This window comes from Caloenas nicobarica, chromosome 6 (genome assembly GCF_036013445.1).
Source record: "Caloenas nicobarica isolate bCalNic1 chromosome 6, bCalNic1.hap1, whole genome shotgun sequence".
In the NCBI taxonomy this organism is placed as follows: domain Eukaryota; kingdom Metazoa; phylum Chordata; class Aves; order Columbiformes; family Columbidae; genus Caloenas; species Caloenas nicobarica.
This window is the reverse complement of record NC_088250.1, coordinates 34,267,639-34,318,508: the sequence shown is the minus strand read 5'-3', so window position 1 is coordinate 34,318,508 and position 50,870 is coordinate 34,267,639. Positions and strand designations below refer to the sequence as shown.

At 38.2% G+C, this 50,870-nt stretch overlaps 1 protein-coding gene across 1 annotated transcript; it reads right to left on the bottom strand.

Moving 5' to 3' along the window:
• Positions 1 to 22,506: 22,506 nt before the first annotated feature.
• SLC35F5 (solute carrier family 35 member F5) lies at positions 22,507 to 50,273 on the bottom strand. Its single transcript, XM_065637520.1, has 17 exons — positions 50,219 to 50,273; positions 47,488 to 47,558; positions 45,271 to 45,348; positions 43,774 to 43,915; positions 42,519 to 42,662; positions 40,117 to 40,179; positions 39,408 to 39,489; positions 37,915 to 38,105; positions 36,248 to 36,329; positions 35,352 to 35,439; positions 34,712 to 34,776; positions 34,240 to 34,344; positions 33,616 to 33,775; positions 29,981 to 30,071; positions 26,801 to 26,955; positions 26,244 to 26,332; positions 22,507 to 25,332 (listed from the first exon to the last, which is right to left on the bottom strand). Exons 4-16 carry the CDS (start codon positions 43,906 to 43,908, stop codon positions 26,251 to 26,253), a joined length of 1,443 nt encoding a protein of 480 aa, XP_065493592.1. The 5' UTR covers positions 43,909 to 43,915; positions 45,271 to 45,348; positions 47,488 to 47,558; positions 50,219 to 50,273; the 3' UTR covers positions 22,507 to 25,332; positions 26,244 to 26,250.
• Between the last annotated feature and the right edge of the window lie 597 nt (positions 50,274 to 50,870).

The following is a 50,870-nucleotide window of genomic DNA, read 5'->3' as shown; positions in this document are numbered from 1 at the left end:
ACTTTGTTCGATTTTCAAAAACGTGGAATTATGCTGCAGTACTTCTCTAGGCAAAATTTAACTCTCTTCAATGAAACCTCTGCTTTTTCATTCATAGGTTCATTACATTTAAGATCAGAAGTGAACAGGCTGGTTGGATCCCATGACAATCACCCAGTCCCCCTGCAGTGAGTACATTAGCGTCTGTTAGGCTAAAATAGCTTTACCCTTCTTAACCTGAAGACCTCAAGAGATGAAGACACCAACACTTATTTTTGTAGTTCCTTAAAAATGTGAGTACATTTTCTCATTTGTACTTGTTTCATTTTTGCCTCCAGACACTACTTCTTGTTGTGACTCTAATTTATGTTAAACAGCCCTTGAGAAAGTACTTATGGTCTATACCAGTTTGAGTATGTACTGTCAGCTAAGTGTGTTCTTTCTGATTGTTTCTTCCATTCATATCAAGGTGCTACCTCTGCCCCCAGAGCCGTATTTGTTTGTTTTCTACATGGTCACCAGCTTTTTACATCTTTTAAGTCAGAGTTTCACATCAAAAAGCATCATTGCATTTAGTCTCACCAGGATGGTACACCCGGGAGATTCCTTCTTAGTCCTATCAGCTGTTCCTCAGCTTGTGCTTCTTTCTGCCTCCTTCTTCTCCTTTCTGTTACACTATCACATTGACAAGTTGCAGTGAATTTCACTTGATGTCCTAAAACATCTTTAAAGTTGCTGTTTTCCAGGAAATTGTGTCTTCTGCAGATATGTCCTTTATAGCTTGTCATTTTGCATTAGCTGCATTTTGTGCATGGGCTCAGATTATCAAATAACCTATACAGCAAACTGGGATACCCTACCCTCATCCTGCAACACTGCCCCAGGCTTTAATCAATATATTTGCAGCTGGATCATTGTAGTTTTGGATGTCGTTTGAAATATATCCAAGCTTTTCTGATTCCCAGTGAGGATGCGTGGCTCCAGCCCTTGATTGGCCCCAGCTGCTCAGCTTATCTGCCATACTTTGTTCAAGGTTCCCCAAACCAGCCTCCCTAGAGCACTTTAAGTGTTCTGTAATAATTGCCAATGATATCTAATTTTTGAGATCTATCCATTAGCTCATTGTTACAATGAAGCTGTAGAATGCAAAATTTTTCATCAGAATATAAGGAAAATATTATAAAAATCTAGACAACCACCATTATCAATACATTTATAATCTCATTCAAAATCAGGTTTGCTGCATAAGCTGTATTTTTCAGGAAAACTGTGCTGATTAGCATTTATTATATTTCTGTCCTTTGAATCTCTATCATTTAAATCCCTTATTAACTTTTCCATTATTTTGCCCAGGACTGACATAAGGCTAAGAGTGTAGTTTCTGACCCATGTCAAGTTTTTTAAATCATTGGAAAGTTATTACTTTAACTATTTTATCCCACATTTCATGATTTAAAAAAGCATCACAAGGCCAGAAATGCCCCTTTTAAAAGCCTCTTTTCAGTTTTGTGGAGTGTAAGACATCCATGTCTGCTGATTTAAACTTGTTTTAGTCACCCTTCTGTGATATCGACCAAGAAACTTCATTGAGCCTTTCTGAGCCATTGCAGACAACTTTGCTGTCTTCACCTGGAAACAGCTTAACACTTGAGTAGGGTCTGAAGGATTTGACCGGAATGTTCCATTACATCACATGGCTGTATTTAATTTCTAAGCTCTTATTTTCTCTGTCTGCATAGTAAATGGCTGGATACTACAATCCTACCACAATCAGCTGAAATAATTCTTTGGCAGGTTTGGGTCCAACCCCAACTGGAACAAGCGGTGGAACAGGCTGCCCAGGGCAGTGGTGGAGTCACCATCCCTGGAGGGGTTTAAAAGGCATTTAGACGAGGTTCTTAGGGACATGGTTTAGTGTTAGAGTTAGGTTATGGTTGGACTTGATGATCCTGAGGGTCTCTTCCAACTGAAATGATTCTATGATTCTACTTAGAATGAAGGGTAAAAGCTGTTGAAATTAGCTTTTCCAGCTTCCTCACATCTCCTCACTATTCCTGAACTAATAGTAGGAAGCCAGTATCTGGAAGATGTTAATTTTTTCCATTTGCAATTTTAGTAAATCGATGTATTAGCTTAGATGTAGGCCTTTTGGTACTTTTGAGAGGTGTGTATCTGTGTTTTTTTCACTGGAGTTTGGTAGGAACTAGAGAAATGCAGGCTGTGGATGCAAAATTTCTACTTTATGTTACTAAACTACTAGTCCCAGTTTGACATATATAAATAAACATATACTGAGGTACAAATGGGTAACTTATTACCCAAAAACTGCAGTGACTTTGAGTGGAAGGGAATCTTCTGTATGTTCTTCTGCCTTGTTTTAGGCTGACTAGGAGGACAGTTGTTTGCTTTTGCAGCAATAAAGGATTAAGACTTTTGGGTTTTGCTGAAATAAACCTGCAGTCTTTATGCTATAATTTAGAGCATTTAATCAGAAGGACAGATGTAGCAAAACACCTGATAAATGTGTTATCAGTTTTACCTTATCTGAATAGCTAACGTAAGCACACTGCTAGAAAAAGTCTGGCTGTTTTTAATGGTACACGGGCTGTTTTTTCTGCGCCAGTTTTGATCCTGAAGTACTCAGATTGGACTGGAACGCCCAATGGATGGCATATAAGTATCTCTCATTTGTGATAAAGCAGTCGTCAGTGTAAATTCTGAAGCAATAATTGCAAAGCTGGATTTCATATCCGACAGTAGATTTCCAAACAATATACTTTGTACCATGGTCATGTTTCACAGTGCTGAGCTGTATAACTTATCCTACAGATGTCATTGCACACTCTCAGACTACTGTGAACTTCAGACATTGATATAAACATTTTATTAAGTTGTTATAATATGTTGCTGCCATGACAAAGCTCTGGAAGAAGAATTGATTTGGCTTGAATGTTTAAGTAAGATATTTCACAATCACCTCGGAAGTAGCTCCACAGTGAAAATATGAAAAAGAAAGCTTTCGAAACCCAGACTTCAACGGAAAATGAAAGATGATGTTGTATGGAGAGCTTAAACTCAAAGCTGGTCAAGTAAGAACTGAAATTAGTTGCCATACTGGGACTCTCAGAGATCCATTTGAGACAAGACACTGGTCTCAGGGCAGCTCCCTGCTGACAGGGCTGCACCGCAACTCCTGCCCTGGTGCCAAACAGCAGAGAGAGGCAGGAGTCAGAGGCAGTCGCTCCGAGGCAGTTGCTCCAATGCAGGCGAACTGTCCCTTGGACTTACCCCTGCAAGATGCGGATCAAAAGCTGCTCTTGTGCAAGATTCACCACAAAGCCAGCTAGGGCAGGAGGAGTCTTGACGCGGTCCTAATTGCCTGAGCTTCTCACTGTTAAACCTAGCTCCACACTGTCACCACTTTCTTTAACTGCTGTGAAAGTTGAACCTGTCTTTGGCCACACCAACAACTTTTGAAATCCATAGAGATCCTGTTCCCCAGGCTCCAGTCTCAGCTTGGCTTCTCCTGCCCCTACCCACCGTCAGGACTGGGGGGCTTTAGTTACACGGGATTACAACTAAAATCAACTGTATCCTCTCACTGACGCCAGTTACCATAGGGCAGTAATAAGCGCATGTTTAACTTCGACTTATATTGGATTAGATCATTAGAATAAGGTCACTACCTAAATGGGAACTGAGCTGTAGCATCATAGATGGCTGAAAAACTGGCGGATCCTCGACTAAACTCTTTCTGGGGCACCCAACATTTCTTTCAGCTCCATGAGTGAATCTGGGTAATCCACAGCAGCAGACTCCTTCTTCTAAGATGAAGGTAGAAGGAGGAAGGAAGAGCTGCCACTGTCCTCTAGGGACATTTGGCTGGTCATGTTAATGCTGACAATTTTAATTACCCTTATCTTTTTTGTCCCTCTCTTCCATACTGCTGAAACCCTAGCCAGCTCGGTGGAGAAGCAAAAGCAGTTTGAGAGCAGCACGCACCTGGTTTTGCTGGAGGAGATGAAGAATACGATTTACGTACTGAACAGCAATATGACCTTAAGTAAGAGCATGCAGATTCAATTTCATAATCAGCTAGGAAAATACACACTGTCTGTACCTGAAATTGGATCCATACAGCCACTGAACAGTTTAGCAAATTGCTCCTTTCACATTTGTCTGCGTGCATATCAGTGGTCAGCTCCATAGGCATTTACTAAGACTACTGTTCATTTCAGATAGTTCTTGCCATTTCAGCTCTGGAAAAAATCTCACTTTTTGTACCTGTATGAAGTATTATTTAAAAGTCAAAGACTTCTGGTTACCTGGCAACCTATAAATGAAGTCTTTGGAAAAGAAACCTGAAAGGAGGGACCTATTGAATATCAGTCTTCTTTCTACATTGTAAACGAAGCTATTTCACAAAAGATGTCAACTATAAGTGGGTCTTTGCACTCTGGGACTAGTTTATAGTTAAGAAGTATTAGCAAAATACCCCAAATATAAATACGACTATATGAATAAATAAAGATGGTAAACCTTTTCACTATCTCACCTCAGTCTGTAACTTCAGTGAGCTGCAAAAAAGCTTCAGCTCTCTTTGAAAGGCTGCAAGTGTTTAAGTAAATTTAATTAGTTCAACTGTACTGGCTAAAAACAGTTAGAGGAGTGTGCCTGAGTAACTAGGACAGCCAGGCCATTGCAATTTTCTCCATTTCAGGCTTCAACCATGCATGGAAAAACTGCCTTGACCTGTCATCAGAGATCCATCAGGACCTCAATGCTGACACATCTGTCCAGTTAACAATACGGTGAGAAAACATTTTTATTTTAATTGCTTAACCTGACTCTGGATGTGAACCAGAGAACATTACGGATGTTAGAGAAAGCAGGATGAAAACCGAAGAGTAAAATGCCAAACAGACCTTTCTGAATTGGGTGGTGAGCCTGATGAAGGCTGCTCTTTCCTCTTGCCATTCCTTGTTAAGCACAGGAGGAAGCTCAGGCTGTTCTCTGCAGAAGCAGCAGTACACTTGCAAGCAGCTGAACACATCTAGCACACAGAAGTCTGATTTGGTATTAATATTATTTCATACATACATTAGAGGGGCAGATGTATACACTGGGACTACATCTCTAACTTGTCTTCTGAGGCAATAAGATAATCAGTAAGAATTTATTCCTTTCTATTGTTGCTCATTCCTCCTCCTGGCCCTTAAAAACTAAAGCAAGGAAAAAAAACCCAAACAAACAAAAACCCACCACAAACAAACCAACATCTTTTAAAAAACAAAACAAAACACCACCAGATTGAAGCATCACAGTCGATGCAGTTCTACGGCACATCATCAAAGACTTGATGATCTCTGGAAGTGCAATGGCTTTTGAAGTAAATAAACATTCAGACCTGCCATATTGTAAAATGACCTTATTTAACTGCGGATCAGACCCCATTTAACAGCTAGTGCCTATAAAAAAGAGAAGGCTGATAAAATGTGTTTAAACATTTCCTTTCACAGTTCCTATCAACAGTTACCCCTCACCCTCCCGCAGAGGTGTCTGTTCTCTGCACTCTGGGCTGAAAGCACCCTGGGAAGGGAGGCGTCAGACAGGACTTGGTGTTTGTACAGTTCCTTCCCACTGATATAAGTAGTGAAGCAGAAATTATAAAAGCTAAAGACACTGTTCACCTCCCTGGTAAAATTCAACAATTCAGAGCAGGGTGGGATGCCAATGATCCAGCATTGTTCCCAAATGCACACCTTCTTATGGAAAGAACTGTAAAGCCATTACAGAAATTTTCACATCTTCCTTCTTAATTATATAGGCCACCAGGTATAAGTGTAGGTAAATAGGCTGGAAGGGGAAAAAAAAATCCCTGCCTGGCTTAACACCACCTGTAACAATACTCTTCAGAATGTTTTGGAATAATACGGAATAGATAATTAAAAAATGAAGCTTCTTCCTGCTAGTTCATTTTAACTATACAGACAAGAAGAACAAAAAAGGCTTTGCAGTGGTGCAATCAAAACTCGTTCTCCCTAGGGCTTGTTCTTTGAGGCCAGCTACGGAAGTTGCTGTGCTGGAAGATGCTAACAAGAAAGAGGGCTATTGTAAGGGTTGTTATCCACATTATAACAACAAGTTCACCAATACAAATAGGAAAAAGATCTGCTAGACCTACTGTTTGTTATACAGTACTTTCATCCCTGGCAGGGAAAGAGAACTACAGAATGTTGTGGTAGAGTAATTGCAATAATATCAGACTCTATTTTTTCATGCCCACAAAAAACCCAAGCCCTGAACCCAAAGCTGTTTTTCCACAGAAATGTCACATCCCAGAATGATCATAAAGGCTTTTTGATGACTGAGAGCTGTGATACTGAATTCATGGGAGCAACAGAGTGCTGGCCTGGGTTCCATTACTGGTGAAAAGATGGGAAACAATCAGATCACTGCTGACAACTTGAAAGCTTAGCAGGGAAAAGAAAAAAAAAAAAAGTACAACAGGATTTCACAAATCACTAGGTCCAGAGGGATAAAAATGTTTTACTTACTTATAGATGAGGAAATAAAATTTTCCTAATCCTGAATCACAGGCTGTGTTCTAGCTGGATGCACTGGTCAGAACCAGCAGACATAAAATACTTTAAAAAGAAAAATAATCAAATCGGAAACAACTACAGATTACTGAAGTAACAATATAAAAGTCTACCAAGTATCATGTAGCTTTAAGAATGCACACGTGAATGTAAAAAAACCCCTGAACCCTGTATTATTTACACTCCTAAACCCCAAAGACCTTTCATAAGATTCTTGCAGCTGAAATCAGAAATAAAGCTCCAATTAATCATAGCAGATGCCCATAGGTAGCCCATACACCATGATGAGTCATGTGGGGGAAAAAAAAAAATCTATTACAGTTATTTTCATTTTCCTAAGACAAAAAAGCAGAAGCAGATTAAACAAGCATATATCAAATACCATCAGGTACACTTCTTTGCAGAGTTCAATAAAAAAATTCAACAGAACGCAGTTGAATGCCTAGAATATAGTACTCTGCACCATGCAGTGCAATAATTATGCACAATTAAAGCCTACTGTGCAATTTTGTTACCATAAAAGCTCACTGACTCAGACCAATTGAAAAATCTAAAACGACCTGCTACAGAATCACTTTCCACAATTAAATGCCAATTCACGATTTCATCTCTATGGCCAAAATACATTTCTCAATTTGGTCTGATCTTTTCACAGTTGTGGTACTTAAAGCTCAAGCTCTGAAAAAGTGAACAAGAATTAGCATTAAAATAGCTTCGAGAACGCTCCATGTTTCATTTCTAGGAAATGCGCTTCTCGTTCCACTCTTGGAGGCTCATAATAGGTACTGAATAATTAAGACCATCATGAAGGTTTGTAAAAAATCTTAGAAATATGGGAAAGCTGTGTTCACACTGTATGAGAATGAACAGTGCATACTCATTTATTTGCATGAAATCCACAGTGTTTAAGTGCATGCTTATATTTGTTATTTGATGCCTGACAGTTCATTTAGCCCACACATTTACCTGGTGTAACGATACTACGGAGGCCAGCTGAATATGGCTCATCTGCAGAATATATTACAAAGAGTAAGAAATTTACGACTTCTAAGTCTTAAATTAACAGTATTTCTAAGAGTCAGAAATTTACACAGATTCCAAAACTTACTAAAAGGCACTGTGATGGGAGCTGGAAAGGGAGAAATCCCATGAGAACCTAACAGGTATTGTAGCCTCTTTTAAGAGATAGCATCTTAAATCTCAAGGTGATGTATAAAAAGAGACATAAAGTATGCGCTTGTATTTATGAATGTCCAGCATTTCCCAAAATAATGTCCTTTTATCCCCGTCTTTGAAGAAGGTGTTTTCCCACTGTCTTCAATAAGGTTTAATTACATTCTTTGTATGTTTTCACAACTGAGGCACAAGGGAGCCTGGACATCACTGCTCTTGCACAGATAAAAGCTTATAAAGGGTCATGTGGTGATGATGCCATCAAGTGTGATGATCATCAGTGATGATGAATGTTGTCAAGTTTTTAGTACACAAAGATTATTAGGTTTAAATTTATCAAAATAAATACTGCTTATATTACCAAGAACTGTGTTCTGATTATGAGTAGAAAGCAAAAGGAGAATGAACTAGAAAAATCAGTGGAACAAAGATGATATGCCAAGACTAAAAATAGATTCTTGAAAAAATAGTGTTGGTAATTAGCTATTTACTAGTCCTTTTGGGGTAGCTATAAAATATTTTTGTTAGGCACCCATATAAAGATGAACTCAAAATGATTTGCTGCTTCTGCTGACTTATCATCCTCAAGAGTTCCTGTATGACACCATCCAGACCTCATTGCCGTGATAAGTGAAGGAGTCCTGACCAGACACGAAAGATGAAATAATCTGAACTATTATCTCCATCAGCTTGAGCAAAGCACAGACCACCAGGTAAATGGATTTTTAATTTCTGATATTGTCCTGTCCCTGATGTGTACCCTTTACCTTCCGTAAACCACTGAACTTACTGTTATCCCCTTCCCGTAATGAGAATTTGGGTTGTGCTGCTCAGCTTGTGTCACTGGCAGCTGTGGGCTGGGAGAGCAGCTTTGAAAAGGAACAATTTAAAGCAGCCTGGCTCTCACACACACTTGCTCTGTCTGAGTGGCTACAACTATCTGCTGTCTCTAATTCTTCAGCTGTGAGGCTGCAAGTGAGAATTACCTCTAGACAAGAAGTTTTTATTTTGCCATTCTGTTCTGTATGTCTGTTTTATTTAGTTTCCAAGAAAGATTTTTTTTGAGCAACAGCAACTCTGGCCATTTGAATTCACTTTCTTATGCAGAAGAGCATACTACTGCTAATACTATCTGAAAGACTATCATATGTGATGGACGCATTCTTGGTAAAAAAGACTACACAAAAATGTACGTTATTGCTAAATTATTTTGTATCTAATACATTCGATTTCACATCCTTTAGCTCCCTCCTTTATACCTTCAAAAATTTTTACTAAAGTAAAAAGTTGCTACATTTGGAGAAAGAAAACAAGGCCTCTTCCTCAGAAAATCATGATCACAGACTCTTCACTAGAGCCATTAGCTTTGTTTCACTTTCAGAGCCTACTTATTCAACCAAAAATTACAAAATGCTATCCCATTCAGTTACATCAGGCCTGGCTTGCAAGACAACACAACATCCTGCAAGAAAGGATGAGAAAGAGGTTTTGAATTTTAAAATTCAATACACATTTGTACATTAAATTTCAAATCCAAGAACACATCAGACAAAAATACATGGTTGCTGTTGCAAAAAGGCATGTTTTGGGACACGGAGCTCTACGCAGGCAGTCAGACAACAAGCGTACGAGCAGCTGTACAGGATGGAGAGAGATGTGTCCTCCATTTGTCTCTGCTCTTTGAACCACAGACTGGATCGCTAGCAAGGACAGGGCACACCTGGCCCAGGGGACACCTTTCCTCTTACATCCCTGCACTGGAGCTTCACCCAGTGAGGTGCTATTGACTGGGCCCAGGTTCAGACACAGGCAGGCTCTTCACCTGCAACTTCCAGCCTGAGCATTATAACTTTTCCAGCACAAGGCCCAGCTCAACCCTGCCAGCAACCTGCTGCCCACCAGACGTTTGACCAAGCCAAGCAAAAACGTGCTGCCACCACCACAGTAATAGGCGCTGGGGGTGAATTCCCAGACTTTGCTAAGAAAGCACGTCCCTGCAAACTCCCTCACGCAACAAAACCATGTCAACCCAAAGGCACCATGGGGCGTATGGGAGGATATAGTTCACGTCTAGGAAAGCACAGGCATATTAAGCAAGCAAACTAGTAATTTCTGTACTGTTTTTCTAAGCCTATTTACACGATTGCATTGATGAGCACAGCATGTCGGCTGTGTGGGATGGTATCCTGCCAACGCCAGTGGTGAAAGAAATTTTGTAGGCGTTCGTGTAGGTCATGCTAATGTCCAGATGAAACAAAGACAATGTTAAAGCAAGTCTGTACAGACCACAAAAGTACATCAAAGTGAAACAGCACCAATATGAGCTTATGTTAATAAGATTATGATTTCAAGGCCATGTTTTGGCAGAACCGCTTTGTGTCATTGAGGCAACAGGGAAAACGCTTTGTCCACAAGAACCCGTGGGTGTGCGGTCACGACTACAAGGCCATCAAAGGACAAGGTTATGGAAAGACACAGGGAAATATGTTTCTTCAGGGGGAAAGAATAAACTAACAGAGCCAGATACTGATTAAATGGCTTGACCAGCTTCTCAACAACAAATTGAACTACAAAACTCCCATATTCACACACATGGGTCCTTGACAGAAACCCCTGGAGTTTACCTGGCCCTCCCGGCGTCTGGAAGCCGAGGTGCAGCCGCTGGGGCTCCTTCTCCACAGCCATCAACACCAAAATCCTCCAGAAATGCACCAGACTCGAGACCGCGACCCAGAAATCCCGCTCCCCGGGTGCGCACGGCCGGGTGCTGCCTGCAGGGCTCCGCCGTGAGGAGACACAGCCGGTTCCAGCCGGTTCCAAGGGGCTCCGCTGTGAGGAGACACAGCCGGTTCCAGCCGGTTCCAACGGGCTCCGCTGTGAGGAGACACAGCCGGTTCCAAGGGGCTCCGCCATGGCCCCCCAGCCGAGCCCGTCAGCGACACCAGTGACACCTCTGGAAAAATGTATTTAAGGAAGGGCAGAATGCCACAGAGGCGGTGAAAAGTGAGGAAAAAATTGTGAGAAACAGCCCAGTGAGTGCCCAGGTCTGGGGAGGAAGAGGTGGCTCCTGGTCCCCAAGCAATAAATTAATTTTGCCCAGTGAGTCTGTTTCGCCTGCGAGCGTGATTAGTGAGTAATCTCCCTGTCTTTATCTTGACCCACTAGCTTCTTCATCTTATTCTGTCCAACGGCCCTGTGAACAGCTAAGGCTTTCCTTCTCATTTCTTGACGGGGCAACATCTGGTGGCACTGCCTAGATTGTCACCGCGACGGCTGACAGGAGCGCCAGGCTGTCAGTGCTCCTGCCCGGGCGAGCTCACCGCGGGACGAACCCCACACCCCCGGCACGGACCCCGCGGGCTGGAAACCGTGGGGCTGTATGGAACGGCTATACAAATATACCCACCTGTGTCTGTCTCTATCGTATCATGCCACATAGAATATAAATTCTATGCATTTAAACCCTTCAACATCGGTCAGTATTACACGTGATTACTTTGTTATTGTACCTTACACACCTAGACCTGTTTCCTCAAGTGAATTTGAGTGACACACTTCAGCGTGATGACCCATTAATGCAACACATGTATCTTCTCCCTTTCTGACCAGCTATGTAAGGCCAGGGAGGAACACTGAGCTGAGCACCAGGTATTGTGTCAGCCATCAGGTTAGACTCTCTGCATTTACCTTGTAATTGTCTGAATATTCTAATAATTGTGCATAATATGATATTACTATTTAGATAAATCAACTCATACAGTGATAACATGATCTCTGGTTGATAACTAAACACCTGAAGAGTCAATCACCTTCCTAATTCTTGCAGAATATTTCACTATAAGGTGTCTTCACCTTTCTTCCATTTGGGACAAAAGATAATTGAATTGAGTGAATAAAGCTAGACTGTTAATAAACCTAGACTGTGAATAAAGCTAGACTGTTAATAAACCTAGACTGTGAATAAAGCTAGACTCTGAATACCAGACCAGCCTGCTAGCCTGGAACATTCTATACTGCTGTTCGAGCAAAATGGACATTTACAGGCCATCAACTAAAGCCAAGGGGTTCAATTAGCTGTATACCTTTCTCTCAAGTAACTGCAGGCAAAGAAATTTTGCAAGCCCCAGGTTTAAAATAAAAGAACAGACTACCAGGAAAGGATCGTCAGTAGCCATGAATAAAACTAGCACAATAAGAGTAAATAATTATCCCAGTGTACATAATTGATTCTTAAAAGGATGTTCTGCAGACAGAAAGGTTAAAATAGTAGCAAGTACCTACTTACTTTACAGAAGGGCCAAGACAAGTGACATAAGAACCAGTCCCTACAGGAAAAACAATATTAATAAGGGTAAAGGGCAGTCTGCCCTTCTGCTCTCCTGGCATGTGTTGTTAAACCACATCCAGAAATTTATAACAAGCATGTAGCTGTGAAGCTGCTAAAAACAAGAAGCTATGCACTTTAGTCACTGAATGCTTATCAATAGTATAATTATTGTTAATGAATATAATTCATAAACTATTTTTTGAAATGATATTAAAAGATACCACCCAAGTACATTGCAGAGAAAAACTGAGGCAATAATTAAGATAGAAGTGTAAGGGTATAATTTTAAACTGTATTACTTTTGGGGAGTGGGCAACAAAGAAGCGATGCTAAATGTAAAGAATTAATTCACATGACACACATTGCCTTATGCAATCAGCAAGGAGAAAGACCCGTCTCCATTACTCCAACTCTCTCACTTTGACTGTAACAATGAGCCCCAGGTATATCTCCCCCTTCCAGTCTTATAAATCTTGATTTGCTACAAAAAAAAAAAAATCTACAGAAAATCTACAAAATCAAATTAATAGAAAATAAGTACCATAAGGGCCACATCTAGATGCAGTTGTTCACCCAGTGTAGGGCTTAAGTGCAGATCATCCTTAAAAACCAGATTTTTTTAAATAGATGTAAATCAGCACAGCTTCCTTCAAATAAACGGGGCCATGCCTTTTTGTCCCAGCTGATGATCCAGCCTGTAACATTACTGGAGGAAGTGGGATTCTGTTCCCCTGAACAGAGACTCAGCGGGATGCCTCTGAGCTCCAAGTTGTAAGTCAGTGTTCACAGCAAGCGGAGTTTCACACCACACCTGCTGAGATGTTTCAGCTATCCTGAATTCTCCAAAAGTCCGCTTTGTCTGCAAATGAAAGTAAAAAAATCCTCCCAGTACAGCAGCAAATTAAGAAGGGGGAGAGTGACACCCTATTTTTAAAGCCCATAAAATGCAGAGAAATCTCAGCTCAGTGGGAAGGTGAGCATGTGGGCGAGGGGTAATTTTTTAGATATATCTTCAGAGAACTACAATTTACATGTAAGTAATTATCTCTTCTGTAAAAGGCACACACTTCAGACTCCCAACTTTTGGAAGCTAGTTTATCTCCAAGGAGTAAGTTCGTGCATACAAAGATGAGGAAAAGAAAACCACAGTACGCGGTGGCACCACCACGTGATTAAAAAACAGACAAAAATCACACCAGGGTACCACTATAATCAGTCCATTTACCAGCGGAGGAATTTCTCCTATCTAACCTGAGCTTGGTGATTTGCAGCGTGCAGCAAAAGCATTTTTAGAGGCACATGAATAGGTTTAGAGGCAATGAGGTGGCTCAGAGGAAACAAACATTCAGTCTCAATAGATTGTGGGTGGAGAGTGATGAGATGTTATTGCTACCAGGATGTTTTTGAAACATTTTTTACTATATGCAGATTTTTCTAAGGCAGAAAAATAAATACACAGACATCTCTTGGGTGTTTTGATGCTGCAAGGTGCATCTGGGCTAAGGGGGCACTGAACATAAAAATTATTTCAGTGCTTTAAAAAGAAATAGCTTACAGAATAATTAAACATTGAAAATGTTGTGTCTAGACTGGGCCCAGTTTTGTCATGTTCTTTGTGAGTTATCTCCTGGCTATGAAGGCAGCTAAGTAGGTGGATTCATATTAGGAGAAATCTCTTGTTACACGTCCTACAATGCAGTGCGAAAGGCAGAGCTGTGCAGAAGGGGATGCTGAGGTAACTGTGCAGAATGAGACCTACCTCTTATTTTAGGTTTATCTACATGCAGAGTTTTGTCTTCAACATGGTCCAACTGGTATTACAGCGTTTGGCTAATGCCAGAACTTGAAGATCGGGCTCTGCTTTACTGCACTTTGGCGAGGACTGCTGCTCAGCATACCACCGAGTGCCTCAACTTCATCTAAACATGGCAACATGACCTGCTAACAGGTTAACATAACCTGCAACAGTTCCTGTGAACTGATTCAAATCTTACGTCCTCTCCATATATTATCTCCAGGGATCATCTCAAAGTCAAGTGAATCTAGAGAGCTGTCCTGTATGAAGGAGCTTTCAGACTTGGGCTCTTCCAGCTCCAGGAGCTGCTGATAACTACCTTAAGAGGCAGAATTAGAGACGGGCAGATGGAGATGACTTGCACAGCCTTCACTATGCATTTGTGCCACCCTGTCTGCCCCTTTCCCTACCTCCTTGGCTTATCCCTTTTCCTAGTCTCTTAGGAGATGTGGCATTGTGGAGCCTAGGTCAGTTCCTCAAACATCACAAATCCCAGACATAGTTTCCGCCTTTTCTACATCTCCATTACTGTGGCTCTGCTGTACCAGTCCCTTTGATATCAGCACAGCTTCTGTAGTAGCAGCAATCGAGAGAAACTGACAGTTGTTACATTGAAGAAATAAGTCTTTTAGCTGTTTGGAGCAATCCCTACTCTCTTTTTAAACAGCTAAAAGACTTCCTTTAAAATCTAACAAATAGTAGTTAATCTTCATTGGTGTCTCTCTAGCGGCATCTGTATTAAAGGTCCTGGCCCAGCACTGATCTATTACTGTTGGCATCTCTAGTGAGGACTGATTAAGGACTTCGGGAAGTGGACTGACTGCCCAAGTGGCACAGGTTGGGCAGGGCAGGAGGAATTACGGAGATTTAAGGCAACATGAGAGAAAATATGTCAATGTTGCTGCAGGGCTTGGGTTGAAAGCTGTTGTTATTGTTTCCTTAAGAACCGAGGCATTCTTCAGGATATGAACTACAGCTTTCTGCCCAAGCCCCACAGCAGCCTTGCCAACAATTTTTCATGCTTTTACCTCATAACAAAATAAAATTATAATCACCACCATAATTTTAGGAAGGGGAAAACACAGCCACTAAAAGGTGAAGGGACCTTCCCAAGTATAATCAGTAATAAGGAAGGGGAAGAGGTAGTATTGTGTCCACTCCCAATATTCAAAGCATCACATGAAAGACCAGGTCCTTGGTACAGGTCAAATTCAGAAGGAACACTATGGAGTTGACTGTAAGACTGTACAATTACACACAGCAACCTTTACCTCTAAACTATTATCATCTACTGAGAACAAAACGAAGCAAAAAGTACGTTGTCTAAACGTAGCACAGCAAACTCCCAAATATTGTTACGTGAAACAAGAAGCTTTGTTAACAGCTTTCTTGAATATGCATTTCCAGGCTAATGTACACATCCAGATTTAAAGGGTCTGGTATGTGAGGAGAAATACGCAAAGCCAGTGTTCTCAACTTCTCTGTACTTCTGCCTCTTCATTGTACTGCTAGGATGTCTCTGCTGCCAATTTCGCAAACAATTTAGCATTGAGCCCTCTTTTTTTTAAACCTGTGAGATTAAAAAGAAAAAAAGAAAAAAAAAAAGAAAAATGAAGAATTTCTAAAGGGAAACATAAATGTGGCAGTTTTAGAAACCACGTCCAAAGGGAGGGGGTAGATTGGCAGGTGTAGTGGCAGACCGGAGCCAGCAAGCAGAGACACATCATTAAAAGCATTAACCGAGTGTTTTGAGGAATGACTTGGGCAGAGAGCCAACGTCACATTAGTATTACCTCATGACACACTCTATGTGTCACAAACCTTTGTATCAGTTAGAACCCTAAAAGCAAATCACTATGTTTTAAAATAATGAAACACTTCTGCCATTTGAGTTTTTGGCTGTTTTGACACTTCCAATCCATGAGAATTTGAAGGTTATTCATCCACTATTCACAGCTGAGATTCTCACAAAATTGGTCTGTCTTGAAGCTTTATCAAGAACTCAACCTCTTACCCTACCCTCAAATACAAAAGGAATGGACAAGGATAGAAATAATTTCAACTCAGGCTGACTCCTTTTGCAAGAGCTCAGGCGTACCTCACTTCCTGGAAATTTCCCTTACCATGGTTCTGCATCAGCTCCTGGTAGATCATCACTTTTTTTCTTTTTTCTTCTCTAGGTTAGCTGGTCCCAATTGCACCTTTGCATCTCAGAAAGGACACTGGCTTAGTTCATAACCATTTCCTTGAGAAAATACTTTGGTGAGACTTTGTTACCCTATTCTAGGAACACATTATTCAGGAGCTTCTCTTCCTACACTTGAAATTCACTGTGATCAACACACTCCTGTATGAAGAGTAATGAATCCAACTTCATTTTTAAGCACTTCTTGCTTACAAGAATGAGCCACTTCAATTAAACAGCACCAGCTACTTAAGACATTTCCATTCACTGGTGGCTGATCGTAGACAAATTGTGGGAAAAGGAGCCACAAGCAAAAGAGTGACGGAGGTGTAGCAGCTTCTACCCAACAGCAAAGAGATAAAAGTCAGCATCGGCACTTTTGTCAAAATGTGTTTTTAACAACAGACATTCGTTAAATTACTAACACACTTCCATAATATTTTAAAAAATATTTGTACTATGAACTAATGATGTTCTCTCAATTAGTGAAGAGAGAGTCTTCTGTATGTTCCTTTATGAGTCAGGAAATACATAAATAGGCGATGAGGACTTGGGGAAAGGTACGTGTGAGACCAAACTCCATTCAGTGGCCCTTGCAAACTTCCTCCGCACCTCCAGCTCCTCAGATCACCAGTGCCCATGGTCAGAAACGTCTCCAGGCATTACTCCCCCGTTTGCCTGCAACATCACAGCCACAAAAGCCATCTGCTTACAACCTGATTTTTTTTTTAATTTTTTTCCTTCCAATGGAACTAAAAAAAATAAACCTACTGGCAGAGGAGCTTCTTTCTGAATGGGAACCCTGTTGCAGACAGACAATGCTCCTTTACGTTTATGAAGCTTCCTTTGCATTGCGTAAATGTGCACTTGCAACATAATCATGAGTTCTCCATCACCATTAGCAGCATGATCCTAGTAGTAAAATCAAAGCAGCCTGGCAAATGACACGACACGGAAAGGCTGCCACAAGGAAGAGCCTATTGAGATAATTAAGGAATCTTTATGGTATAAACATCTTAATGTCTCAGCAAATTGTAACACAGTACCACTACCAAAAAAAGTCCTGAAAGCTTACAAGCCCACAAACTAGAACTGTGGGTTGTTTTTTTTTTTTTTTTTGTTTGGTGGGGTTTTCTTTTTCCTTTTTTTTTTTTTTTTTTTCCTCCACATAAGCTCGCAGTAGGGGTTGGGAGCAGAAGGGGAAAATGAGGGGAAGAAAGGAAGAAGAGTTCACATTGAGGCAATAAACCATTTCTTTGGAAATCTTGTTGAGTTTTTTAAAATCAACATAAACAGAATATACTTGAGTTGTACCCACAAATGTCTCCTACATACATACTCTTGGCAGAGTAAGAAAAAATTTTGAAAACAGGGTTTAAATCATCTTTCTCAGAAGCTTTAAACCTCACCTACTAGCAAGTGACACTGAGCTTCTTGCAAGAGGCAGTTTTATGTATGGAATGTGCCTGCTAGAACTGAAGAGTATACAGAGCAGAATAAGAGAATATGTCAACAAATTACATCCTAGATGTTGGAAGCAGCCTTGCCAGCCTGCACTACCTTATCCCGTTGTATACAGGGAAGTACTAGGTGTCAACATATCACACAAAATAGTTTAGATCTTACTAGCTTAATGGAAACAAAATTAATTTATTCATGTTTTGGGTAAGAAAAACTAAATAAAACACACAAACAACCACCCCCCCACCAACTAAAAAAACCAACCAACCAAACCAACTTCTCATCTCAGTAACTTGCCCACTATCCCCTTCTTTTGTGTAAAAATCTGCTTCTTGCTACAGCTGTGAAACAACATTCATTATATCGGTAAACAAAATTCAGCTGTAGGTAATCCAGAAAACTCAGAAAAGCCTATGGTAGGAAGATACTTTTTCTAGTTTTTCTATGAAGTATTTAGGTAAAGGTGTGTCATGCCTAAGAGATTTTTAATTATTAAAGACATTGAAAGTTCAGCTGCACAAAGGAAGGTCAGTATCTACTCCCGCTTAACTCCAAAAATCAAAGATGATAAACAAGTAAGTTAATTGTCTTTTACCACTTCTATAATCTCTTATGCATGAATCAGGAAAGCAACAGACAGATGGATGCTCCAGTAGCTCCCCCTGCTGATGAAACAGTCTTCTTGTATATTTTATAACTTGGGTATTCCCAAGTAAACAGCTGCAGCCATGAAAATGCATTAAAAATTGGTATTTTACTACTTAAATTACCAGTCTAATCTGGGACCAAATTATAGCCTTTTGGCATCCTAGCTGACTTCAGGTAAAATGAGACATCCTGACACTCACTTTTAAGGGTGGAAGACGGGAATGAAGTGGGTCAATTCAAGACCTTTTTACCAGTAGGCTATTCGCCGAGGCAGCTTACCTTTAGTGACCATTCATTTTTTGACTGATGGTATAAAATATATTAAGCATTAACCCCAACCAAATACTAATTCCTGTTAAGAAAGTAAGATTTATAATCTTTATTGTTTACTTACATATAATAAATATAATACAGAACAAAAACATCAAACCCATTGATTGTATTACACAGGCTGTTCATTAGAATACATTACATTTTCTTTTCATTAGCCCTTTTATAGGGTTTTGGTATTGGATATTAAGAATTTCAATTTATAAACCTTTCAACACAAGAACGATCTGCAAATTTTCACTTTTATGCATGTTTCAAATACTCATATATATATATACTGGTTTTGTTAAAAATATATAAGCACTGTTGAATATTTGCAATATAGGCTTTTAATTTCCATTCATTAGATCTCTATGAATATAGAGAATTTCAAAATAATTAATAGCTTAAATCTGATTTTAGTTAAAAATACGTATTCTATATTTCTCATTTAACTGATCCCCTTCAGAAAATGAAGTGACAGGACAAAGACACTCCAGACAAAAGCCAACATTCACTTTTTAAAAAACAAAGGGTATAAGTTCTGGTCCTTGCTTCACCGATATGACTCCAGAATAATGGAGACACCGATTTGGTATAAAAAGGGAAGAAAGAAACCAGAAGCCAGACTTTGTGAAGAGACATGCATCTTCATTTCAGATTTACTAGTGCCATCCTGCTCTTTTCTTGGCTAAAAATCACTGCATCAAGCCACGATTATATGTTTTTCTCTGCATGAATATATTTATCATTAAATGCAAATTAGATAAAAATGCTACATTTCTTTTTTATCAAAAATAGATCAAGGTTTAACACACTCTGAAATCAGGTATTTAAGTGCAAATGCAATACACATTAGCAATTCACGTTCTGGCCTCACTAAGGAAAATGGTTAAAAGATGATGCATAAAGATGTTTCAGAGGACATATACCTGGAACTAGCTGTGCTCTCAGAACACCTGAATTATCGGCAAAACTGCACAGACTTCATGCAAACAAAAGTTTTCTTCAGTTGAAAGTTCCCCAGTTAAAGCAGCTTCTGCTTTAAAAGTGTTACTTAGAATTCACTGCAAGTTAGTACAAAACCTAATGCCAAAAAGACCATCAAAACTCTTAGCTCTTGGTTTTGTGCATCTTTTAATGCACATGAGCTTTAGAAGTTTCACAAATCCATCTGTATAAACAACTAAGAAAAAGTTTCATAAACCATTTTGTTTTACTAATACCCATTCCAAAGAGAACTTAAACAAATTTTAAACCCATTACAAGGACCCCTTCAGTTGTACAATGCTGAAGTTGTATCACATACTCATTACACTTCTCTAATTCCATTCAGATAACATCAACTTGAACAACTGGCCAAGCTTTTGATACAGCTTTGTGTAAATAGCCTCTCATTATTTTCAATCAACAGAGCATTCATTGGTAACTGGACTGTGAGACTTTTTAACACTTCACAAGAAAAAACAAACAAAACCTACAACACCCAAAATACACAGAAGAAACTTTTTTTTTTTTTTAAAAAAAAACAATCACAGGACGCAAGGACAATCACAGGATGCAAGAAGCATCCAGCTTCAATCTGAAATCATTATTTAAAATACCTACATTCTATACTAAATCAAGATCATCCAGAGAGAGATCAATCCAATACACTATTGCCTAAGCACTTCCTATATGCAATTGGGCTATGTAAGAAATTTCCCCGATGATTTTACAGCTGATCCCATATGCTGTCTAGTACAATTCTTAACTGAAAAGAAATATTTTTCTTTTTTTTTTCTTTTTTTTTTCTTAAAGTTTTTCCCCCTTCTCCAATAAGAAAAGAATACTGTTTGGCTGGAGAGCCCCTGCTGTTCCGCTAGTTAGAGGAATAAGGAGATTTTAGAAACTACTCATTCTGGTAACTAGTTTAATTGGCATGCAAAAAGCCCAATGTAGGTACAAGAGAAGCTTCACCTATAACACAGACAAGGAAGAAAAGACTTGTGGGCTGGCAACATCAGTAATATATTGAAGGGTTCCTCTAATGAAAACACAGTAATTTGCATATTATAAAATTAGTTCTATGCTAAATGGTTAATTCCCCTCAACTTGATAAGCGTGGTTTTTTGTCAATGTCACTGTTGTGCAGTAAGCGCAGCTTCAAAATCAGCAGTGTTAACTATTAACTCATATGGCATACAGTACAATAAAGCAGAAAGCCACGAACTGCGGCATCAGTTTAAAATGGATGTTTGTCCAAAAAGTAATGAAGTGCTGGGCAGAGCGTATTTTATTTACACCTTTAAAAGCTCTTAACATTCTCATCATGATTCACCTGATAAGCCTAAGGAACTTCAACGTAAAAGTTACATGACATGAAATGTGTGAGTGAAACTTGAAAACGTTTGTAACTATTTTAAAAGCAGGCATTAGTTATCAGCTCTCACAACACATGGTATTATCCATATTTCCCTGAGAAATCACACCCTGCAATAACCATGTAAAACAAAATACAGCATTAATGCAATCCTGGATTAGACAGAAGAAAAAAAAAACCACCCACGCATAACTAATGTATATGAACCAACATTTAAGTGCTACTGCAGTTATAACTGTTAAAATTTCAGATGCTACAATGACAGCCATAACAGAAATGGTAAGTAACTCAAAATTTATCCCAAATAAAGCAAACCGATTAAAAGTGCCATCCTACAGTTAGCCATAAAACTTAACATTGTGATATTAGCATCGGTTTCTGTTTCTTGATTTTTGAGTATGCCACTTCTCAACTTCATTTACAAATATATAAACGCTCTGCCTTACCGAGGCCTATTTCCATACCAAATTTCGAAGTGTATCCATAAACTCACCCTATGTCTAAAATTTAACTGGTTTTCTCCCTCTTCTGACAGCTTAGTTTAGCACAGTAACTTAATTTCCCTAAGACAGGAGGACCTTTCAGTAGGGAATACGAATGATAACATTCAACACAAAGAGAGATGGAACCAAGAATTACAAAGAAATCCTTTTACCACCTTATTTAGAGCCATCATGGTTGTCAATAGCAGTACCTAGGCACAATGAGCATTGTGAAAGAGATGACAATTACAACAGTACGCACCGAGAAAAGTAATTTTGCAGGCTCTCCTGGTTTTGCTAGTACATCACAAGGAGGTATGCAATGCATATACCAGCACACCAGGTCAAGTATCACATGCAGCACCACAGTTTGTCACTTGAAGAAAGCCCCTGCTTAACACCGTATTTCCATGAAATACTTCAGCATTTGCAACACCCCAGTGAGATAACTAACCAGGCTGTGCCTTGGCCTCCCTGCTTCTGAGTTCCAGTGGCAGCCCGGTCCAGCCCCAGCCCATGACAAGCCAGATGTCCCACAGCACAGCCCCAGCCCTTGCACGGGTCTCCACCAGCCACAGGGCACATTGGGCACACTGGGCAACACACACGTCGGGCCCTCAGCGTCGGCAGCGGCATTCGTGCGCCACGTACTTTCTAAGTAACTGTTGAGTACTGATGTCGCCTGTATTTCAGTCCTTTGCTGAATGAGTATTGCATCTACAGGAGCCCCTCGTAGTGAACGCATTTTCGGCATGACTGAAAACTAACAGAAAGTGGCCAGAAAAACACAAAGCCTTTTTCGCCCTTTGTTCGAGGGTGCAGTACACAGTACAAACAGCTATGCAAGACTCGCCAAAACCCTAAAAGCGAAGGCTTGTTAGGTGGCATTTGGCAAATTATCATAATTTCCTTCATATATAAAACCCAAACAGCTCCAAAACCTCAATCACATACATGGAATAAATTGGCGGTTGTCTCACAGGATTACAGGAATTAGTTCAACTGTTTGACAGAGCAACGCATGTAGTATTCATTTTCCATTTTGTAGGCATGGGAAATCACTGTTCCTTAAGCATCCAATGACATTCAAAGAAATGCTTAGGACTAAAATTCATTATTCATTATTTTTCTAAAATGTATGCGCTTCCTACGAGAAATAAGTCAGAATAAAGACATTCCCACATTGGAACAGGAAGAGCAATGACAATTTATGCTAGCACACAGAGGTAAAGCATTTATGAGAGCGCTCCTTCACATTCCAGTTGTGTCATAAGGAAGAAAAACCCAGCATGTCTCCATTACGTCAGAGGTACCTGAGAATCAAAGCTAAATCTCTCGTGCATTTACCAAGCACCCATTAGAGAGCTATGTAATTTACATTTCAAATTAGACATTCTATTTATAAAATATTATTGTACTAAAAATCACAAGATTTTATAGAAAAACACCACATTCTATTAAATGCAGGAACAATGTTACATGTCATAGCTTCTGTAATTAAAACTGTAACACATTTCTTGTAACTACAGGGGTACCACTGTTTAAAAATCCTTTCAGGAAGGACAGTTTGCTTTGTTTCTTACTCTTTAAAGAACTGTAATTTAATGCAAAAGACTGCTCAAGCTACTTAGTACCATGTGATTAAAATATTTAATATCTTTAAAAAAAGGTAACATATTAAAAAACCAAAAACTAAACCAAAATAAACACTGGGAAGGCCCTAACTTCGAGTTTACTGAACATTCCTCAACATTCCTGAGGTCAGAGATGGAAGAATATTCTCTTAGTACTTATTTTCTTAATGTCTCGAACTAATGAATAATACTAGTTAACAGAATTCATATATATGGGAGACTATGATGATCTTTCACTTTGAGATATGAATATAAGGATGAATACGAAGAGCGATTGCCCATTATACATTACAGCTCCAATTCTATCAGTATGACCCATTTCAAAAGACAGTATTAGAATGTTTGGCTAAAAATACTGTAATTCCCCATCCAAAAGCAAACTCAGTTTTCCCAGGCTTAGTTTGCTGATGCCACAAGTCCCTACTGACTCAAATTTGTAGTTAATGCCTGGTATTATACATCCGGTATGATCTCATTGAAACATACCATTAATTGAAAACAGATATTAACTTTTTATTGTGAGTAGGCCTTAACATTACTTCTTGGAAAAAAGTTGAAGCTAACATCCCCTGATTTATCATAATTTCGAAGAAAGAAAATTCCTTAAAAGCCCCCAAATGACCAAGGAAACCCCACTTACAAAAATCTCTGAAAATTCTACTGAAGTCAAATGTAAAATTAATTATACATACTGCATTTTCAACCTTTCTACTTGTGGGGCTGGGGAATTAAAAGGTAAAGTTTCCTACATAAATTTAACGAACTTTTTTGTTTGTTTTGGATTTGTGGTTTTGTTGCGGGTTTATTTTTTTTAATTCCTACTTCATGTGTCCAAAGGACTTACTATCTCATCTTAAAGAGACACCTCAGATCACTGAAACTTGTAGTATAATCCAATACTAAAAATTGGAAAGGAAAATTTATGAAGGTGCAATATCTGACCAGAATAGCCCCCAGGTTAATCTTTTCTTCCTTCTCTACTTACGTATTTTTACATTACATTCTAGCTGCTGGCTAATCAATCCTTGGAAATGTATAGCAAAGCACGTTGCTCTCCTGCATTCCCTCTTCTAGTAGTTGTATCACCAAACCACCAAAGTTTCTTTTAGAAGGATCATTACTGAGTGTCAAAACACAAAAAGGCATTTCTGTTATGCCATCCTTCTGTATTTGTATGGAAGGACAGTAGAAGTACCCTACATTATTAATAATTTTGTTATGTGGAAGAGAATACTGTTGGTTGAAAATCCACCCTACGTTCATTATAAAAAATGAAATCCATCAAAAGCCAAAATTAACTTTAACGTAAGCATCTTACAGGCCAGAAACTGGAAAATGGCACTGACTAATTTCAAATATTCCATTTCAGAATCAAATACGACAGAAGTGCTACAGTGGAAGGAAGATAAAGGTTATAAGGAAAATGTTCAGATTTAGAACAAATTAATGCAACTGGAAAAAAAAAAATCAATGCAAACACCTTTATCTTTCAGATTGTTCAGCAGATCACTGTAGTGCCAACCCTCTGACTGAAAACTTTCACAACTACTTTGATCTCTTTCATAACTTGGCAGCTATACGTGTGAAAATGTTCAAATTCAGTTTTCCATGTGAGATAACTGGGAATAAGAATGGGTTATAGAATCACGCTGTTTAAAACAAACATTGACTTCGAGAACGCATACCCAAATGTACTGTAATTCACTAAAATTTTAAACATTCTGGATTGCTAGGTAACAAAAGATTTTTAAACATCAGCACCCACTGCCATCACAAGGCTTCTCAAAATGGCCTAAGACAATATATACTTAGTGTTCCAGGACCGTACAAAGATCCTGCCTCAATAATTACAAGAATGCACTTAATAAATTATTTTTCTGTTTTCTTCTATTAATATGCAAATAGTTTGTACAACATAAAAAAGTTAATTTGTACCTACTACAGGTAATATATCTATTTAGCTTTTCATCTGAAAGCCTGTAAGACTTGATGACCTGCAAACTTATTTACATAACTCATTCGAAAGTATTTTTTAAAAATAATATTGTCCAGCATTTAACAAAATTGCGAGTTAAAAAAGAAAGAAATCACCTAACATCATTTGTTTTCTTGATTTTGTCAGGTAACTTCACCAGCTCAGTGTTATAAGGCAGGTTGGTTGCTCAGACGGACTAAGACTCCCTATGGTGACAGGCATGTAGTAAATTTGTTCATTTATAAAACCAGATGAAAGCAAGAAAGAGGAAAAGTTTAGAGTTTCAAAAGAACTGAAACTTCTTATTTTTACTACAAATTCAGAATAGGCACTGAAACATGATTCCTTAGGGACTTTTCCAGAAGATTGTCTCTTCGCTGGGCATCACTCCATTTTTAAACTAAGAAAAAAGAAAAAAAACATATCAAGGCTACATAATTAAAGATTACAAAAAAGGAATCACTGTATGGATTTGTTTCCATCTTATTAATAAAGGAAGTAACTTGTGTGTCTTAAGCTTAAGACTTCACAATTACTGTTTTGGTTAGAATATTTTAATTTCATTATTAGATTTAAGCAATGTTGGAAAACAAAAATATACTTCTCATCATGTAATTTTGCATGTGCTACTTGAAAACTAAAGCCCTGAAGCACAGGGCTAAGAGTCCTAAACTATGTCTATCTTTTATGTGCCGAGACAGTATCAATAAACCATGTAATGTTCCTGTTACAGATTTGCATAACCTTCTCTTAGGGATATTCTGCAAACTCCATAGCCATTCTAGTCTAATTTCCCTGTCTTCATAATGAGAAATGTTTTTTCCCTAACATTTAATGCAATTTAATGACTTAATTCTTTTCAACCAGAAACAAAAGGACTCCTTCCAAATTTCTAGACCCATGAAGACAAAGTTCCTTAAACAGTTGATGTTTTTCATCAACTGCAGTAGCCCAAACTGAGACCTCAACAGCATTAAGAAGAGTGAAATAATTACTTCAGATCTCTTCCACACACATGAGCCATACCAAGAAGCTGTATGCCTCTTCTGGTTTATTGATTCATGGCTGATGTTTGATGAACATTGTAATTCTCTAAATAAAAAAACCCTACATTTCAAAACCAAAACTGTATCAAAGTGAGAGTAATGTTTGGTAACAAATAATTTTGAAGGTACCTTTCAAAACTCTATCCATCAATACAGGACAAGAGTAACTGTATGCTCTGTAAAAGTGTGTGCTTATATATACAGATGCCATCATGAAAACCAGTCCTCACCTTTCTTTGTGTTGTTTGAAGTTTATTAAGCATACCTTTTGTCTATGAACAGCAACTCTCTCCATCTTGTGAAACACTATGCATAGGAATGAGACTTTCACACTGCTCGCTTTCTTCTGGCATTCTTAAAAGAAACAAATGTACTTATTTAAAGTTATACAGTAATATTAAATTGGTTGTTATGAAGCCAACGTAAGTACTAAGTACGTTAATAGTTTGAATTGCAGCCTTTAAAAACATGCAAAGACCCCTTAAACTTCATAAAGTATATTCAAGTTTGTGCAATTTGCACTCCGTGTTCTGGGTACAGGAGCTATCACAGAGGCATTAATGGGAGAGAGAAAAAACAAAGAGAGAACTGGGACAGCCACCAGGAAAGTTCTTTTAAAAGGCAAACAGTCTTCACATCTTTCCAGTTTCTGAGCATTACATAGGTTAATAAATGGATTTGCAACTACTGTCATTAAGAAATTAGTGCACCTGAATATAAAATTAGATGAAAATAAATACAGTATGAGTACTGTGGCTTATAAAAGAGTATAGGATATCAGAAAGGCTAAAGAGACAGGATTATACTTTGTGACTGTCCTACCTCTGAATTCGATGTTTTCTACAAATAAAAGCAAAAATTCTTCTGATTCCCACCATCACTGGATCCCAGTTGTTATAGTGACATAAGAGAGTTGCAATGAAAAAAGAAAAAAATACAGGTACGGCACCTGCAAAAAATAACCAGGAAAACTGCACCTGGAATTAAAACACAAATATCATTCACTCAATAGTAAAAAAATTTTTTAAAGAATCCTGGCATATTGTATATTTTCAGCAATAATTATTTTAAGTTTGAGATGCAGTTTCAGTTCTTTTAAATTGGGTGAAATATCACAAGTATTTTTGTAAGTTATTTGGTACAACTTCTGTAGACACTGCTACTTCTAATAAATAAATAACCTTTCTTCACTGATCCATTCTTTACAATGGAACACATTCTGTGCGCTGTGCTGTGTAAGAAGACTGCTATTTCCAAATAGTCTCATTTTTAGGTTTTATCTGTCTGACTGATACCGATCAGAAAGTCCCCTAGACACCTCAAAAATTTTGAATAAAAGATCTCACCTGAAAGATTTGCGCACCTGTTCAATCACTATGAATATACTGTCATTGAATGGCAACTGCTGAAACCACGGCACATAGAACACTGTGGAAGCTTACAATAATTCTCTTTTCCATTAAAAAAAGCAGGGCACATTATTTGTCCAATTTAAACTAAATTCTACTTGTATCTATACTACTACTTGTATCTACCTACTACTACACTCAGAAGTGATAATCTGAGACTGTTTAAAACTTAAAATACTAGAAGGCTAGAGAAATCACGGGTGCAAGATCAAGAACTGGTCTCTGAAAAGTCTTTAAGGCTAACAGAGCAATGAACCATGAGCACTGCTCCCTCCTGTGGAGAAAACGTCCAAAGTTGAAGACTTTTGAGAAAAAAAGGTACAGTATTGACACCTAGCACTGATGTTCACCCTCAAAAATCTCATAAACTCCAATCATTAGAGCCTTATGTTACCCTTACTGATTTCTAACAGAAATTCATAAACATATAAGTTACCAAAAGGAATATTAAAATATTTGCTAAAAATTTGGTTATAATTTCTAAGATTCACATTTGTCACATTATTACAGAATAATAAAGAAGCTTAAATTTCTATCAGCCTAACTTGGACAACTGAGACTTCAGTAAGCATGTGGCTTGGCTTAGGATATTTTAATGCTTGTATGACTGAGGGACACACTTGCACAAATACACTTGTACAAACAACCTCAAAATCTACAGGAGCTTGCCTTTAATTAAGGTTGTGCTTCTAATAGTATCAATTTCTTTTAAAAAAAAAAAAGAAAAAAAAGAGAGACAAAGGATTTATGTCCAACAGCAAGAAAAGATACAGTAGGAATTTTACTTTGCTGCCAAGGACAAGTCTTACTGGCCCCCGATGACCTCATGCTGAACAGTTCAGCATCAGAAGGTGGTAAGAACTTACAGACTCTCAAACATACAAGCAGCAGCCACAAGTTAAAAGTACCAAACAGATAGGAAAGTAGAAACTTGGACTGCAAGTACATAACAGCCAGGGGAAGAAGGAAGAACAGTAATGAAAGAATGCAGATATGAATCGGAAGAGGAAGAAAAAAACAACCAACCAAAAAAAAAAAAAAAAAAAAAAGGGACAATGAACCCCCAACCCCTTCCTGACTACTCTCCCACATACAGCAAGATGTATGAGGCATCATCTGATGGGCAGCTGCCTACAAGGTGACAAATACACCTGTGTCCACCAACAGGTGTCAAAAAGCATAGCCATAATGGACTATGTGGGGATGCCCTGCCAAAAACGACGGGCATTATCACGGCAAGAAAACTTAAGCTTGCTTTAACAAGAGATGCATTATAAAAATCAAGTTGAAAGCTATTTCAAAGAGTTAAACAGGTGGTTTAGCTTTCAAATTAAAATGTTAGCAACAGGGATTATTTAAATCCAAAATAAAGAACAGAAACAAGTGATCCTGCCTTCAGGAAACTGAAACAGTTATGCTACCTCCATTTAAAGGGAAAAACAAAACAAAAACAAGCAAACGATAATTACGTGCTTGGAGTATATGATAAATAATCATTATTTGCGTGAAATTAAGAATTTTATATTCCTTGCCACTGATTAAATATTAAATTCAAATATTCAAAGTTAGAGTTGATGTTCATACATAATTAAGTACTTAAAACTAAGAATTCTACCCAACCAGAATGAAAAGTATCTATACAGCTTGAAAAGTAATATAAACTAACTTCATATAGTTTCTATTCTAAACTCATATTATCAAATTCTTTTCTTTCTTACATGCAAGGTTTTTCCACAGCTATTATCTCAATACCAGTGAAAAATTGACTAACTTAGAGGACAACTGTTACATGGAAGCCAAGTGTCCACGTGAATCCAATAAAGTGCAGTTAAGGCTCATAGCTGCTATATTCCTTTGCGGTAAACCTGCAGATTTTTGGTTTTGTCACTAATTGAGTATGTGCAAGATAGGCAGTCTATAACAATTCCATAATTGTAAAGGTATTAATTTAAGGTGTGTTGTACTTGTTCACTAATTCTGCAAAGCGCCTGTTCAAGCTAAAACAGTTGACCAGGCATTTGTGATGACTTTCCGTACATTTCATATGAGCTGCATCTTAATCAAATACATGTAAGTGTGCAAGCGCACACTTGCTGTGGAAAATTACTGTAACTGTCAATTCAGAGTATTAATTACAATGCAGTTCAACAGCTATTAACAAGAGAATTTAAAAAAAAAAAAAAAGTAAAGGGTGAGTGTCACAAGGATGGAGCCATGCTCTTCTTGGTGACAACCAATGATAGCACAAGGGGCAATGGGTACAAACTGGAACACAGGAGGTTCCACTTAAATATGAGAAGAAAATTCTTCACAGTGAGGGTGACAGACACTGGAACAGGCTGCCCAGAGAGGTTGTGGAGTCTCCTTCTCTGCAGACATTCCAACCCGCCTGGACACCTTCCTGTGTAACCTCATCTGGGTGTTCCTGCTCCAGTGAGGGATTGGACTGGATGGGCTTTCGAGGTCCCTTCCAATCCCTGACATTCTGTGATTCTGTGAAAATACTGTTTATTGTATAGAGTGTTAAAAATAACGCTGCCCTTTAATTCAAATAAATTCTCTTAATAATGCTCAAAACTTAGTAGTACATTACCTTCTGCATGCACATGTCAGCTATTATGGACAGAGGTATCGTAAGGCTTAGCGCAAGTGTGCCTATCAGTGATGAGGTAAGAAAGCATCCCCTAAAAGATAATAAAAAAATAGTGATAATGATAATAAATAACCATAATAATAAAGAGGTCCTATTTAAAAGTTAAAAGACAACTGAAGTAATTCATCGAAATGGCAGAAGACATTTGATAATGCTTCGCTGTTAGTCATTGTTTCTTTTAATAACAAAAAATTGAGATAGCCACACTCCGTCACAAATCTGTAAAACTGCATAGAATTCTTAACTAGACTATTGATGTCTTCTGGACTGAGATTTAATACCCACACAAACCTTTTGAGATTATGGAAAATTCACTACTTCACATGTACTGACTACACTTAGAAAAAAAAATTTGCATTTTGTTTCCATTTTGAAATACTTTAAAACCAACTTATAGCAATTAAATCTGTTTTGCGCCTGTCTGGCATCTAGAAATCCTACCCAAAAAGAAAAATGTTTTTTACAAATAGACAAGTTCTTACATTAACAGACTGCGTTTCTTAAATCTCACTCTAAAATACACCCTTGAAATCACTCTTTGGAGTCTCAGTAAGATTTCTCTGCGTTCTACAAGTGGTCTCATCGTATTTCCTACGCAGGAACAAAGTCATTAGACTTCTCAAAACCACTGGGTCACAAAAAGCCATTACAATTTATTTAAGTGACAGAATGACAAAACTACATGCGTATGTCAGTAGTATTCATTAAAAGCCATAGAAAACTGATCCTTTTTCCCAGATTCTTTTGCAAGTCATATTTAGCTTGCAAATAGCTGATTTACTGAATAAAGTAATATAAAAAAAGTAATAATAGTAATAGTAATAATAATAGTAATAGAACCTTAAAGTATATGTAGGACAGACCTAAGACAACATGTGAGCTCTTAAGATCTTTGGCATTTTGATATAAACCTAAGGCTCTACAAATAAAACATTAATAGCCTGAGCCATTTTGATACCAAGTGAAGAACATAACATCCAATATAAAAAAACCCTCCAATTCCCATTTTATGATCGACTAATTCAAAAGTTACCAAGCGTAGTGAGGCTTATTAGCAAACACTCCTCTATGAAATAGCCTACTCTACCACACAAAGAAAATATATACAAGGTGGTACCTACCCAATTCAAATCAGTAATGCCCACTACTGAGTCCGCCTCTTACTTCAAAGGCAACCAGAATTTATTTATTTATCAATATAAAGGCAATTCTCACTCTTGACAAGTACTGAAAACAGTACCAACCATGTCTTTTTCTGGAACTGCAATAACTTCCACACACAACTAATTTTAAAGGAGGAAAAAGTCTTGTAGTTGACATTTTTGTTAGAATTCTGAAATTACTTGGTTTTTTTACTTAATCTTTATTCTCGTTACTCTAAAAATTAAACAGATGCAGCGTCACTGAAACTATACTCATGAAATGTGATTCACTGAAGGAAATGCTATTTTAATTCGCCTCACGGAAGTTTGTTTACACCTTTTAAATGCAAAGATTTAAACACATATTTGGAAAACATTTCCTAGAACATGACTTCATGCATACATTTCTCTAACTAAACTAGAAGAGTGCTCCCAAACCAAGCCAGTAGATCCTCTCATTGGACTGACTTTCAGCCAAGCAAAAATGACCAGTTCAGATATTTGTAATCACTTTGCATTGTTCTGTATCTTTAAAACAAAGAAAAATGTACACAGATGAGAAAGGAACAGAAAGGAAACAAAGCATTTTAGATACTCTGCATTTTTGCAAACTTCCTCCCCAATATTCTAAATCCCCTTCTATACCACAAAATAGTATTTCTGTATCTCTGCACTGACTACTTCTGGATTAAAATCAACCTGTCCACCAGAACACCATAAATGAATAAGAAGTACAGCATCCAATGAAAATTTATCAGTAGGTTTAAAAAAACAACAAAAAAAATTAAGAGTCACATCTACCGCTACATTATTTAGTTGGCCGTATGTGGTTGGGTGGAGTACATGAGCAGGTTAAATGATACTATTTACTTCCAAAGAAACAGGACCGTACAAGTGGCACAATGCACACATAAAACTAAGATATGAGCACCAACTCTGAAATTAGTCCTAGTCTGAAATTCTAGGGAAACAGAACCGGAAATAAAGATAGCTCTTTAATTATTATTCTGAGCAATAACACAAATAGCATGTGTATAAAAAAGTCTGTGCACACCCATGTACTTAACCCTATGCTAGTACTTGATCTTGGAACACTAGCCAAGTCTGGGGGCTCTGGGGGTTTTGTTTTTGCAAGGTTGTTTGTTTGTTTGTTATTCTGCCTATGCTGAAATTGCACTTAACCTTTTTACCAACTGATACCGAACTGCAGTCTTTTACAGGATGGCATTAACATCACAAAAATATTTTATCAATAAACAGATTAAATTACACAGGAACATATGCTGCAATGCATTTCTAACTAGGACTGGTGTAAGAGTTCGCCAATAAACAAAACCCTTAAACTTGATCTGAAAACACACAAAACCCAAAAACAACAAAAAAGCAGACACAAAAAAAGGTTTTCATGGAACTCCACCTAGATCTTTTGTTGTACTACTGTTGCAGAACTAAGGATCCCAGGATTACAGACATCTCTGTTTCAGAGTAGCCATCCCATGAGGTTTTCCAGTCTCTCCACCCCAGAGTTGAGAGGCTGAACGCCAAGGGTTCTCCAGCAAAAGCTCAAACTGTCACACCTATTCGAAGTGTAGCACTGAAACTGCCATTGTCCACTGAGCAACTGTACAGCACTGGAAGCATGTATTTTTGGAAGCTCTTCCTCAGGGTTTCCAGAATAAAATAGGACTTTGCAACTCACAGAATTTTCTATTACACCTCTATTTTAACCTAATATTGGCCCAGAAGAAACTCAGACTCTCTGAATTCTCTCAAGCTGGGAACCCCTGACTGGCCCAACAGTTCTCTAATAACACTGTCCTTCTAAGTGCTACACAAAGGTTTAAGTCTGTTACAGCTTTTGAGCCGTTCATCTAGAAGCCTCATATTCAATCCTCTGTTGCCAATCTATCCAGACTATCATATAATTAAGTTACTAAACAAAAGCTAGGCTAATTTATGAATTGCCATATCTTCATGATTAACACATTCTGATGACAACTAGCTTGTTAAGTATTTGAAGATTTTAACAAACACAGAATACTGGATTCTGACTCATATATATCCAAAATAGACAAGGCCCTGGAAACTGAAGAACCATTACAACAGAAATTCATGCTCTCTTATTACCATCACAAGTCTGTATCACAAAGTTTTAAATCTCAAAATATTAATTCTAGAATCAGCTAAGCGCACAGTATCTTAATAAATACTACAAGACCATATCATTTGCTTTTTAAAGTTAGCTATTGCTCTTAAACAGGACACTGTGACATGCTGGATGACATGCAACTCAAACTGCATATATGGACAGAGAAAGGAAAAAGAAAAAAAAAGAAAAGCAAAAACACCTACCTAGACAATTTGACGTCTCAACATTTGAGAACACAGGTAAGACAATTTCTGTGAAATGCATACAAAGCACATAGTACGTACCACAGCCAGAGGAACTCTGACAGAACTGTTCCAATAAGGCCATTAATGACAATGCACATCCATATCAGTTTATTGGGAAACTCAAATGCTTCAAACCCAGTGTAGTGAAGCAGGAAAAATCCTGGCCACAGCAGCAACAGATTAAACAGCCCTACAAAACCTGAGTATAAAACCAGTATTAAGTAAATTACAATACATTTTCTTCAACATAACTAAAATTTCAGCTAAACTCTGCTATAGATAAAAGCAGCAAAGCAGTATTTTAAATCTTTCAAAGGAAAGGAATATAAGAAACTTCACCCGACATTCACAAACAACAATTACATTTACAGGTTTGAAATTGAAAAAACAGTAAAATAAACTTTCATTGAGTCCAAAGGGGCTGTCTGCATTCCTACAGGTAGTGTAATCTTTCATTATTAAGACTGTAAACAAGAAACAATTCATACGACCAGTCTCTAAAGGACTCATAACCACGGGAACAATACGTTTTCTCTATTTCCTTGGCTTTTCTGAACTCCTACACCACTCATATACAGTTCAGTGCCCGAAAGCAAACAATTTAATTACACGCTGAATTAAAACTTTCAATAGAGTTTTCAATAGAGTTATTTTTAGTCTTACCAAAGAACATTGGTATGTCAAGTTTATCTTCTCTATCTACTTTCCTTTTTATCATTACTATGTACACAGCATACAGCATTGCTCCTACAAGAGACCAAAGGGAACCTGTAAAGATGAAAAACACACTCACTTGAGACATGCCAAACACGTTATGCACACTAGGATCAACTCCCGTACGCATACACCTATTATAAAACTGTCAGATAAATTGTTTATTACAGAATCCATTACTGTATGAAAAGAATGGAAAAATGCAGAAAGCTCGAACATGTAAATACTTTCCCAATTGAGCTATATATATATGGGTAAAAAATCATCATAGATATCCAGTTCCAGAAGTTGAAACTAAAAAGCAAGATTGTGAAATGTTACATGAGTAAGAAATATATAGCTTATTATATAACGTACTAGTTATTGTCAAAATATGGTACTCATCACTGCATATTCTAGGATTAAAAAAATAAGAAAATACCTATTGTATCTTTTCCAGCAGATTTTTCAGATCCAGAAAGGTTAACAAGTACCACACCACCAATGCTAGCAAAAAAGAAGAAATGCAAAATGCTACTTAAACCCAAGAACTTTTTTATAAAGACAGAAAAAAAAAAAAGGAGAGAGAAATATAAAAATACGGGTCTATATTCAGGTATTTTTAGTTAATCAAATCCCACTTTTGGAAAAGCCAAAAGGAGTTGCTACGGCCCAATCCTAAGCTAAAAACAAACCAACCAATCAACCCCACTTCTAACTTCCCTGAACAATGCACCAGGCATTTAATGAAACAGGCTGACAACACTGAATGTCAAGCCTCTTCCTTTTTCCCATTGACACAAAAATAAAGAAACCATAATTAAACGTCAAGAAAATAAGTTCACATACTTCCAACACGAAGCTGATTAACCTAATTTCCTACAGGAGCATGAGATTCAGTAATTGTTCATGACATGAAGTATTTAAAGACTTAATTCACTCGCTCAATTTATCTGTGAAATCAGGATTATTTTAAAGTGAAGCATATCATATATCGTCACAGATACCACAGGTATAGTAGGTAGAATTGTCCTCTCACTCTATGAGAGTTTTTGACCAAATGTTCCATCCCATTGTCTTACCTCAAAATAACAGCTAATAATTTGGACAGGGTAAACCTGTCTCCACTGTTACTGGGAAAGACTGCAGCTAAGATTAAAGTAAAAAGCCCTGCAAAAGAAATTAATAAGAGTTTATACAATCAAGTTTTGCTACTAGTTTGTTCAGAAAACTGCACAGACATTTTCTTCTTTGTATTTCACATACTTGTTTTAGCTACTTGATCTTAGCATCCTTAATTTTAATTGCAACTGTTATGAAACTAACGCCTTGTAAGGCTTAACTTTGAGAAAGGCCAGCCATACTAACAAAATAAACTGCAGTAAGCCTGGATAGTCAGGGGAAAAAAACCAAAAAAACCCAACCAACCAAACAAAAAAAATCACATAATTGTGCTTTTAAAACTGATTTTCTAGAACAAGTGTTACTCCTCAAAACATGGACTGTCACATAATTTAAATACTTCAATGCTCATATTAGAACCTTGCATAAAACCTGTAAAACAACTGATTTCCATAATATTTAGGTGGTTTAAGTTATTTACCTTCAAAACCATTTTTTAAAAAAACCAATAATTAGCAAGAAGACTTTACTCTGAATTGTATCTGTTTTGATAAAAAGTTATACCACCTCACATTCAAACCTATTACGCCCCCGATATCTGTCTTTAATACACAGGCATAACCCCAGAAGTAGACACACACAAACTTGAAAAGCAAAAAGCAGGGGAATCATGAAGATAGCCTAAACCCCTGCAATTACATGATGAAATTTTTAAATGAACATATTCAATGGCTTTAAGCCTTACTATTCCCCCAAAACCACAGATAAATCATTACACAAGTCCATTGTAACCAAAAATATTTTTATGTTATAAACAGCCTTATACTGCACATCTGGTGCTGCAAATAAAACTTACCAGAGGTTGAAGACAAGATATTAACTATGGCAACTTGGGTATCTGACAGAGCTTCTTGGTAAGAAAAATTTGCCAAGAACCACTAGGGGAAAAGAAAAATAATTTTGTGATTATAGAGATAGCAACAATAGAGTTTAAGTTTTGCAGTGCAATAAGATCCTACTTACAGGAAAAAAACAACAACTATTTATCCAAAAATAAAATCAGAACAAGACTTTTACCTCAAATAGATTTCTAACTTATATTAAAGTGACAGGTACACTAAAAGACAGAGGCAAAATTAGAACTGAAATAAATGAAATAACATACATCAGAACTTAAAAATAAATAATTAAAATGACATAATAGCCGTTCTATAGTAACTAAAGGTACTTTCAATTTGTTTTGCAAGTGCTTCAAGATGATAACTATGCAAGAGCTGCAAAGAAATTTAAGAGATACATGGGACATTAGTCAGCCTAATGAGTTGGTTTTGGGTTTTTTTTTGGAGTACTTGAAACTGGCACTCATCCACACCCTAGAAAACAAGCACCACTTACATTCAGTGCCTCAAAAATGTTTTGGAAGGACTCATGTCTGTTAATTCCTCCATAAAGGAATCAAATAGAAAGTGTTTTATCATTTCTTGATGGGGATCTCCTTAATAAGATCTCAGATATATCCTCAGGGAAGTTACCACTCTCTAAAGTCTTGGGTGGAAATATTTATACAATCCAAGAAGAAATGCATATACATGCCAATAGTACCAGCATCCACGAATAGCATAAAAAGGATTCATTTTGAACATGAGGACTCTACCCTAGAAAATCTGCATGTGCATAGAGAGAAATAAATGATTTAAAATTGTGTGTCTGAGTTTTTTAAAAAGCTATTTTATCCATCCAAAAATCACTAATGAGTGGCTTATTATTCTCTTGCTGATGTGTGCACGTTCTTTATGTATACACACAGAAAATTACATCACTATTTTCTGGTCCATTCGTCAACAGTACTAATATTTTTATTATAATTTTAAATGTTTAAAGAGCACTACTTCCTCAGGAAAAGCTTTGGTGGGTCCACACTACATCTAACCTGTTCAGCATGTCAGTGAAGCTACTTCTGGAAAAGCTATCACAGGTCTGCTCTCTACATTTTTACTGTCTCAAAAATCACGTCACCGTTACCTCTCTCTTCCCCTAGAACTGAGATATGATGCAGAAACATCAGCAACTAACAGATTCATCAGTAAATCTTGCAGCCCTCAATGGAGCTGCAGGACAATTAACTGTCGTCTCTTCATACTACTGGAGGGCACAATACCACAGGCGGTACTCTTGCTGTGGTAGCCCAAAAAGAAATCATAGTGACATTTACCCATTTCGTGCAGTCTCACTGCAGCTGTCAACAGCCTGTATACACATAATCCCAGATTTTGCTGTACCAAACATACTCAACACAGGAGAACACTGCACAAAAGCATGGCACACCTTACATCTGATCTCTTTTTATTACCTTCCCTTTAGGAAGTTGCACCTTTGTGTCCAGCACATGAAGAAAGTTTTACTTCTTACAGTATATTTATAAAATGAGGCATGAATACAAGTCATCTCAATACTGTTTCACTATTATTATACAAGTTTTAATTGCATCTATACTTAAGTTTACTGAAAGAATGAAGCACATACCACAAAGCAAAAGAAAAAGCTAATTTTTGCTACTTGAGTTGCAGTGAGTTTTCCTACAGTTTTTAATATTGATTCCTGCTCCTTAACTGTTGGATATGACATGCGAGATAACTTTGCTTCCAATGCGTGGCTCGACGGGAGCTGGCGAATCTCCATAATATTACTGAACCTTACACGAGGCTTTTTGGGAGCTTAAGAAGAAAAAAAAAAGCTGCATGTTATCATTAAACTTTCCAAGTCAACACAATATGCAAATAAAACCATGATGTTCTCATATAGCATGGATTACGTATTTCACAAATAACAGGTTTTTATCCAAATAGAAGACATGCCATTATTTTTATTTACTAAACTAGTATTTTGTTATTTGATAGACAAATCACAATTACTGTTTTCAATCAGTACAGTTGCCCACCCACAAAAACCTCACTGCAAAGCACCATCCCTCCTCCCTGTCAAAAAATCCACACAAGATAACAACAAATTTTTAGTTATGAATTATTCTGTATTGATAAATATTACGTATAAGATTTCCTTTAATTGTTTAATAATCAAACAGCCAAAAACTGCACACAACTACGCCTAGCCGCAAGGACAGCATTTCATTCAGAGGATAAGAGTGTCCAACAGACCTCCAAGCTCAGCAAGGTTCATAAGGCCACTTGCTATTTGAAATCCACCCTCTAACTAATCTTGCAAACCAGGATGAGATTTTATTTATAAGGGTATTGTTAAGTACAATTAGTTTCCTATGTAAAGAAGACATTATATGCTACATGTAAATATTAGCCTAATTCAACACGAAACAATACCTGATTTCCTAAAAAAAGTAAAGGAAAAAGCTACAGCGCAACCAACCCTGCAGTGAGTGGTACATGTTATCAGAGGACAGCAGAGCCTACCAAAGTGGTTCTTAGCACATGTCATCTAGAAATGAACAGAAAGACTTCCCCTTTTATAAGCAGGGACTCTTTTGCTGAGGATCAGGTAATTGGATTCTTTGACAGCCAACTTTTTGATAATTGTCTGGGACACTGAGGCCCATTTCAGCTACTATCACAAGATAGTGAGGCTTAAATAAAATCAGAATGCACATAGACTGTTAAAAATTCTTACTTTGACTGCTTTGCTCCTGCTCTAAAAAGGACAATAGCTTGTTTTTCCAGAGGCTGACTCACTGCTGCTGGTCATACAAGCCCAGAAGGAAAGAATCACAAGTACTGAACCCAGTTGGTCCCTTGAGATAAACATAGGCTGGATCTGTAGTGACCAAGAAAGGCAAACTGAACAACAGGCCTATGTTTTCTCTACCTGAAAGTAAATACATGAGACTGCAATTCATGCAATAAGAGATTTAAGGAAGAAAGAAAAAAAGAGAAAAAAAGAGAAAGAATGGCAAGTGCTGCAACATGACAGCAGTTATACCAACGAAGAGGAAAGTAATTCATTCAGCAAAGAACTAGTATTTCAGCATTCCAAAAGTCTTTACTCACTTTTCTCTGCATCACTATTATTACTGCCATTTTTTTCAGCTGGCAAATCATGAAACTTTACAGGAACATATAAAGGTTCACTCTGAAATGAATCAGTATAAGTAAAAATACAGTTAAGCAGGATATTTAAATTATAAGCAGTAGAATTAATGTAGTGAATTAGAAAACTAAATAAAAGCTTAATGAATATTAAGAGAATCAAATTTAACTCAAAGCCACAGAGATTTAATTAGATCTATAGCTTTTGTTCAAATGTTAAACTAGAAACATAATATACAGAATACATATACAAAAATTAATACACTCATTTTTCTCCCACGACCCTAAAAGCTAATGAACCAGAACTTAAAGTGAAAAAACTTTGGGAAAGGAACTCCAAAATATCTATCTATCTGTCTATCTACGGTAGCTCTCCACATTTTGCTTTGGCAGCTACTGAGCTGAATATGTAAAGGTTTCCTTTGTACAACATAAATATTTATTTCACAAACTGCTACAGAAATATTCAAGTGTTTTATTGAGCTGAAAACCTGTATTTCTCATAATAAGCAATGACAATATTTGCAGCACTTATCAGTAACATATACATTAACAGTCTCCTTTGCTAAAAACTATTACATTTAAGACCACTATATTTTAAGAACTGTAAGTCAGGATAATGGTGTCATGTTACTGTAAAGCATTGACCTTCACAAATTCAGGCACTTACCAGAGAACTGTTTACAGTGTTATCTGTTGTACAAGCAGCAAAATAACCTTCAGCATCTGCAAACTAATTACAGAACCTTAAATGTAATAATCATTCAAGGCAGAGTTATAACAAGAGATTTTTTTTGAAAAAAATTTTTGTAATGCCTTTTTCCACAATTCTCTCTCTCCCTCCAGCCCTCCTCCCTAATAAACAAGAGGGCTTACAAGTTCAGTAAATAATTTCAGTAATTCCTCGCACCTCTTGGACAGCCCCATTGAATTCAATTACCCAGGTATCGACGCAGGATCGGGCTGTTAGAAAGCCAAAACCTGTAAAGTTCAGTCTTAGTGAGACACGCTTCACTAAATTATTATGCATATATTAACAACAAGCCTCTTGTTTCTTCATTTTATTGAGGCAAAGTTGCATAAAAACCTGGAACCCTGCTTTAGTTTTAATAAGACTTAAATTCGGATGAGGTCAAGTATCATTTTCCCCTCTTCCTTTCTGCATCTTAACAGGCACTACTACCTACCCCTGCTCCCTGACCTGCAGCTTGCTGGTCTACCATGCTGGTACAAAAATCTATTAAACAAAGCCTCTAATGTTGAAAGGGGCTTGAAAGTGAGGTATAGGTGTTTACCTAAGTGATCATTATTGAAATAAAAACCTATAAAGGTATATATATATTTTTTTCCAGATTAGTAAACACAAGACATTTTGGAGGGACTTGTAATAATTACACAGTTGAGTATTTAACTAAACTTCTCGGTGGGAGGTGGGGGGGGGAGAGGGTGGTGTGCAAATAAAAAAGTAATCTAACTGCACACTACAGTCCTGTCTCCGTACCGTTCTTTCAAAACATGCTAACATCAAAAATAATGGCTATTTCCTACAAATTACTTTTAAAATTACTTTTTATAGGATTAGAAAGAAAGAACAAGCAGATTCCAGTAGTGGTGCCATGAATGCCACACACAAAATGTGACAGATGAAGCGCTCATCCCCGTTGCTGTCCAGTTCATATAGGCTCATATATCTCATTCTTCGCAATTATCTGCATTCTTTGCAGTGGGCAAAAGATTCAGATGGTCAATATAACCACTACAATTCACACTAAGAAATAGCCCATTATTCTACTCATCTGCTTAGATTAATAAAATTGGTCACTATAGTTGCTTTGTACAACTAAACATCCTTTAGTGCTTTTACCATTCTTATTTGTAATTACTTCAGGTAAGGAATCTGTAAATTCTCTTTATTTCTCAATTATCTTATGAAGATCCTGAGCAGCAGCAAGTCTAACGTGCCATACTATGCACAGGCACTTGCTATTAAAGGCTGGTCTAGCAAAAATTACTTCAAGATATCAGCCAACTCTAAATATTCTATGTGTTTAACACAAGATTTTTTTAAAAACCCAGAACAGTTAGGTGTTTCTGGTTTTGTTTGTTCTGGATTTTTTTTGTTTGTTTGTGTGGGATTTTTTGGTGGTGTTCTTTAATAATAAAAATCATTTGTCTTAATGTGATATTTCAATTTAAGTATGTTACGCCTACAACTGTCACCATCAGTGAAGTCTAATATATTGAGAAGAATTGAAGTCAGTTCCTTTCATACAAGCTATTTTCTATAAAGACATGTTGATTAACAGCATGTGCTTGGACCACATTTTCTGTTAGTTTAATGCAAGACTAATATCAGGCCAAATGCCTTACTGCTTCCTGAGTCCTGCTGTTCAGCATTCTGAAACACTGGCACAGAACAAGCACTCTTCCCAGCATCTCTTAATTTCCTTGGGAAAAAAGTATATATTTCTGTAATATGACATTAATTTTACACTCTAGCACAAATTATGCCTAGTTCTAGAATGGGCACCAGAAGGTCACTTGTGCGTAAAGGCTATAAAAAAACACTGTTAACAACAACAAAAATATAATTCTACCACCTTTCCTAAATATCACTTTTAAAGCCTCAAAAATTCTTAGCCAACAGTTCATAGTTCTGCCAGAGACAAAAACGCTCAGTGATAAAAATCAACTATAAAGTTCGAATACTGATTCCAGTGACTACGAGCGCTGCAGAAGCAAAAGGGAACCAACAGCAATGAGGCTTGTAAGGTTGTCTTAAAAAGAATCATCCTCTGCCACTGTCCAAAATAAACCACCAGGCTAGGAGGGACAATGGCCTGGCCCAGTAGAGCATTTCTTATGATTCCTGACATATTTCATATTGCTTTTTCCTTTGTTTTCTTCCTCTCATAGGACTACTACAGTTGCCATGATTCAGTTTATAACTGCTTTTCTGAAAGCACTATTTCACAAGTATGTAAACTTCGCTTTTCTCTAGTCCTATTTAAAGGGGGTTTTTTGTACACACTTCAACAAATATAGAAACATTTACAGAGTTAAAATACTTACAAAAGCTGCATGCCTTCCACGAAACCCACGAGTACATTGTTGCCTCCATGGTTTCCAAACAACAAATCCCAAGAGGTACAGAACAAACATGGATGTTTTTGCAAAGGTACTGAAAAAAGGTTTGTTGTACTTCGTAAAAACATACTGTGGAAAGAAAATAATTGCAATATCCGAAATTACCAATTAGGTGAGAATTCACAAAATGAATGAACAGGTTTAAGCATATATTGTCCAAAACAGTCTGGTTTCCAAAATGACAGTGCTGCGAGTAGTGGCATATGTGACTAAAGACACAAGTGGCCATACCTGTTCTGGAGGTACTCTCTCCCAAGCTATCTGAAATGCCAACAAGAAGGCACTGAGATATTTTATAAGATAAAATGCTACTTATTAGTTGTATCTAACCAAGCGCCATATTGATATGCCACTGAACTCAAACAGGACTGAAAATACATTTACATACAGATATTTTCTAAATGAAAGACCACTTTTATAAGCAATAGCATAGTAATCACAAGTTAGAAAAGATTACTTTGATTAAGTAACATTTCAGTATCAATAGTGATTCCAGCAGCTCATTTGAAAAAAATGTTTTATTAATATAATAGCGTGTTAAGCAAACATATTTATATGCTTAGTTTCAAAAATAATATGGAACATAACTTCAATGACAGTTCAGAAACCTTGATTTGACAAGAATTTATTGAAAACTCAATTTCCATTGCTCAAGCTCCTTTTGAGTCCTAAAACATGAAGTAAATACCAGATAAATTTCAAGATGGTGAATATACAAACTAGATTGTGACTAACTTTTCTGCAATTACAGGGTTTAAACTCCACAACCCAAGTCCTTTGGTCCTAGATGTTCTGAACTATAATCTACCATACCACCTGGCCTGTGACAGCTCACTTACTACTTGTTGGGAAACATACGGGCATTAATTTAATCAACGCGGCAATAAAAAAAATGAACTCCCTAATTACAGTACATAGTTATGAGCTTATCTTGTATAATTTTAAAGTTATCAGTAACACCTTCTGTCTTGAAAGCGACAGTCACTGTGTTGAGCTTGGTTCTAACTTTCAGTGGACACAGGTTAGTTCACTAAACCAAGGGATATCACCTTCATACCAAAAAGGCTGTTAAACATTACACTAGGACACTCATTGAGTGTTTGAATGACCATATTTTTGCTGCATCTTTCTCTGAAACAGGCTTTTATTTTCCTTTTAAGATGCGTGGAACAATACTTACAGAAGTGAGTTCTGAAGAGGCAACCCATATCACGTCAACGAGGAGAAGAATGACAATTCCTAGAGCCATTCGCCTACGCTGAGTGGATGAACTGCTCTGGGAGCTCATTCGGTTCATGATAAACACCCACACCATTTGTAACCTATTCAAGATGGATAAAAGAATAAAACCCAAAAGATTAGCAACAGTGACAATTTAAAAAAAAAAAAAAGCCACACATAACACCAGTGGGGGTAAGCGTTTCATATCTATGAAATGGACTCAATATCCCAAGAAACACATACTTAATGTTTGTTAAAAAGCAGATCTTTGGCAGATCTGGCATAAAATTTTCAAAGATATTAGGAGCAATCAGAAAGTAAATCTCAACTTTTCAAGAATTTACGAACTGTTCTACCACTGAAGTGAGCAAAAGTAGGCAAAAAATACAATGCCTTTTTGGAATTTCTATGCTATTGTGCAAAATTTGAAACCCAATGTTTTGGTATATTCAGATACCCTAAGCTGACAGCACAACACATGAACAGTGGGAAGGTCTATCAGAAATGGAAACCAGTCCAGCCTTCCACCAGTTATGTGCTGCAGGTAGGAGGGGCAGAGGGAGTTGCGACAGGAAGGAATTGCAGTAGCCAGATCAATTTGACCTCTCTACATCGGATGCTCCCATCCCGAGCTCTTCTCACCACAAACTGCTTCAAAGCACATAACACACACCCACTGTGCACAGAGATCATGCACAGATATCGTGCACATTCTGTAGCTGCTTAATATTGTACTCAACTTGTCTACATTAGGCTTGCACAAATCCCTTGCTTTAAAATCCTTCAGCAGGAGGGAAATAAAGGATCACAGAATATCTAGTACTTCTTAGATAAGATGTTACATATTAAGTTATTTAGAGTGTAAGTACATGTTGAACCATTTCTTCTCTACCTATGATAAGTACATTTCAAAATTCTAATTAAAGAGCCCATACTTATGCCTTTAAGTTTTTTATATGTTACCGTAATAGCAGCTATTACTTTCTCATCTGATTACAAAGTGCCTGTTTAACATTTTTGTGTGCCTAATATAGCCCTTTGTGTGGTTCTTTCATAACAAGGAAAAAACTTAACAAGAAAGGGTGACTACAAAGTCATCATGCAGTACAATGCAGCTTCAAGGAAGTAGTTGACTAAAAAATTACAAAGCAGCAACACTAAAATGCCTATAATGTTCAGTAAAAAACCAGAACCTCATTGAAACATATATACTAAGTTTTCTGGCAGAATTAAAACCTGTAAAACTTGACACAGAATGCAAAGACAGATAGAAACTACTATTTTAAGAAGTTTTAGACAGACACATTATCCCATTTACTAAGTACTGGCACTCATAAACCCGTAACGAAATATAATTCCACACACTTCTTTATATTTGGCTTCTGTACATGGACAGCAGCATGCTCTGTTAAAAATGAACACAGAAGGAACAAGATTTACTTTTTTTCATACGTACCTTCTACAATAATTGTCAAAAAACAAAAAAAAGATGACTAATAAACTTCACACATCACGTCAAAGTGAAGGTATTCTCCTAAAAAGAATAAAAACCACCAAAGTTTAAAGAATTGTGCGTGTATGTATACTATGAACTTACATTTGCAAAACAATTTCTAAAATTTCAAGTTCCACATGTGTTTCCTGCAGCTTAAGTCCTAAGTGTCAGGGACATAGAGATAAAGAACCCTAAAAATGGGTCTACAGAAAAAATACTAGCAGGACAGCAAGAAAACAGGATCATTTACTATTTTTTATATTTCAAGGAACACTATCTCTTCCTTATTAATTGAATATAAGAAGTTCCCATGAGAAAGAAGAACCTGATGGTGTTAAGTTCTAATTTTTTAAACTATGTGGAAAAAGGTCCTATTTCTTAAGCCTACATTCCCAAGCAAAGAAGGTAGTGGAACACCATATAGGCTCTTAGGCCTTAAAATAATCTAGAAAGATAAGACACCTCCATGTTATTTCCTGTGGAAGCCCAGTATCTTTCCTTCATTTGATACTATATTTAAAACAAACAAACAAAAACTTACATAATACTTTTTTTACTTTATTTTAAACTCAGATCCTATAAAGATATTCAATAAAATCCACTTTAAAATTGTTATTTAGGGAAAGAAACATTATACATAAGGGATTTTGGAAGAGAAAGTTACACTAGACCAATAGGAATCCCATCTAATCTGGAACTATTTGCAAATCCAGATGTTGGCAAGTATATGGAGCTCCAAGAGAAGGCAAAGTAAAAGTGAAACTGACAACCAAGAATAATAAAGACATAAAGTTTTATTGCATGGAAGTGCTGCAATTTTTTTCTTTTCTTATTCATGTGAAACCTTGCTAAGCTCTGTTTTAGGGATATCCTGTATCAACAGGAATAAAACGCTCTATTAATGAGTCACAAATTAGTGCGCAAAACAGAGATACCAGTAAGGGCAAAACTAAATGCTTACACTAAATTTTGCTTTTGATTACCTATCAAGCATAGCTGAAAGTTTATAAACAGTGAATAGGAGGTAAAAGTCAAACAGATGCTTTTCACCTATTGCAAATTAGATTAAGAGGTCAACTATAAAGATCGACCACACAAGCCCCTACGGAACTCATCAAGATTTACACACTGCTTGACACCTAGCAAGTTCAAGCCCTTTACCAAAGATTCTATCAAATGACTGTGGCTGGTTAAAAAAAAAAATTGAAGATGCAGATTTAGGACAGAGGCATGTGATTATTCATCTTCTATATCACAAAGCCTATGCTCACTGTAGATCCTGAACACCTATTCAATTCAGTGCCTTCACACACAAACAGTAGCTGCTGGTTGTGTTTTTCTTACGCTATCAACCTAATGAGAGATTAAAATCAGTATCTCATATAACCAAGACTTAAATCAGAAGACTTTTATCCATACAAAGCTCCAACAGTTTGTGCATGTCTAATTTATGCACCCAAAATAACTGAGTACTACAGCAACAAAAATAAACAGAAAGCAAAAAAGATGCTTAAAACTTCTTCCCTCCACATAGACTAAAGCAAATAACACTAAGAGAAAGGTAGTATTTGGTTGCTTACTTTTGGCCCCTACTTAATCCATATTAGCTATACTCAAGTAACCAGGTGCAGAACTTGCACCTACATTTGGTTATTATGCAAGACATATATCTTACCCTCTATCAGCATGCACAATCTGCTGTGGGCTGTATTCCTGACTGGAGCTGATCACAGTGCCCCACTCAATGCTCATTTCCAATAATTAACCCATTTCAGGATAAGGATAAAAGTTTAGTATATTAATATAACAACCAACACCTAAAATGAGAACTGTACAAAACACTTCCCTCTGAGAATGAGACTTTACCCTTACAAAACATTTAATTCATTAAGTGCACAGAGTTATATAAATTTAAGCCACCAGAAGACATAAGGGCTGAAACAGAAATGATGGTTTAAAAAAAAAATTACAATATTCTACTTTATTAAATACAGTAGAAACTTCAGCACATTTGCTTTTAATTTCCATTATTGGGAAATAAATATGCTTTCCACATGGTATAACTTTAAATATACCAGTTGAAATTTGACATTTGAAGTAATATTCATTTAAAATTCATTTAATTATAATTTTCAGGAAATAGCATGGAAATCTTTTTAATACTTTTTTATTATTTACCATTTTAACAGTGTTAGAGTTGCTGCTGTCATCTTGCAGAACCATTTTTCAGCCAGTTACACGAAGATCTTCTGAAAAAAAAAAAAACCAACACAAAAAAGTATCCTAAATTTTCCTTGTCATGACACTGTATTTTGTTTCTCAAATGTTACAGTATCCTGGATCACTTATGCTGAATCACCACTTTAATTTATGATACACACAAAAAGATAAAAATGGTCTCATTATGTAGTCGACAATGTATGTTCACCTAGCTGATTACACCAAAGCGAACAGGATCAACAATCTGTCCAGCTCTACTGTTCTGAACATGCAGTCAGTCACTTACGAGGACAGGATGTCTAACTCCACCATCAATACCTCATGTGCAGTCTTATTTCTATAACACCAAATGTGTCTTTGCACAGACTATAACTTTTTACATATTAAAATTTCCATCCTAAAAGAAAATAGTATGAAGTTCACAAAATACGAAATAACTTTTATTGTACTGACAATTAGGGAAGAGAAAATTATAAGTAAAAGAATGGCCAAACAAATGCAAAATAGTAGGATTGCTTCTAGCTGTTCTACGAGGAAAACATATTCCGCACCACGCCCCCCCCAAGAAAAAGAGTACATAATAACAAGAGAGCCAGAACAGCAGCTCAGCTCAGTCAAAAACCATGGTGCAAGTCAACTTGAAATTCTTCCTTGTATTTACTCAAGATTATTTCATAAGCAATGTCAAAAGACAACATACCAAGATAAGGTTTGCACACAGAATAAATGGGTTTAGTTTTTCCAGTTATACCAGCTGCTCCAATAATGAGAGTTCTGGGATACAACTCCCCCTTTAACATGTACTGTTAACAGGCGATTCTCATTTCATATTCAATTACTTTCGAGATAAAATAAACAGAGACACTGCTTTGACTCTAACCAGAAAAAAAGCTGAAAGTAAACTGATATACATTTTACACCCATCCTTCTAAATCTAGAAATGTGCATTAAAGCAACACTAATTTAACATAACTCTGGCCTCCACTCAATTTTTAAGGAGTATCTTGGGACGAGGGCAAAAGCAAGAATCTTCAGAAAAGAAGGAAAGGTGAGCCTTATGCAACATGACAATCTTTACTCAAGGAAAGTTTCCTGTAGAATCTGTATAATATAGTGAAGCAAACGACCCCTGCAAAAAAACCCCAAAAGCTAACTTTTTCATATCAGTACTGAGTACTGCCAGTAGAGATCACCATTCCTAGTTTAATAAAAAGTTATACAAGACTTAAGCTTGCACAGAAAACACATTAATTTTAGTGCCAAAATAAGATAATTTAGCTTAACATAAAGAGATTTTTTTGTTGGAATCTGGCAGCGCACAATGTACAGTCGCACTATCAAACTATCACGGCACAGTTGGATCTTGGTGTCCAAGGAATAAAAAACACACCTGTAGAAGTTTCCTGTTCAGCACTCACTCAAAATTAATGAAAGTTTCAAACAAATTTTCTTATATAGCAATAATAACGCAGAATATTAATCTATTGCATACTCTGGAGTCTTTACCAGCTACCAGAGTATCTAACCACATACTTGTGAGGTTCATTCATACAGCACCCCAGCATGACTACAACCCAGTTGGACATGAATAGCTATCGAGTCAGTTTCGGGTTAGCAGAGTGAAAACTGACACTGCCCTCCTTCTCATCCTCTTCCAATAACGCTAGATTAAAAAAACTTAATGTCAAGCTGCAAGGCCTATTTAAGTCTTACTATCTACAGTGCAATCAATCTCTTTGCCATCAGTAGCTACACATTTAATATTAGCTAAGAATTACAAGTGACACCCATTTCACACGCTACCCATCTAATCTTGTCTGGTGCGAGATCTAAACATATCACGCTTTGTCACATGATAAACAGCCACAGATAAGAACAAGCAGAGCAGCCTTCGCACGTCAGTCCTGCCTCTGAAAGCTGAGCCTTCCAGGCATGCTGGAAACGCCAAAATCACCGCATTCAGAACCGAGCTTTCAGAGAGAACGGGGTCTCCTCCTTCCTTCCTGCCGACAGATATCTTTGGGGAAAAGTAGCAGGAAATGAGTAAATCTCCTTAACACACTCAGAAAAAGGGGATGCCCGAGGAGAAATAAATACGGCTCAAGCCCTGGGCATCGCAGAGGAGGAAGAATGAGGATCCGTCCTGCACTCGCACGTCAAACAAACACTGGACACCGCAGGGGGAGAGACACGCGGCCCACGCGGGGGAAGCACCAGCCCCCCCGCGCCTCAGGCGGGGCAGGACACAGAGCTCGTCACCTGCCCGGAAAGCGAACCCTGCACACCTCCCCTCCTCCCCGGGCAGCCCGGCTGGCTGCGGCGCTTTCCCCGCGCGGGACGGGGCCGAAGCCCGGCAGGCGGCGGGGAGGGGGCGGCACACGCTGCTTCCCAGCCCCGCCGGGCGGGAGCCGGGCCACACACACGGCCGCCCCGCGGCGGCGCCCCCGGCCCGGGCAGGCGCGGCCCGTCCACCCACGAGCGACGTGAGGGGGCAAAGTTCCCCTCCCGAGGCGGGGCCCGGTCTCGCCCCCTCAGCCCCACGAGGCCTCTCGCCCGCGACACCGCCGGCGGCGGCTGACAAACGCGGCGGGGCTCGGGGAGCAGCAGCCGCGGAACTCGCGGCCCGCCTCCCGCCGCGCACGGCCGCTTGGGGCTCGCCGCAGCCCCGTCTCCGCGACGGCGGCGGTACCTGAGGCCGCGCAGGGGCCCGCGGCTCCGTCCGGCGGCAGCACCGCCCGCTTCCTTCCCCTCCCTCCCGCCCGCCTCCAAGATGGTGGGTGCGCGAGCGGCGGCAGCTGCGCCGAGAATCCATCCCCGAGGCCGTGAGCGAGCGCTGGCCCCGCCCCGCCCGCAGGCCGGCCCCATCGAGCCCCTCGGCCAGCCGCTCGCCACCCCTGCTGGCCGTCCCCGTCTCTCCGCGGGTGTTCCCGCTCCGCGGCCGGCACCGGGCAGCGCCCCGCGGGCCTCCGCAGGGGCTGCTGCCCGCCCCGTGCCGGCCGGCTCGGCCGCAGGGCCGCAAGGTTTCGGCGCGTAAGGGCGCGAGGTGGCGGTGCCCGCGCTGCCCCGCAGCCGGCAGCGGCCGCCGGCCCCTCAGGAACGGGCGGCAGCCGGGGCGGCGGGACGCAGCTTCGCCTCAGCTCTGACTGGAGAACGCTCAGCGTCCCGCCAGGCCGGGGCCGGGCTGGGCTCCGCGGGGGTGGCTGCACGGGCAGCGCTGCTGAGGGCGGCCTGGGGCAGCAGCACCGGCGGTGCCGCCCGCGTCGACCGTCTGCAGCGAGAACGGGTAGAACAACTGACCGAGGAGACCTGCCTCGGATAGGCGAGCCGTCTGCGAGCACTTA

Excerpts from the sequence above, each read along its gene's own strand:
- SLC35F5 (XM_065637520.1), bottom strand. The coding sequence starts at position 43,908 with ATGGTGTGGGTGTTTATCATGAACCGAATGAGCTCCCAGAGCAGTTCA. Across the intron at positions 40,180-42,518 it reads GTGGAAGGCATGCAGCTTTT|TTTGCAGATGCTGAAGGTTA; the intron begins GTAAGTATTTTA and ends TTCTGTAATTAG. Across the intron at positions 26,333-26,800 it reads AGAAAACATCGAATTCAGAG|AATGCCAGAAGAAAGCGAGC; the intron begins GTAGGACAGTCA and ends GTTTCTTTTAAG.